Here is a 72,089-nt window from a genome sequence, read left to right on the forward strand (position 1 = left end):
AGTCTACTTATCTTTGTACATATTAGATTAAGGTTTCATTAATTTTGGGCCTTGTATTTAGGGCTCCATAATGTAGATAGGGTACCCTAGAAATGTAGGATTTTCCAGCCCTTGTATTTTAGGGCACCTAGACTAGTTTTTGTTTAAGGGGTAATTTTGTAATTTCACATGCATTAAGTGAATATTTGATGTGTGTGTTGAGATTATGCAACCTAAGTTGTGGTTCTTTCTTGTTGGGGGTTTGAAAACAAAAGGTAAAAGAAACTATGGTTGAAACTAGCCAAAATAAACACTAAAAGAGGTGTGAAAGATAAGGTAAAAACTAATTGGTAAAAGGTAAGCTATCTAGGCGGTTTGACAATGGAGGGTAAAGGAAATAAGCTATGAAAGTAAGCAAGAAATTAAAGTGCAAGAAATGCAAACTAGGCAGATCCTAAGAGTGTTTGGATGACCTCATTTAAGGTTCCCAACAAAACACTCACCATCCTAAGGGAAAATTGCCTAAAATTATTACACACAAATGGAAGTAGGGTGACCTATTGGAGGCTCCCAACTTACTTTCAATGAAAGACCTTTTTGTTACAAAATTTGAAGGCAAAGCAAATTGCCAATTACAAAATTACAAAAAAAAAAATCCTCAATTATGGTGGCTATTATCTCTTTGGTGTTTAACTCAATTTGGAGTGCTTCTTAGTCCAATAGTTCTTAAGGTGGTTGGCCCCTTGCTTCTTGACTCAAATTCTTCAAGGTAAGGCACCAATCCTCTTTTCCAATTCCCTATATGGCAACTCACAAGCAAGGAAACAAAGAGACAAGCAACAACCAAAGACAAAAAAAAATGAAATGAAAGCTAAACCAATAGAGTTTTAATAATACAAATTTTCAAGGATTATTCAACAATTAAAGCAATGAAAAGCACACAAAAGCAAGCTAGGACTCAAAGAGAAACCTAGAATGGCTCTAGAGTAGAGTAGAAAAACTAAAAAAGAAGACTCAAGAAACCTCTAGTTTTGGCACTTGTTTTCACAATAATTTTCAATTGAAATTTCAGAACTAGGATTGGTATAAAATAGGCACCAATTATAGAACAAATTTTGAACTAGGATTGCAGATCCCTTTCACCTTTTTTTTCCTGGACACTGATTTTTCTGTCAACTTGTGTGTTTTTTCTTATTTTTTCATTTGGCTCTTTTTTTTTATAATTTTTCTTCAGATGTATAGAAAATTCAGTAAAAAAATTCAGCTCAAAACACGTAGTGACCAATTACCAGTAATTTATACAAGTTCGTATGTTCAAGCTGCCAGCATCAGCGATTTCGACCTAGAAATCAAGAGTAGTGTTTATGTTGCTTAAGGCTTGGATAGTTACAATTTGTGTTTGCTTATGCTCAGTTATCTTGAATAACATAATTCAAGAGAGCTTAAGACTTATTTGATTCACAAATCCAGCCACAACTCAACTTCATCATAGGCATCATGTAGGAAACTTAGAAAACAAAAAAAGAGTTCAACAACAAGACTACTTCTAGGAATTGATTTAGAACATGTTATGAACTAAATAACATGCATGAATTAGACTCAAAATTCAAAAGATAGGCTAAGAATGACAAGAATATATGAACAAATGTATCTAGAATTCAATCAAAAAAATAAAAATTCAACACAAACTTAGAACATAATGTGACAATACTAAACATGACTCTAAGACAACATGGATTAAGTGATTTACACTTAGATTTTTGTTTTTTTTTCTAATCAATATTTTGGAATAAAATTTAGATCTAAAGTTCAGCACAAGAATATTATGAATGAAAAATGATAGAACCTAAAATCAACACAAAAACATGATTCAAGAGTAGATCTACAAAATTGGAACCATAGAAATACAAGAATAAGTGTAGATCTAAGATTTAATCGGTTTATTTTTTTGAATCTACTCTAAACAACACCAAACCAAAAGACAATGAAGGATATACATGGAGAATAAAATGAAGAACAAGGAATTAAAGAGAATTCACCGAACAATAAGATAGAGGAAGCAAAAGAACATCACCTAGATGAAGATGCTCTTGATACCACATGATGTAAGCTCCATTAGAGCTTGTAGGCCTAGGATCTTATTCATCAATGGATTCCTTTGCTTCTTGGATGATGAATGGCAATGGAATGGAGAAGGAAGAGAGAGAGGAGATGCCACTTCAAGGAGAAGATGAGTCTAGAAGAAGCTCACCACCATAGGAGGCCATGGATAAGAACTTGGAGGAAGAAGGAGATGAATGAAGGGAGAGGACGAGAAGAGCACGAAATTTTGTGCTCTAAAAGAGCTTCGAAATCTGAAGTTTAATTTTCAAATGATCAAAGTTGGAAAAATGCATACACATAGCCTCTATTTATAGCCTAAGTGTCACACAAAATTGGAGGAAAATTTGAATTTCTATTCAAATTTCACTTGAATTTGAAATTGAATTTGTGGAGACAAATTTTGGAGCCAAAATTTCACTAATTATGATTCGTGAATTTCAGATATGGTTCAGCCAACTAATCCAAGGTCAAGTCCAAGATTCTCCACTAAGTGTGCTTAGGTGTCATGAGGCATGTAAAACATGAAGCACATGCACAAAGTATGACTATATGATGTGACAATGGGGTGTAGCAAGCAAATGCTCACCTCCCCCTCTAAAATTTAATTGGATTGGGCTTCTCCCAATTCAATTAAATTTATTTGTCAACACACACATCAAATATTCACTTAATGCATGTGAAATTACAAAACTACCCCTAAAACAAAAACTAGTCTAGGTGCTCTAAAATACAAGGGCAGGAAAATCTTAGATTTCTAGGGTATCCTACCTACATTATGGAGCCCTAAATACAAGGCCCAAAATTAATGAAACCTTAATCTAATATGTACAAAGATAAGTGGGCTCATACTTAGCCCATGGGTCCAAAATCTACCCTAAGGCTCATGAGAATCCTAGAGCCTTCTCTTGCATCTTTGGCCCAATCTTCTTGGAGTCTTCTATCCAATGCCCTTGGGGGGTAGGATTGCATCAATAGGGGTTAGGCTTTGGAACATAGACCTTTCTCATGTCATGTGTCATGAGCAACCATTGTCCAGGTACCATGATTAGGGTTTCTTTCCTACTGTCAAGCATATTTACAACATAAATAATCTTTTGTTTAGGTACCCAAATCTTTTTGGGTCTTTTGTTGCTAGTTTTATGGGCTTTGAACATGATTTTCTTTGGTAAGATTTTGCACTGGGATGATAAATGTCCAATTTTCCCAATGAAGCAACATGTAGTTAGGGACTTATCATGAACAGACTCGTTGTCTTTGCAACGATGGCCAAATTTGTTCATCGGATTTTCGTTATACCTTAATAGTTTGTGAAGATACTCAATTCCTCCAACACATTTGGCAAAGGTTTTCCTTAAGGTGTCAATCTTCCCATGACGTTTTAAACATAGACTTCTCCTTTTATTAGACCATTGAGGAAATCACTTTTTACGTTCATTTTATATAGTCTCATATTACTATGAGCAACAAATGACAACAAAATGCGAAATGCCTCAAGGCGAGCTAGAGGTGCATAAGTTTCAGTGTAATCAATACATTCCTGTTGTAAGTACCTGTTAGTCGTCTTATACGACTAACTTTTGTATAGAAAACATTTTCCAAAACTTGTATAGTTCCCCAATTTATGGTTATTTTGTAGTGATTTTTGTAAATAAATCTTGTTTTATGTTTAAAGTTGTTTCTAGAATATGTCCATTGGATTTAATGATGAAATATGTGCAATTTCAAGTGAAAATAAGGCTAAGTCATGAAGTGCTAAAAATGACAGTTGAGCTTAGCTCATCAGTGGGCTAAGCGTGCATCCACCGCTAAGCGCAGCTTCAGCGCGCTTAGTGCGACATAAGAATTTGGCAGGGCATCATCATCAAGGCTGCGCGCTAAGTGCAGCAGGGTGGCGCTAAGCGCAACGTCGCGAATTCAGAGCCTATTTAAAGTCTATTTTGTGCAGAATTAGGGTAACAATGCCCAGGGCACAAAAATCCATAACACACCACAGTGCCTATTTCCGGAAAAGAGCTCTGGAGGTAGCAAGAGGAGCAGCTTTTGTAGAGATACCTAGGTTTTGTAAGCTTATTATTGTTAGGGTTTCCTCTGTAATGGCTGGCTAAACACCCTTGTTGGGGATTTCTAATGAACAACTGATGTAATTATTTTCATATCTTATTGATTGTGTTTCTTGTGTCCAATGCTTCTTTCAGTGCTTAAATTTTGTATGCTCTTGGTCTGATCAACCCTTTGTGTGCCTAGTTAGGTGATTTTAACATTGGAAAATGTATTGTTGCCTTAGAACTTGAATGAAGCAGAATTCGAACTTAGTCTTACAAGAGGGATCTGCGGATTAAGTTTTGGTTTTAAGTATGATGTTACAATAATGCTGTTTGGTATAAGTCTAGTCCAACAAGACGGATCTGAGGACAAAGCTTAGGCTAAACTTTCGTAAGCTATTTAAGCTAAGTCTAGTCCAACAAGAGGGATTTGAGTATCCTCATCAAACTTCACTAAGTGACAAATCACCTAAGCAGGTGAGGGTGAGAGGTCACTTAGTGAAGTTTGATGAGGATACTCTTAACACATTTCTGAAGACCCCATTAATGTTGGAGGAAGGGGAGAACTTGTGTACATATTCCAGATTTGCACTCCTAAGGCCTGATCCTCAGGAGTTGGCTGCTAAGCTTTGTATCCCGGGGAAGGGATTCGAGCTTAATGCTGATGGGCAACCTTTGAAGATTCTGAGGAAGAACATGACCACTCTAGCTCAGACATGGAGTGTTCTTTCTTTTTCTAACCTCATTCCTACCTCCCACACATCTGATGTGACTTTGGACAGTGCCAAATTGGTTTATGGGATTATTATGAAGATGGACATGAACCTGGGGTACCTCATCTCCCACCAGATCTCTCTAATTGCACAATATGACACATCCAGACTTGGATTCCTTGTCTTGATCATAGCTCTATGCAAGGCCAGAGGAGTCCAGTCAGACTCTAGATCCCTGGAGAGCTTGAGCCCTACCATTAACTTGGCATATATTAAGAAGAACTGTTGGAATCTTGATGATCCAACAGTGACATTTAGAGGGCCAAGGAAGGCCAGGGGTAAGAGATCAGAGGCTCCCACTACTTCAGCACCACCAGAGACATCAACTCCTTCTTCTTCCACAGCTCTAGTACCTTCCTCAAATCTAGTTATTCCTCCTACATCTACTCAGATACCACTTCCAACTCCTATAGCTACAGGACCATCAAATTTTATATTCACACCTTAGATGTTGCACTCCATGCTCCAGAGCATCCAGAGGGGGCAGTCCATTATCATGCAGAGCCTTCAGAGCTTGGGCTTGCCATCCATCAAGAGCATGAAGGAGTTTGATGCGCAAGTGGCCTAGCCAGGAGCCCAGCCTTCTCCTTCTGGAGGGGGTGGGGCCTCCATAGCCCAAGAGCCTGTTTCTGAGGAGCCAGCAGCAACAACAGTAGAGGGGGAGGATGAGCCCACCCCTCCTGAGCCCTTTTATTTTGATGCAGGTATACACATGGCTTAGGAAGAGGATGCTTCTACAGACCAGATCCCAGAGCCATCCCCAGCACCCATACTTGATGATGCCACACCATATGCACCAGCACCTGAGTTAGAGCAGCCTATCTCTTAGGATTCACCAGCTACTCAGGTGTTGGACCTTAATGAGCATGCACAGGAGCAGGACATTTAAATTTGTGCATCTTGAACATTTTAGTTTATTTTTAGTTATTTTATGATTTTTGTTCAATCATTTTAATTTCAGTTTTTATATTTCAGTTCTTTTTCAGTTATTTAAATTTCAGCACTTTGAGTTGTTTGCTTGTACCAAAAAGCTTGTTTGAACAGTGAATTGATTGAAAATGATATGCAGTGGATTGTTTTGCATGAAATGAGTGTTTGAGAATGATTTGAATGGATTGGAATGATTAGATAATTGTTTTGATCAAGCTATAGCCATTAGAAGAGAATGAGCATGTGATTGGAAGCATGACTGAAAATGTTAGTCAGTTTGTCAGATTGATTATGAAGGAATGCATTAACCGTATCCTGGTGAGAGTGTGATCCTTAAATTTTGAGAGAAACAACTATCATTTAGTACTGATTTTAGCGTGAATCTCTGAATTTGACAAATAATTTTGTTAAGCAAAAAATCAAACTTTGCAGGTTCTATTTTGAGTATCCAACAATTTCAAAAGAGTTTCACACTTGTGAATAATAATGAAGTCCCGTACTTATGTTGATTCTTAAGGTAGCTTTTATAGGCTTCACAAAAACTATCTGTTGTGGGATCTGTGCCTTCCTCAAATAATTTTGCTATCAATAACTTGTCATTTTAGCTACGTGGCAACTTGTTGAGGAGAGAGAGGGGGGGAACAAGGGTACAATGCTTTTGTGGCTCTCTACTCGACTACTCTTACTATTGATTCTGTTGTTGACGACTTTCCTTTTGTATTTTTCTTCATACACTTGAAATTCAAATGTTAGTGAAATATCACAACATACATCAATAAAGAAAATTCAAATATTAGAATGTTCTACTAAGCGAATCATCCTCAAGATGCTTTCATGTGAAAGGAAAAAGGTTTGGACATTAAGTAAAAAAATATAAATCATTGTGCAAGTTAGTTATGTCCTTTGGGACACGTGAAGGTACTCAGTAAATAAGTACATGTTTTTCATAAACCATTGGATGCTTGCTTAATGATAGTGTGTTGGATGCTGAGTAAGATAGTTAATAGGGTTATTTTTAATTTCATTCTTGGTGAACTGTGAACTACAACAACATCTCCTATGAATAAATTACCTTTAATTTATGATCTTGTTTTATCTTTGTCTATAAAGATTAATTATATTGGATTATTGTTATTGAACGCAACTAGTAAGTCAACCAGGAATCTGTTTAACAATTGTTGTTTGAACTGCAAGTGACGTGATCCATGTGGCTACTAGTGATGTAGCTCCATGTGGAGCTTGTTGGCCTTGTATCTTCTTCATCAATGGAGTCCTTTGCATCTTGAAGATCAATGGCAACGGAATGTAAATGGAAGAAAGATGATTGGAGACGCCACATCAAGGAGAAGATGAGTCAAGAAGAAGCTCAGCATCATTAGAAGCCATGGATAAGAGCTTGAAGCTAGGAGAAGATGAGTGGAGGGAGAGGGAGAAAAGGAGCACGAAATTTTGTGCCTCAAATGAGGTCTGAACTTTGAAGTGTAATTCTCAAATAATCAAAGTTGAAAAAATGCACACACATGGCCTCTATTTATAGCCTAAGTGTATCACAAAATTGGAGGGAAATTTGAATATCTATTCAAATTTCACTTGAATTTGAAATTGAATTTGTGGAGCCAAAATTTCACTAATTATGATTAGTGAATTTTATTTATGGTTCAGCCCACTAATCCAAGATCAAGTCCAAGATTCTCCACTAAGTGTGCTTAGGTGTCATGAGGCATGTAAAGCATGAAGGACATGCACAAAGTGTGACTATATGACGTCGCAATGGGGTGTAGCAAGCAAATGCTCACCACCCCCTTAGGATGGTCTAAAATTTAATTGGATTGGGCTTCTCCCAATTCAATTAAATTTATTTCTCAACGCACATCAAATATTCACTTAATGCATGTGAAATTACAAAACTACCCCTAATACAAAAACTAGTATAGGTTCCCTAAAATACAAGGGCTAAAAAAATCCTACATTTCTAGGGTACCCTACCTACATTATGGAGTCCTAAATACAAGGCCCAAAAATAATGAAGCGTTAATCTAATATATATAAAGATAAGTGGGCTCATACTTAGCCCTTGGGCACGAAATCTACCCTAAGGCTTATGAGAACCCTAGAACCTTCTCTTGCATCTTTGGCCCAATCTTATTGGAGTCTTCTATCAAATGCCCTTGGAGGATAGGGTTGCATCAACTAGTATTTGATTATTAAGATACAAATGATTTATGCTACCCCATTGCAATTAACATATTTATCTAAATTCACACATGTGCTCTATCAAAAAAATGTTAAGAGAATAGAATTTGAGCTAAATTATATTCCAAGTACATTACTATTATGTAGCTCATTATTTGAGGTTTCCATGCCAAACATGCATGTTATTAACATAATGTTGCTTTTTTTTCACTTTGATGTTCTATAATATAAAAAATCTTGTTTCTTGTAGCACATTAGAAACTTATTTTGTCCAACCTATGTTGTAGAAAGTTATTTATTAGCACTTTGTGAAAGTGAACGGATGAAGGAGATTTTGAAGCTATTGGAAATTATAGACACAAAAAACCTTTCATCTGTTGAATCTGTAGCTAAGGTATTTCAAGCATTAGGAAGATTACCATTGGAACTTGTCGCAGAGAAATTCCTTTTAGACTTCAAAACAAGTGGTAATTATGATATTTTTCTTTTTTTCAACGTGGAAGATGTATTTGAGTTGTGAGATGTGGCATTGAGTTGCATTTGGAAAAGAAGAAAAAGAATTTGATATGCTATATGTGCCTTTTTTATCTATCAAATTCTACCAGTCTTGCATTTCATATGTATTAACTTACCTAAATTAGGACTTCACATATCTGTTTTGTTTTTGGGGTAACTATATTCAATTAAAGATTTTTTTCCTAACATTCTACCTTAGTGTGTTTGAAATAATATTATAATTGTATAGAGGAATTAGGAATTTAATTTTTAGGAATACCGTCTTGGAATCCTCATTTTTTTTTATTTTTTTAGAAAAGACATTCTAAGACGATTCTCTGAAAAAACATCTTAGAAAGTCTACTTTCTAAGATAGTTATTGGGAAAACCATCTTAGAATCCTCAACTTTTTTTATTTTTTTTAAAATAGGCATTCTAAGACGATTTCTATGCAAATCGATGTAGAAACCAAGTTTCTAAGATGGTTTGAAAACCTTCGTACAAAGTGAATACTTTGCATGGTGATAGTTTCAAAGACAGGTTAAAACCGTCGTAAAAAGTGTAAAATAACCGATGTAGAAAACTTTTTTTTGTAATAGTGGCTGAAACATATGGAATATTTTTCATGTGTTCCCACTCAAGATCATTTTTTGGGCATTGACCCAATTCAAGTCTATCACCCTTCACAATGGAAGCTATACTCGGTGAACAATCTTTCATGTTAACCCTCTCTAAAAATTTATTGATATTGGTTTCTTGAGACAAACCCAAAATGCATCAAGATATTTCAGTATGGATCTTAATGCCTATGAAATAAGATGCCTTACCTATATCCTTCATATCAAAGTTCTTTGAGAGAAACTGATTCACCTTATATAACATACCTTTATCATTAGTCGCAAGCAAAATACCATCCACATATAAAACAAGAAAAAAAATCTTACCCCCACTAATCTTCTGGTATATACATTGATCCATGACGTTCTCTTCAAAACTGAATGAAGATATAACCTCATGAAATTTTAAATACCTCTTATAGGAAGCTTATTCCAATCAATATATAGATTTATTAAGCTCACAAACTAAGTGCTCACCATTACTAGAGAAGAATCCTTCAGGTTGTTTTATGTAAACCTCTTCATCTAGATCCATAACTACTCAAAAAGAATATTTCTTAGACACAGGAGAAAATGTTTCTCTATAATCAATTCCTTCTCTTTGAGTGAAACCTTTAACAACAAGTCTTGTCTTATGTCTCTCAATGTTTCCGTGTGAGTCTTTCTTTGTTTTAAAGACCCATCTACACCCAATGGATTGTACACCATCTACATCTTTCATAGCATTATACCATAAATTTGATTCCTTGGAACTCATGGTTTGTGAAAACGTATTAGGATCATTTTTGGCTACAATATTATAGTTTGATTCTTGTAGATACACTACATAATCACTAGGAATTTCCGACTTTTGTACTCTAGTAGATCTTCTTAATGTTGCCTTATCATCTTGTGGAGGAGCAAGTTCCTCATTAGCAACTTGATCTACATGATCATCTTTAACACATTATAGAACTTCAATAATTGGTTTTCTAACACCCACTTAAACTTGAGGGTCGAGAATGACTATCAATCTATCACTTGATTCAGAAGATTGAGAAAAGGGTCCAAAGCTTCATCCTTAAAATGAAGTAAATGAAGATATATATTATAAGTAATCATATATGAAAGTGATAAAGTATCTCAGGCCACTTGTGTCCATGTCTGGAAAACAAATATTTGTATGAATAATCTCAAATAGGTTTGAACTCCTTTTTGCACCCATTTTAGATTTGTTAGTTTGCTTACCCTTAATCCAATCCACACAAGTCTAAAAATCGGAAAAATTTAAAGTACCAAGTACCCCATTGTCGCAACCTACCTCACGATGGGACACATGAATGTCTATACTTTTTGATTTGGAAACACAATCAATCAAATGTTTATTCAACTTTACTCGTCGCTTATGACACCCCAAGGGTCTATTCATGTAAGCTTATCAGCCTCTACAGATATCATCCTCTTAGGTAATACACTATGGCGATAGGGACTGTCAGCGACAATGCATCACCAAAAGAGGAAAACTCTAGATGAGGCTTCACTGTTATCAAGCGAGTCAGGGACCCATCACGACCACAGATCAACCTCCACTCCCTATGGCTAACACAGACCCTGGTATAGGGCCCAATATCTCAAAGTGTGTGCAAAAAGTGTAGGTGTCATATGTGAACCGAGGAATCTAAGAATTACCCAACCCCACCTGCAAAACAACCAGAAAATTCCCAGGCAGATACAAGAAGTATAACACAGGTTGTCTATCCTACGATTCAATGGCACAATTTATTTACAACTACAAAGGTAATAGATACAAAGATACACACCAAGAAGTAACAACATAGCAAAGGTTATTTACAAACATGAGCGAAACAACAAATAAAAGAAACGAGTTTGAAGCTAAACCGCAAGATGAACGATAATGGAATTAAACTTTAATGAACATGAGCACCAAGCAGGGATTAAAGAGAAAGGAAAAAGAAACAAATAAAAGGTCACGATAAAATTGCACACTCGATCAAATGACTTAATTGTCTAACGAGGTCCCCAGTGGAGTCACCATTTGTCGCAACCTACCTCACGACGGGACGATGAAAGAAAATAAAGAACAAGCACGTTTGTCTCCTAGGGAGAAAAATGAGTGGGAGTCACCACCAAAGTTTATTCGAGGAAAACGTTAGAAAAACCAAAAGAGGTCTGTAAATTTTGAAAAGAAGGGTTCGAGAGTTGTTTACGCTTAGGGAAGGTATTAAAACCCCACGCGCCCGACACAAGGGATGACAACCTTTAATCGAGTGTGCAAAATGTTAACTTCATAGAGTTAACATCGGTTTTGAGAAAGCCGATGTTAAGGAGTTGATTTTAACATCGGTTTGTTAAAAAACCGATGTAATGTATTTGATGTTAACATCGGTTTTTACAAAACCGATGTTAACTATATTCAGTTAACATCGGTTATCCATAAAAAACCGATGTTGTTATGTTTATAAGTTAATAAAAATTGAGATTTCACAAGCCGCGCGCGCTCGAAAACCTTTCCCTCCCTCTTCTCTTTGTCATCCTCCTGCCTGAAATCGCTCTTCTGTTTCTCCTCCCGCCTGAAATCTTTCGGAAACCGCTCCCTCGACATCCACATTGTCCTCGCTCGAACCCACAGAACCCCCTACACTGCCGAAAAATCCACATTGTCCTTGCTGGAACCCACAGAACCCCCTACACTGCCGAAAAACCCACATTGTCGTCGCTCGAACCCCACAGAACCCACACTGTCCTCGCTCGAAGAAAACCCTACATACACTGTTGCTACTAGGGTGTTGAAACACTCGTGGGTGCTCAAAGCTTAAAGCTTTCTCCGCGAGGTACGTAGGTCAACTTCGGGTATGCTAAGTTTCCTTGGGTGTTCATGTTTTATTGATGATAATAATAATAATAATAATAACACGTCTTCAGTTGCAGTATTGCTGATTGAGGTACGAGGAAAGCTTAAAGTTTCGTGTCATTTTGTTAGATCTCACTGCCATTGTCATTGTTTGGGTTCGAGGTAAACTTAGTCTCTTTTTCATTTGTAGTTTACTTAGGAAACATGTTGAAGTTTGTCTCTGTTAAATCTATAGACTGCTTGGAGCACCAGTAGAGATAACTAGTGATAAGGATCCTGTTATTGTGAGTAATTTAGCTCACTATCTCATTATTTTGCATTAAGCAGGTTCATAACAAGTTAATGACACTTCTTGCAATTATTTTGGAGTTTGGGGCACTTGTTTGCTATGTCACAAATTTTCCAAATGCCTTCCATATAAATTTGTTTGATATATAACTTGTTTGGCATGTGTTTTATCTTCTATTAAAAATATGAAATACGAATGGTGATTATGCCTACTGCATGGTGAGCCTCTAGCTAGTGATGTTCATAGCAATATTATTTGCATACTTCTTTGGAATGTTTAATGACTAAGGTCTATGTTTAGTTGCGCTGGTAAGAGTTGCTAGATTTTTTGGTGGTTTTGCTTATTTTTATCATTAGCAAACTTTCCTTCCCCGAGTTGAATGGTTATGTACGTTAGATCAATTACAAGCTGTTTCTGTCTCCCTCTTTAATCCATTTGGTTCTAGACTTCTGTCTCATGATAGATTCATGGAGATTAGCCTTTTCCCAAAGTTCAGCTTGAATTTTCTTCAACTGCTGGACTTGCTGGTCCGAAGGCTGAGATGTCATATTGACCTTGTAGCTGCTATCCACCATATTTTCCTTCTTCTATTGGAAACCTTCGAGGCTGCTATGGAGGAGTGCTGGAAGAAATTATCCATGGGCCTACAATGAAGAACTCTGTCCTCCCTAACCCAGGAGTTGAATTCCCACCACAGAGGCATAACTTTTGGAAACCTTAACTCTGTCCTCCCTAACCCTTCACAAAGACACACCCACACACACACACACACGTACACACAGACACACACCCACACACACATACACACACCCGCACACACACACACCCCTACACACACACACACCCTCCATAAATAAAGAAATAAGGCCCTTACAGTAAAGTCACAAAGACACAAACACACAGACACACCCTGATGATTGGTTTACACACACCCTCATCACACACAAAGACACAAACACACAGACACACCCTCATCACACACAAAGACACAAACACACAGACACACCCTCATCACACACAGACACACACACACACATCGTCATCACACACAAAGACACAAACACACAGACACACCCTCATCACACACAAAGACAAACACACAGGCACACCCTCATCACACACAAAGACAAACACACAGGCACACCTTCATCACACACAAAGACACAAACACACAGACACACCCTCATCACACACAAAGACGCACACACACACACACACACACACACACACACACACACACACACACCGTCATCACACACAAAGACACAAGCACACATACACACCCTCATCACACACAAAGACACACACACACACACACACACATACACCCTCATGATAGACACACACACACATACCCATCTACAATAATAAACCATAAGCACCCTCCAAACCCATAATTTGAAATTTACCTTTTGTATGTTGTTTTATGTCATGAATGTAATTTGCTATATACACAACTGTTGTTCATGCTAAGTGAACCTTAGATTTTCGTTTGAGACTGAATGCAATGATTCTTGCGGATAGTTTGCATTAGTCATTGTATTTAGTCTTGAATTGTCCGTTTGGATAGTTTGGGGAGACTGGTATTTTTATGTTAGATTCATTCGTGAAGGTTATTATTATTTTCATTAATTTGATTAAATTTCGATTCAATGCATTTCAAGTTGTTCTCTGAGTGCATACTTAATTATCGGGAAATTCATTTCACCGATGTCATGTTGTGTACTTGGAGACCAATGCGAAATGCTGCCAAAATTTAGTCAATTTTTTGTAAATAATGGTAACCCAAACGTTTGAAGCTAACATAAAAGACAGTTTTCCTAAATGGGATAGGGCCACACCTATAAATAAAAAAGTGAGATTTTCATGCATGGAATTGCTTAGATGGATCGAAGTTGGATGAATGAAAGTCGCATGAACCTAGAATATGAGGATGGTGTCGAACAGTTCTTGCAATTTGCTTCAGAAAGAGGTCGAGCGAATGAAGAAGGAAAATATTATTGTCCTTGCATCAACTGTTTGAATGGAAGACGACAACTACTCGATGACATACGAGACCATCTATTGTGTGATGGGATTAAGAAGAATTACACTACGTGGATATGGCATGGTGAAGTCACAGACATGCAGAGTGGGTCCCAATCTGAATCGTTTAATGTAGAAATGGGAGATCGATTGGAGGACATGATTCGTGACCTTGGACAAGAGTCTTTCCAGCAAGCACACGCCCCTGTATATGAAGGATTGCATAGTGATTCAAAAAAGTCTTTGTATGCAGGGTGCAAGAATTCCTTAACCCTGTTGTCTGCTATGTTAAGTCTGGTTAATGTGAAGGCCAGGTATGGGTGGAGTGACAAAAGTTTCACCTCACTGCTTGAGGTAGTGCACAATCTGCTTCCAGAGGACAACACGTTGCCTAAAAGTTACTATAAGGCAAAAAAGATATTGTGTCTGATGGGTATGGAGTATCAGAAGATTCATGCTTGCCCCAATGATTGCATATTGTACAGGCATGAATTCCAAGAAATGTCGAAATGCCCTATCTGTGGGACTTCACGGTACAAAGTGAAGGATGAAGAGGAAAGCAGTTCTGATGAAAACTCCAACAAGGGCCCCCCAGCGAAGGTTTTATGGTATCTTCCAATCATTCCAAGGTTTAAGCGTATTTTTTCTAATGAGGATGACGCAAAAGACCTTACATGGCATGCAAATGGAAGGATTTCTGATGGAATGGTCCGTCATCCGGCTGATTACTCGCAGTGGAAGAAGATTGATGGTTTGTATCCGGATTTCGGGAAAGAGCCAAGAAATCTTAGACTTGGACTAGCCAGTGATGGAATGAATCCATATGGCACCTTAAGCACTCAACACAGTTCATGGCCATTTCTGCTAGTAATTTACAATTTGCCTCCTTGGTTGTTCATGAAGTGAAAATACATGATGTTGTCTATGATGATATCGCACCCAAGACAGCTAGGAAATGACATCGATGTTTATCTAAGTCTGTTGATTGAAGATCTGAGAAAGTTGTGGGACGAGGGGGTTGTAGTGTTTGATGCATTTCGCAAGGAGACGTTCGAAATGCGTGCAATGCTTTTTTGTACCATTATTGACTTTCCAGCATATGGGAATCTCAGCGGTTACAGTGTTAAGGGTCATCATGCATGCCCCATCTGTGAAGAAAACACAAGTTACATACAACTTAAACATGGGAGAAAAACAGTCTATAGTAGGCATCGCTGCTTTCTAACACCCAATCATCCTTACAGACGACTAAAAAAAGCTTTTAATGGAAGTCAAGAGCATGATATTGCGGCGATACCGTTGATTGGTGAGCAGGTATATCAGCGGGTTCAACACCTGAATACTGTATTTGGGAAGACTCAAAAGAAGGATAAAAGTCAGAGTTGCATATGGAAGAAGAGGTCCATTTTCTTTGATCTTCCGTACTGGTTTGATCTTGACGTTAGACATTGTATTGATGTTATGCATGTGGAGAAAAATGTTTGTGACAGTGTGATTGGGACGCTCCTTAACATTCAAGGCAAGACGAAGGATGGCTTGAATAGCCGTCAAGATCTAGCTGATATGGGCATACGATCACAGTTGCATCCAAGGTCTGATGGGAAGAAAATTTACTTGCCCCCAGCCGGCCATACTTTGTCCAAGAAGGAGAAGATAAGTTTTTGTCAATGTCTTCGTCGGGTGAAGGTTCCACAAGGATACTCTTCAAATATTAAGAACCTTGTGCAGTTGAAGGAGCTTAAGCTTGTAGGGTTAAAGTCTCACGATTGTCATGTACTCATGCAACAATTGTCAACCGTGGCTATACGAGACATCTTTCCAAACAAAGTCAGGTTAGCGATAACTCGCCTGTGCTTTTTCTTCCATGCTATATGTAGCAAAGTCGTTGATCCTGTCAAGTTTGATGAGTTGGAAAATGAGGCCGCAATTATACTGTGCCAGTTGGAGATGTATTTTCCCCCTGCTTTCTTTGACATCATGATTCACTTGATTGTGCATCTGGTCAGAGAAATCAAATGTTGTGGTCCTGTTTATCTACGGTGGATGTACCCGGTTGAGCGATACATGAAGATCTTAAAAGGGTATACAAAGAATCTATATCGTCCAGAAGCATCTATTGTTGAGAGGTACATTGCAGAAGAAGCCATTGAATTTTGTTCAGAATACTTAGAGAAGGCTAAACATGTTGGCCTTCCTGAGTCTCGGCATGATGACAGAGTGGGTTGTAAGGGTTCAAGAGGACTGCATGTGATCACTCCAAGTGTAGAACATTTGTTACAAGCTCACTTGTATGTATTGAACAACAGTAATGAAGTTTTGCCATACATACTTAAGCATGAAGCTTTAGTTGAACAGAATAATCCAAAAATGTCAAATAATTGGGTGTTGAAAAAGCATAACAAGACTTTTTGTGATTGGTTTAAAGATACAATCTTTGCATATGAGAATGCTTCAGAAACATTAAGAAAACTAGCAGATGGGCCTAAAATAAATGTTATAACTTGGCAAGGATACGACATAAACAAGTATTCATTTTACACAAAAGCACAAGATGACAAAAGTACAATGCAGAACAGCGGGGTCACCCTAAGGGCTGAATATCAACACTTTGCAAGTGTCAATGACGCCAATCCCTGTGTAGCTTCCATCCCTTACTTTGGGTTCATTGATGAAATTTCGTAGCTTAACAATGTGAAATTTACGGTATGTGTTTTCAAATGTAAATGGGTTGACAACAACACCAGTGTGCGCACCGATGATATAGGATTTACGCTGGTAGACCTAAAGAAACTTGGTTACCATAATGACCCTTTCATCATGGCAGAACAAGCTAGACAAGTATTTTACGTTCAAGACCCTTGTGATGAAAGGTGGTGTGTGGTTTTGCAGGGCAAAACAATTGGTGTTAATGTAGAAGATGATGATTCATACATGGACACCTATGTTAGTCCTTTGACCGCTCAAATCACTTCGAACGTTGTCGGAGAAGAAGAAGCTGACGACGTTCATGCTAATCGTAATGATCATGATGAAGGAGAATTGATTAACATCGTTTAATGTAATTTTCTGCAGAGACAGAGGTCACCAAAGCAAGTAAGTGACAACTACATTTTTTTCTGATTGAGGCATCGGTATTTTGTTTTAGATGGCATCCTTAGGACTTCATACAGCTCATGTTTGTCGCCAGTTTCATCATCCACCACCCTTACCTTCTCTGGCTTCTCATGTTTATTGTTGTTAAACCCATATTTATGCTTTCTTCCCTTCCTGTCTTGTTTTATCACAACTTTAGCCGAATCTCTTATCTTCAGCACAGTCGAATCTCCTGTCTTATTCTCCAATGACACACTTTGATGGCCTGTATTTCTTTTCTTCATATGTTCTAGTGCTTCAGCTTCAGAATGCATAAAGCAATCTGAATTTTCCAGTGATCACCAAAGGCTTCTGCATCAGCATTGACACTCTCCACCCTCTTTGGTTTATGCTTCTGTGCTGCATTCCGTGCTTCCTCCTTATAAATCTCACATTTATTAGAGGTTGCACTAGAACCATCAGATACAATCCGTGCTTATTCCTCGTCAACCAGCTCAAAGTCTTTCCCTTCAACGTAAGTATCCCCCTCCTCCAGTTTAGTTAAAAAAGCCCCCGGTGAAACGAAAGATATTGAGCTGGTAGAGGTGGAAAAGGCGCGGCTTGGTGCTGATTCTTCTAGTGCAACCTCTAATAAATCTGAGAATGATAAGGAGGAAGCACGGAATGCAGCACAAAAGCATAAACCAAAGAGGGTGGAGAGTGTCAATGCTGATGCAGAAGCCTTTGGTGATCACTGGAAAGTTCAAATTGCTCTAGGCATTCTGAAGCCGAAGCACTAGAACATATGAAGAAAAGATATACAAGCCATCAAAGTGTGTCATTGGAGAATAAGACAGGAGATTCAACTGTGTTGAAGATAGGAAATCTGGCTAAAGTTGTGATAAAACAAGACATGAAGGGAAGAAGGCATAAATATGGGTTTAACAACAATAAACGTGAGAAGCCAGAGAAGGTAAGGGTGGTAGATGATGAAACTGGCGACAAACATCAGCTGGATGAAGTCCTAAGGATGCCATCTACATGTGTGTTTCTCAAGATATAGATATAGTATTTATATTCCATCACGCATCCATTGACTGCTGATTTCATGTAATAGACTTTTTTAACATGCTTGCCCCAAATCACAATTAAAAAGCACAACTAAATCACTTATGACTTATCCTCTTTTGATTAATCCTATTTTGTATGTTATTGTATAAAAGATCATGGGTTCTCCACCTGCCTCCCCTCCTCCTCCTCCTCCTCCTCCTCCTCCTCTCCTGCTCCTTCGAACGCATCGGCTTCGTCGTCTGCCGTGAAGCGGACACGCAAAGCCTCACGTCTACGATCGTTGTCCACTAGACCACCTAGTGCTGAGAGACCAGTGGTCCATGTTGATCCTGCTACCGGCAAGGCCGACGTCCCCACAGGAAGAAATTAAGAACATATTTGGGGATTGTGGCGCGTGATAAGGTGGACGTCACCTACGAGAACTGGAAGGAGGTCCCTATTGCTCAGAAGGACCTGATTTGGGAGGATATTCAGTATTTTTCTTTTCTTATTTGATTTTGTTTAATTAATAGCCAAAAAATACATTATTGTAACAAATAAACTTTATTTGATGTTGTCAGGCGGAATTTGATATCCCAGAGGCTTCTGACAGTAGGACGAAAAGGAAGTTACTTCAGACCGTGGGGGAGAGATGGAGGCAGTTTAAATCAGACCTCACGAGGAAATGGGCCCTTGCAGCCGATCAGGACGGTGTCGAGGACACTGTCTGTGAGAAATACGCATCAGCAAGGAAAAGTGGGCCCAGTTTTGCCAGACTCGCAGAGACCCTTCTTGGGAGGTATGTTCCTTGCCATTTAAGTTGTTTTTCAAAAAACATGATGTTGTTATACTTCATTCTACCAATTTGAAACATTATTGTTTAATTTTTTCAGGATGTGCGCAAGAAGGCACAGCCATCCAGAAGCAGAATATTGCCCCCACGTTTTGTCTCGTGGGGGTTATGACTATTTGGAGCAGAAGCTCCTGGCTGAGAAGACGAAGAAGAAGCTGGAGGAAGCTGCACAGTCAGGAAGCGTTGATGGCGTCATCGACCCTCCATCCCCGGTCAGACGCCACGTGAAGTGGAAGATGGCCCGCAGAAGAAAACAGGGAGATGACGACTGAGGCCGCAAAGGAAATCGCTGAGAAGATCGTAAGTCATTTTCAACTAACCATTACAATTATATTTCAATATTTTGTGAATGCCATGTACCACTGTGTGTTTTCTGTGCAGATTCCTTTGAGGAGCAGGCCACACAGGGATCCTTCGTCCCCCATGGACGTCAGGATGTTCTCACCGCTGCTATTGGACGTCCAGAGCACCCTGGACGTGTCCGTGCTGCTGGAGCGGTGTCACCATCAAGCAATACTTTGGATCAGCTCCACGGACGTCCCGCACTCTTCCTCCCTGCCTCCCAAAGAATTGCAGCAGTTGACCCAACAAATCAGGGACCAGCTAGAGGAGTCCATCACAGAAAAAGTGAGCGGCACCTCATGGCATCATTCAGCCAGATGCAGTCCCAGATTCAGTCCAGATGCAATCTCAGGGACTTGCACTGCCTCCCGACCCTCTGGTTGGTCCCTCGGTCCTCGAGTAAGCACAAAGGGGAGTTGTGTTGATCCCTCAGGAAACGATCCTGAGACGGGTGACTCTGATAGGTGCGGCTTGTACATAGAAGCAGATCTGCCCGCCTGGTTGCCATGGGAGAGTTTATGAGGGATCCACTGTTGTTCATAACACTCCTTTGTTGCCTGGCCAAGTAAAGGTGAGTGTGGAGGAGGTTACAGATGCAGATGCTCCAGTTCCTGTACCCATGATGAGGTTTCCTTAGTGGGGCAGGCACTTCACACCTTCCTTGCTTGGCCGACACATCTGGTCAAGTCTTTATCACACAGGTACTTATTGTCCTTACTATATGTTTCTTCTTTTTAAATTAATTCATTAAGGTGCCTCAAATTAGGCCATTTAACTTTGTTTCATGAACAGGTAGCTGTGTCTCCGGCAAAACCACCTCCAAAGCCCGATCGGAGGTCGATGATCCGCTTTATCTGATGACATTGACCATCCCAGAGCTTTTCTTGAGGCCTTATCAGGTTAGATGGGATGCCACCGTGTTCGGGTCTTTAATCCAGATTTCCCCCTCTACATAAAGCACGAAGACCTCTCCGAAATCGCACACGGTGGTAATGTCTCAGCATATCAGTGTTACAGTTGTGGATTCTGTAAGTCATTTTATATTACTTTTAATTACCTAAGTTATTGCTTTCAATTCATAAATATTTAACTTTGACTTAACATAAACAGGCATCTCACTGAAACATGTATGCGAGCAGGGAATTCTGATATCTATGGATTCTCGAGCCACAGTCCATTCAGAGGTCTGGGCAATCGCAGTTTGAGTCTGAAAGTTACATAAAGACTTGGATGCAGAGTTCAAAACGCGATGTCTATCTTGGAGCCTACCTAAATGGGTAAGTCACACAAAATAACTGAATTTAATTAATGTTTACTAATGTACTAACCCATATTAATCTCCACTGCAGCGGACACTGGCAGATGGTGGTCATCCTGCCCAAGGAACACCTAGTTGTCTGGTTTTGTTCATTGCATAACAGGCCAGACAACTACCTTAAGGGGATTATTAATAGGTTAGTGTTTTTTTCAATACATTTGCATTGAAATACCTCAACGTACAACACCAGTTTTTTAATTGTTACTCATCTGGAACAGTGCTTTAAAAGGTCTTGATGATGCTCCACAGCCTAAATCAAAGGCTCCTGCTAGGTGGATTGTCGTCAAGGTACGTCATTTACATAAAACTTCCACTTATATATATTTCTTTATGTGTCTGTACACTAGTTGTTTAATTAATATCCAAATTTCATTATGTATTTAGTGTAATAGACAAAAAGAAGTACTGAGTGCGGCTACTATGTGATGCACTGGATGTCCACCATCATTTTAGGAACTTTTAGGAATAATTGGGAAGCGGTAAGTTTATTTCAAACAAAATCGATTTATTTATAATTTGTATTACATTATTAACTTATTATGATTTATTTCATCATGCAGTATTTTAACGATCCTAGACCATTGGAGCCAGAGAGATTAAAGGCATTGCGGATCCAGTGGGCACAGTTTTATCTCCGAGTTAGAGATCAGACCTAGGATTTAGGGACATTATCTTTAGCTTAGTTTACTTTGGTTTAACATTTTTGACATTTTCTATGTAATATGAACATTGAATTCATTTGATGATTGTTCTTTATGATAAATCAATTATTTGATGTTTATTATCATTAAAACTGCTTGAAAGCAGAATAAAATGTTTATTTGCTGTGAATTGGGCTTGAAATTGCATTTTATAGGTACAATTTTGGGTTTATTGTAAAAACAGAAAGTATATATAAAAAAATAAAAAACATTATACTTGAAATAACAACATCGGTTATTTACAAAAACCGATGTCAACATGAACCTTAACATCGGTCATACAAAAACCGATGTTAACTTTTGTACATTAACATCGGTTATTCATACATAACCGATGTTACGTTTTATATTAACATCGGTTATGTATAAATAACCGATGTTAATTATATTAACATCGGTTATCTACACATAACTGATGTTAATGTACAAAAGTTAACATCGGTTATCTATAAATAATCGATGTTAACTTTGTGCATTAACATCGGTTTTCTATGAATAGCCGATGTTATATACAAAGACGTACAACAAATAAGTATATGCATCATCAACGTTGACACCGGTTTTCTACTGAAACTGATGTTAATGTAATATATTAATATCGGTTGTTAGAAAACCGATGTTAATATATTACATTAACATCGGTTCTTCGAGAGAACCGATGTCAATATATAACATTAACATCGGTTTAACTACAAAACCAATGTCAACTTTCGTCATGCATACACTTTTTTTGCTGTAGTTCTTTGTGTTTAACATCGGTTATTTAGAAAACTAATGTTATTATATTTATGTTAATATCGGTTTTTCAAAACCGATATTAACGATGATACATTCAACATCGTCACTTTCAACATCGGTTTTAGAGCAGATGTAGAATGCCCTAAATAACCGATTTTAAAAGTGTAATTTCTAATAGTGAAGTCATGAAAATGTTAGAATCTTAATTGAATTAAAACTAAAAAATTACAAACTTACAAGAATTATAAATGAAAAAAAAAATCAAAGAAGCTAAAATTGGAAAAATACCAACTTATAGACATTAAAATTAAAAAAAAGAAACTTATAACATCTCTTAAAGACTTTGTCCTTTGACAATTAATTATTTAGTAACAACTAACAGGAAATCTATGGCATTTTTCAACGTTTTCTTTTCTCGTTTTTAATTGTGTTCTTGAAAAAAAAAATAACACACTTGTTTTTTTTAATCATTTTCATTTTGTTATCAATTTTAAATTCCTTTAAAATATTAGATTTCGTGAATAAGAAATAAAAACAGAAACATGTTATAGAATAAAATTAGGGACATATTACACTTTATTTCAAATATAAATGGCTGCAATGATAAGCATATGAAGCTCATTAAAGTTATGTGAAATTTCTCTTACATGCCCTTTTCAAGGGAATGGGCGGATCTGTGAAAGCCCCAGAAGAGATTAAATCAAAGACAACCTTGTTAGCTGCTTCAGTGTAGTGGGTTCCATCCCATACCACTCTAACAGATGGTCTTTCGCATGAACCCACAACAATATTTGTGCCATTGACCTGTATGGTTCCTCCACATCCAACACTCTGGCTGAAGTTGTACGTCCCTCCATAGCCACAACAAGCAACATGCGGGAGTTCAAAGCCTACACATTAATGAAACTTTCAGCTAGTTAACAACACATTGTATATAGAGAGTATAATGTTGGTTGGATGGTTAAAAGGAGAACAGAGGAGGAAGAGCTAGCTCATGGATTTATATATATGTGTGTGTGAATTTTGAGGACAAATGAGATAATATAATATGGTTATAGGATCATTATTTGGCTCACCATATTTCTTTGGGTTTTTGAATAGCAAGTACTTAGCAGAGTAGATATCTACATATGTAATTGCAGCCAAAGGAAGCTCCGTACGAAGTTGAGCTAAGGCTTCCTTCAAATTGTGGTTAAAAGACTGAGCCACCTCATTATATGCCTTTGCGCAATCATAGCTATCCCTTTCAGCAGATGGAAAATTGGCCAAAATTAAAGGGAGGCAACCAATGGGTCCTGTGTTGTGTATCCAAAATGATCTGGCCCCCATGTTGTATATGTTCTTCATCACACAAGTTTCACCAAATTAGCACAGTAAATTATGAAATCTATTAACAATAGAGATAGCTACAAAGGGTATTTATTATGCAACTACCTTTATATTTGATGTGAAACTTTTGATTATATCAGGTATAGTAGCATTAAATTGCTGTAGGGTCATGTTACCAAAAAAGCCAGCTGTAAGATCATTTTGGCCTATATCAAATGTGTATAAAGCTTCATGAAAATACTCTTCTTTTGGCATCAGTGTTGCAAATACCCCACCTGCCAATAAAATTTTTAAGAAAACTCAAAGCATATCAATCATTATTTAATAGGATGAATATCATAACGTATGTATCTTAGCTGGACAAATCTTAATTGAAACTCAGATTCACCAAAAGATATCAACCAAAATAAATTCTTAATTTAATTACCTTGCTCTCTAATGAACTGTGTAGTGGGTTTAAAACGTTGGAATTGCGAGTACTGAACTCCAAGGGAGAAAGGACTGGATCTAAAACTTTGTTGGGGTATGATTGTGGATCCTGCTGTTGCAAAGCTTGCGCCACGGGAGAAGTTGGTCCCCAGCGAATCAAGATATGGACTCAGATAAGGGAGTCCAAAACTCTGTGCTGAAATTTCAAGGTTATGAAACAAAATAAGAATTCAAATCCTTCATCAGGCAATAATATGCATAATAAAATTGCTTCACGTGACAAGTCATTCGATCATGTATAGACTTAATTATTAATTTTGGTCTAACATGAAAAAGTGAATGAATATATTATCATGTATCATAGCTGTACAATGATTAAAATGTTCATGGACGTACGAAATTTATTTTACTTATCGTTAATTAATATCTACCCTTCATATTTTAGTCCTAGATTTTTATATATGGTAGCTCCTTTACTAAAGTCGTTTTTAACTAAAAAGTTATATATATCGATGTCATCGTTTGACCAAAAAAAATTTGTTGGTGAAAAAGGTGGAGGACAAAGAAAGAATGAAAAGAAAAATGGATATGATACCATGATAGCAACACATCTACGTTACTCACAGTCACAGTATATATATGATCACCACGTGCTAGTGAAAAAGAAGCCCCCTAAGAGACATTAATTAGACATGTAAACTATATATGAAAGAAAAAAATAAATAATGTTACCTAAGAAATCAATAATGAGTCGACCATCAGAGAACCTTCCAGCAGGTCTATGAAAATAGGTTTCTCCATTTGGTGATTTTGGTGCAGCAACAAAAAATGAAGCAGCCAAGCCACCAGTGTCAGCGTTTGAGGCACCAAAGTTAAAGATGGCAGGGAAATCACAATAATATTGCTTTGTGGCCATTGCAGGGTTATTCAGTATAGTGGTAGCAATACATAAAATCACAAGAGAAGAAGACACAAGTGGGATATTGTGAAACTTGGCAATGCTATGAAACTCCATTGGAGACATTATTCTGGAGAGGGACAAAGGTACTTTGGTTTGTGTGTCTTCATATATATATGTGTGTGTGTATGCTAACAAAAGCGTTGACCTCATTGAATAATTTGATTGCTAAAGGAGCATTGCCGGTCTGATCTTCGTCTATGTCAATCTCGTGAATGGTCCATATTCGCTAACACGGACGTGAGGATCTCTATTTGTTGTTTAGGTGAGAATTTAATTTTAGACAATCAATTCCGTGTAGGCTTTCTGACCACTTGGAATATTCTATTTTGGTGCAACCCCTTCGGCTTGAAGTATTCTTTTTATGCTTAACCCCTTGGAATATTTTAAACAAAGAAAGTATGTATCACCGTCAAACATATTTTTTAAAACAAATTCGTTATAAAAGCATTATATTGTTGAATTTGTTGATTAAAATTTGTACATTATAAATAAGATTCACAAAAATTGTGATTTTTAATAAATTTAAGTGAGACTAAACAAAATACTTATAACTTTATATTTTTATTATTGAAAGATATTTTAAATCATTAAATATTTTCCAATAATTTTTTTGTAAAATAAATACAGTTTCGTAAAAACAATTTGTTGCATGTGTAAAATATTTTCAATAATATATTAACTTTATAGATTTTATATGAAAATATTTTAGTCTTAAATATTTATATAGGTTTTATATCTTTATATTTATAAAGTAATAAATATTTTAAATAAAATATCATTTAATATAAAATTAATAAATATTTTCCAATACAATATTTCTTACTTTATAAAATTAATATCATTTATCTATAATATTACCTATTAATAAAAGTATTAAATGTTTGGTATAGATAATTTTTTTTTTTGGTATAGAAAAATATATTCTAATTGATGGCCAATGAAATTTTATTACTCTATAAGTATTGATATTTTTATAAAGTAACGTAAATTTTAAGACATGGCAAAATTTAAAGCTAGAGAATGATTTAATGGCTTGAAAGTGAGGAAAGTCACTATGACTTTACTTATTAAAGTTGTTGACTAATGCAAGTTAAAGAGTGTATTAGAAAGTAAATTATTTGGATTTCTCTTTGAACAAAATTTCTATACTAAGGCAAGTTGAATATAACTTATTTGCTTTGTGGAATTTTTTGTTTGTTCTTTTGAATAAATGAAAGATCCTCAAAAAGGTTTCTCTAAAATTTTGGAAAAATAATGAAGATTGTTGTCTTATTTGGTAAAGAAAGATAGAATACGACATAAAAAAATAATAAATTAATTTGATATTCAAGAGTCATCGTTAAATTGAAGAATGATTCTCAATTATTAAATTTATTAAATCTTGAATTTTGATGAACTTTTTTTAAGCAATTCACAAAAGACAAAATGGCATAGAATCTGATAAGTGAGATTCTGGATTATTATTTCATTTTTATGGTAAAAAATTCATTTATACTTGTTATTTCACAAGAAAAAAAAAACAAGGCACTAAATATCATGATCTATAAAATATTTATTATTTTATATTTTTATTTTTGAAAATAATAAATATTTTTGATATTATTTTATAAATTATAGCTTTATAAAAAAATTGTACGGTATATAAAAAGAATTTATCAATTATATACTAACTTCATTAATTTTCATCTTGAATATTTAAAAAAATATCTTTATATTTATAAAGTAAGAAATATGTTCATGTGTGGGGCTTAAGCATGACAAGGGAACTGACAGGGAGGAAAAATGGTCACGCTTAAGCATGGGTGTCTGTCAAATTTCTTTTGTGCATTCTATTTGAATTTCAATCTTAAATGCTTATTGATGTGTGTGGACCTTAAAATGGAATGAATGCAGTAGATATATATCTTGTTATTTTCATGGGATTCACATTCATATGTTGAGATTGGTGTTTGATTATGAGAACTTTTATGTTGTGCAAAGTCTCGTGATGTTTAATGAACTATATCAGAGTTCATGATGGTTGAGAAAGATATGAATGGTGAATTGATGATGAATTGGTGATAAATTTAATTGATATGAATGGATTGAGTTGATAATGAGGTATGAATTGGTGATAACATACATGCATTGATGAATGACATTGAATGTGCATAGGCATGTAAGTTAGGGGTACTAAGAAGGCCCCAACCTAGTATTGGAGGTTGTCGTGATGACTAATGGTAAAAAGGCTTATAGAATGGATGGATGGGTGAATTCCTAGATAGGTTAAGTTTTTTGCAAGTCTTATATAGGTATGCTACTACCCACGCTTTTCCATTTTCAATAAAATCACACACTTCTTCCATAGGGTTATTTCGAGTTTCCTCGAATGGTCAAAGTGTAACTATGTTAAGGAATGCACTTGGGTTAATCGCTCAAAAGGTGAAATTTCCTTGGAGTAAAGAGTTAACATGGCATACCATTATGCATAGACATATGCACTTGTATTTATGACTAAAAAAAATGATGTGATACTTGATTAGTTGTGGGAATGCAATGATATTGAAAGTGTGAATGATTTATATAACTCTTTTAATATGATGAACTTATGTTGCTTCTATTATATGATGTTTCTTTTTTAAAAGGAATTTGCCCTTGTGTTTTTTGTTGAACTGTGATGATTCTGTTATTTGACACAGAAGTAGATTATGATGCAGCTTCTAAGGAACATGTCACTCATGATTGATGTGGACTTGGTAGTGGACTTAAGGATGGAATCCGACCATCAATATCATTTATTTATGTTTTGCCTTAATGGGAACCAGCTAAGGATTTAGATATGGTTATGGATCTGTGTTGTATTTATCCCCTTGATGAGACTATTGAGATTTGTTTTGGATATTTCTTTATGATGTTTTGATGATGTAATGCCTTAGGGCACAACAACCTTTATGGTTAATGATGTCGAGACTTTTATGTGTAATTTTTATATGACGTGCTTGGTATCTTGAAAAAAAATTACATGTACTTTCATTAACTAAACTAATTCAAGAGCTTTGAAAAGGACTAAACATGACACTACTAGAAAATAGGCTTTTAACATCAGTTTTTTTTCGACTTTCAACATTAATTTTTAACCGATGTTGAAACTATCGATGTTAACGAACTCAATGTTAACGTCGGTTTTTATAAAATCGATATTAACATACACTACACAACATCTGTTTGTTAGAAAATCGATGTCGTATAACAAGCAATAAACCAAAAAAAATGTAAAATATGCCAAAAAAACATGTTTTTCTAAAAACCCATGTTGTGGTACATAAACCAACATCAGTTTTTCCTAAAATCGATGTTGTCATGAGTGCACAACAACATCGATTTTTCTACAAATTGATGTTGTGAGTGCACAACAACATCAGTTTTTAGGAAAACTAATGTTGTCAGGCATAAAATAACATCGATTTTTCTAAAAACTGATGTTGATTTATGCACCACAACATTGAAATCGATGTTGTTTTTTGCAATTTTTTTAATATCTTGTCTATTTTTTTAATATTACCCAAACTTGCAAATTAAAAAATAGATCAATCCAAGCAGTTTCACAGTACAAATTTTTATATTATTATTGAATAATTACTATCAATTATAAGAAATAGTTAAACAAAACAATAATTTTAATTCATAAAATCATCTACTATAATCTAATCTAATTAAACTATATATACAATTGTAAAATTCCTTAAACACCTAGTATTTCAGTTTTAAGTTTGAGATAACATATTTCCCACTCAATGTGAATTGCCTTTAATCTCTTTGGTTCCAATGGTCTTCGATCAGTAAAATACTGCATGATATAATAAAACATAACTTAATCAGTATAAATAATAACAACTATAACAAGTGAAATTAGTTTTGAAGTAAACAATTATCATTTCCTAATTATCCTTGAAACCTCCTAGGACTATCGTTGACATCCAATGCATCACATAATTGTTGCACTCAATGTTTCCTTTTTGCTTATTACACTAAATTGAATAAGATATTAAAAGTTAACCGAAAATCTGTTAACATAGTAATAAAATGTAATTTTTAAGACATCAACCATTGTTTAAATGACTTACTTTAATTGGAATCCATTTAGCAATAGCCTTGGATTTACTTTCTTAAATATCGTTGAATCCCTTCAAAGCACTAGTTAAGAGAAACATGCATGCATATTGTATAATTAAAATATTGGTGTCTTACAAATGATAAAGTAAATGTCTTACAAATTACAACTGACCTTTAATAATTTCTTTCAAGTAGTTGTAGGGCTTATTGTGCAAGAAACAGAACCAGACAACAACATTGCCCTTAGGACATATAACAACCAGTTGTCAATGTGCACTGCATTGGACAACATTAAGTTATTATAGTGCATACATTATTTTAATTTATATGTTCAATTTTACTTAACCATTCAAGTAAGCTCCTAGGTAAACATCTCTCTATGAATTCTGCATCCATTTCTTAATATAACCCTCACATTCAAATTATGATTGCCCAGATCTCTGTATAGACTATGGCTCAAGGAATCCATTTAGACTTAACTCATTCATATGCTTATTGTTGTTAAAATAAAGTAATTTATGCATGAATTTAAAACAGTCAGTTATGTAATGGACTGTAATGTAAAGTGAGTTACAAAATCCATATTTGTATAATAGAGATGTTGAGACATTAACCACCATGTGCTATTTTAGAAAGATCTTCATGTTTTATGAACAAGGGGACGTCATCATTATACACCCAAACACAATTTAACCCACGACATCTACATAGGTTTGAGGAAAAGCTCTGGGATCGTCAATGCCATCTGGTATAAGGGATCATCATTAGGTTCTAGCCTTTCTACAGGTTTCATTGGTCCTTCAGCTTTATGTTTATCCTACATAGTTAATAAACATAAGTAAATGAAAATCATCACTTTATTTGTTACAAATCCTTTTTTAATAATAACAAACACAACAAAAGCAAATACCTATTTTGAAATAGGTATTAAGGGTCTGCTCCACTAAACTGAACCACTTGAGTGGGTATAGGGACGCGAGCATTAGCATATGGAACTACATCAACATCGACCTTCACTTGATCATTGCCCAAAGGAATGTTGTGGATAGTTGTTGACCCCACATAAACTCTTCCAAGGGCAACCAAGCGGGGAGAATTGTTATCAACATACAACCCACATTTGTCTGATTCACCTGTGTCTGGGTTCTGCCCTGAAAGTTTGACACTACTTCCCTTTATGCTGAAATGGGCACTAGAAGGACTAACCTCAGGCTTAGGAGGCAATAGGAGTCCCTGAGATTACATCTGCGGTTGCATCTGGCTGAAGGACAACATTAGTTGTCGAGTCACTTTTTCAGTGATCGGCTGCTCCAGTCAGTCCTTGATTTTTTTGTGTTAGCTACTCTAGCTCTTCGAGAGTGATATACGTAGATGTGCAGGAGCTTTTTGGAGTTGGTCCAAACTATTGTCTAATTGTGACACCGGCTCCAGCAGCACGGGCATGGCCAAAGTGCTCTAGTCGTCCAATGGCAACAATCAACACATCCTAACGTCCATGGGCGACAAAGCTTTCCTATGTTGACTGCTCTTCAAAGGAATCCTGTAGTCAAACAAAATACTGCATGAGTTTATGGACTATTATTGTTATTATAAAAATTGACCATTGAAATAGAAAATAACTTAACAATCCTATTTGCAATTTCGTGTGCTGTCTTAGATGTCATCTCTCCAGATTTTTTGGTGTGAGAAATCATTCGCTTCACGTGTTGTCTAATGGGAGATGAAGGATCAACGATTGTTTCTGTGCTCCCGGATTGGGCTGCTTGCTCTAATTGTTTCTTTTTTTTCTTCCATTTACTTTTCTTCTAGTAAATCATAACCCTCATAAGACAACACGTGAGAGACAATGTTTAGTTGTTGGATGGCCTGAGCCTTCTTTCTAACATCCTCTCACAATTAGATAGAAACTTATCAACAAAATGCGCATGAAAATAATGCATACCTATCATGAAAGATCTCTACAAATTTGACAAAATTGTTGCCACTTTTCTTTGCTAATATCGTACTTTTCACAGACAGTGTCATCGTGCTCCTCCTTGCCTTGTGCCAGAGCCCATTTGGAAGTCAAATCTGACTTAAACTGTCTTCATCGTTCTCTTATTGTCTTAAGGATTTTCTTCTTTGTCCTTTGGTAGGATGCTTCTGGAATATCAAATTCTGATTATGTTTAATTTTGTTTCTATGTCTTTGATCACTTGTTTTGTGATGTTTGATTAAGTAGTTATGCTTTCTTATAATAGTTGTAATGTTTTTCTATGAATGAAATGCTATGATCTTTCCCTATTCACATCATATATTTGTCTGTTTACTCTATGAGTAGTTGTGACTTTTTGGCCTTGTTATGCAAAAAGAGGGAGAAACATTGCATTAACATTACATTACGAAAATGTAGTGCATTGCATAGATACATTCGTTTACAACTATACTTAATGATGATGATGATCATATGATTTGGCACTTCTCTTAGTGTTCAGAAACTTTCAGGTATTTTAAGAAAAGTCTCAACTCTCAAGACTCTCCAAATGCACTCAAATGGTAATTTAAGTTTGGCATCATTAAAGCCAAAAAGGGGGAGATCATTAGAGATAGGGGGAGCAATATGAACACTAAGCTTTAGAGCTTGAAGAAGTTTTGTCTTTTTACATGCCCAACTCTTTGAGTGACATTTGTATTGATTGTTGCATCTTAATCTTTATCTTTTCATATGTACGTCATGCATCTTAATCTCTATATTTTCATATGTAATTGTAAATATGGAAACAAGTAAATATAAAAAAAGATTACATCATATGATGTTAATTAGTTCTCCTTCATCATGATCATTACAATTTGCATGGACATCGTCAACTTCTTCTTCTCCGTTGATGTTAGGCATTTGTGTGGAGAAAGGAGTGAGGCAAGTATCAAGGGTTGAATCATCATCTTCAAGATTAAGACCAATGTTTTTTCTGTGTAGAGCCATTGACCACCTTTCATCACATGGATCTTGAACGTAAAACATCTGTTTAGCTTGTTTTGCCATGATGAAAGGCTCATTTTGATAAGCTAGCTTCTTCAGATCTACCAACGTAAATTCAAAATCATTGGTTCGCACACCCATATTGCTATCAACCCACTTACACTTGAAAGCACACACAATGAATTTAACATAATAAAGTTCCCAGATTTCTTCAATGACTCCAAAGTAAGGCATGGATGCCTGACGGGGATTGTCATCATGTATAGTAGCAAAGTGTTGGGATTCAGCCCTAAGATCAACCCCACTATTTTGCATCGCACTTTTATCGTCTAGTGATTTGGTGTAGAACAAATACTTGTTGATATGATATCCCTTCCAACTTCTAACATTTCTTTTAGGCCCATCTGCTAACTTCCTTAATGTTTCAGAAGCATTATCATCACCAAAGATTGTATCTTTAAACTAATTTAGGAAATTCTTGTTATGGTCTTTCAACACCCTATTCTTGGTCATTTTTGGGTTACTTTCCCTGACTAAGGCTTCATGACTAACTATGTATAGCAGAACTTCATTACTATCATTCAGTATATAGAAATGAGCTTGTTGTAATTCCTCTAGACCCGAAGTTATAACATGCAACCCTTGTGAACCCTTACCTCCTACTCTTTCGTCATGCCGAGACTCAGGAAGCCCAACTGGTTTTTCCTTTTCAATGTACTCTGAACAAAATTCAATAGCTTGTTAAAGATAGGGGGAACAATATGAAGACTAAACTTTGGAGCTTGAAGAAGTTTAATTTTGTCTTTTTACATGCCCAATTCTTTGAGTGACATTTGTATTGATTGTTGCATCTTAGTCTCTATCCTTTCATATGTACATCATGCATCATCATGTAGAGGTTGGAAGATTGTTTCTAAAGTTAAAAACTTCTTCAATGCATAAAAATCTCTATTTTAATCGATTGCAAGGTTGTTCGTAATCAATTACACAAATGTCTATAGCTTGTAGAGAGACTTTAGTTTCGATTTAATCGATTACTAGTTAACCATAATCGATTACATAGTTCAGTTAAGACCATGTCTGGTTTTTCATGAGTCTATTCTCTAATTGATTGCTAGGTGATTGTAATCAATTACTTCATTCTTAAAGGTGTTCCCAGAAGTGATCAAGAACACTTTAATCGATTACATCAAGAATTTAATTGATTACATTGTTCTTGAAAGTTTTCCAGATGTTGGGAAGAACACTTTAATTGATTAAAAAGATAATATAATCAATTACATTGGATATTTAATCGATTACAGGCGGTTATAACTGTTTTCACTATAAATAACAACAATGTGTTCTCACTTTGAAGAAGGAAAAAGAGAGAAGAAAAAGTGCTTAGAGTAAGTGTGCGACTCACAACTTCTAGACTAGGTTTTTTCTAAAGCTCTCATGGTAAAAAGTTAGTTGTGAATTACTTGTGACATCAAGAAGAGACTCATTCACTCAAGCAAAGGTTCTTGCGTGTGATTGATCAGGTTGTGTCTCTCTTTGACTCAATTTTTTGTGTGTTTTACATGCATGAATTTCTGAAGGCGTGTTGGAATAGGTTTTTCTAGTTTTGGCTAAGGTAGGTTTCTCTTAGGCTCTTATTTACAAAGGACCCTAGAGTTGGGTACCTTAGTCTCTTTTTCTGGGGTAGGAACTGAGATTGATTTTCTTGTAAGAATTCTATATGCATAGTGAAAAGCTAACTCAGTTTGCATTAGATAATTGAAGTAGTTTCTCTAGAGATAGAGAGTGAATCAGTATAAAAATTGGTGTACATTTTCTCTTGATCTTATATTTCTTTCTCGTTGTATTCTTAATCAATTTGTTGAAGTTTAAAGAAAATATCTTTTTGAATAAGAACTTTAATAAAAAAGATTTTGTGTTAAGGGTGATTGATTAAATATTGGTTTTAACAAAAGTTTATGATACAATCCTTGGAAAAGAAAGTTTTTCAAAACTCTATTTCTTTGTTTGATTTGATTTAGAACCAATTCACCCCCTCTCTTGGTTTGTGAGTTCCATAATCTTTTTCCATAGTTTCTTCTGCAATGTAGCTTTCAAAAATGGATGTTTAAGGATGGTGTAGATTCTTTGTATACCTTCTTAAGATTTTCGTGCATCACTCAACCGCGTACATCCATCGTAAATGAACAGGAGCACACAATTTAATTTACCTCACCAGATGAACAATTAAGTGAACCATGATGTCAAAAAATGAAGGAGGAAAATACATCTCCAACTGACACAAAATAATAGCAGCCTCATTTTCCAAGTCATCTAACTTTACAGGGTCAATGACTTTGCTACAAATGACATTGAAGAAAAACCACAGGTGAGTTATGGCATGCCTCACTTTGTTAGGCAAAATGTCTCGAATCACCATGGCTAACAGTTGTTGCATCATGACTTGACAATCATGAGTCTTTAAGCAAACTAATTTCACATCTTTCAACTACATAAGACTCTTAATATTTGAAGAGTATCCCTATGGCACTTTGACATGGTGCAGACACTGATAGAAACTTGTCTTCTCCTTTCTTGACAAAGTATGACATACTGGAGGTAAGTATATTTTCTTACTATCAGACATTGGATGTAACTATTCAGTACACCCATCTCAGCTAGATCTGGACGAGTATTCAAACCTTCATTTGTCTTGCCCTAAATTTTAAGAAGCGTGTCGATGACACCATCACACACATTTTTCTCCACATGCATAAGATCGATACAATGCCTAACATCTAGATCGGACCAGTATGAAAGATCAAATAATATCAACCTCTTCTTCCATATGCATGTTTTACCTGTCAGCTTCTTTTGGGTCTTTCCAAATATAGTATTGATGTCCTCAACCTGGTCAAGAATCTGCTGACTAGTTAATGGTATCGGTGCACTTTCATGCTCTTGACTTCCATTAAAAGCTTTTTCCAATCATTGGTAAGGGTGATAAGGTTTCAAAAAACGTCTATGTCGAGTGTATATTATTTTTCTTCCATGTTTCAGTTGTATGTAGCTTGTGTCTTCTTCACAAATATAGGGCATGTAAGATGGCCCTTAACATTGTATCCACTCAAATTCCCGTATGTCGAATAGCCATTAATGGTACAAAATAGAATTGCACGCAACTTGAATGTTTCATTTCGATATCCATCAAACACGATAAACGGCCCTCTCGTCCCACAACTTTATCAAGTCTGCAATCATGGGGTTGAGATAAACATTGATGTCATTTCCTAGTTGTCTTGTGCCCGATATCATCATAGACAACATCACGTATTTTTGCTTCATGCACAACCAAGGAGGCAAGTTGTAAATTACTAGCAAAATAGGCCACGAACTATGTTGAATGCTTAAACTACCATAGGGATTCATTCCATCAGTGACAAGTCCAAGCCTAAGATTTCTTGCCTTTTTGTCGAAATTTGGATACAAACGATTAATTTTCTTCCACTGGGAGGAATCAACTTGATGGCGGAGCATTCCATTGCAATTTCTTCCATCTGCATGTCATGTAAGATCTTTTGTATCATCTCCATTAGTAAACAAACGCTTAAACCTTGGAATGATTGGAAGATATCATACCACCTTCGCCGGGGGGCCTTTCTTTATGCTTTCGCCAATGCTATATTCATCATCGTCCTTCACTTTGTACCATGATACCCCACACCTGGGGCATTTATCCAATTCTTCAAACTTATGTTTGTACAGTATGCAATCATTAGGTTATAAATGAATTTTCTGATACTCCATACCCATTAGACACAATATCTTCTTCGCCTGATAATAACTTTTTGGCAACGCGTTTTCCTCTGGAAGCATATCCTGCACTACCTGAAGCAGTGAAGTGAAACTTTTGTCACTCTGCCCATATCTGGCCCTGGCAACAATGTCAAAGACTTCTTGCACCTCGGATACAAAAGTTTCTTTGAATCACTTTCTGATGTATCATACATAGGAGCATGTGCTTGCAGAAAACACTTTCCAATAGTTATAATATTTAATGTATAAATTATTATTTATATAACTTTATAATTTATATTATTTATTTAGTAATAATAAAATATACTTATTTTTATTCTCTACACATTTAAAAAAGGTAAATATACTAGTAGATTGAAAAAAAGTAGATTACATACTAATCTAAAAGAAAGTAGGTTTCGTTGAACCCAATATTTTTTAAACAAACCCGTGCGCGTATTCGTCCAGCAAAAACAATGTTCCTATTTGAAGAGGAACAAACATATTAATAATTTGAATTCTAGCTAATCCCAATCATTGATAGGAATAGTTAAGAACAACACAAAATTCTTATGCGTAATATTGAGCCCCTATGCGTAATCTAACGTTCCCAAGTTTCACGTTTGATGCTAATCCTAACAGCAATTATCTATTACTACTACTCATATTAGCTGGTTATTCGCGAGATCAAAATACAGCCATACAAGCACATTTTCATGACAAATTTCACCAAACATATTTCATGCACATTTTCATCAAACAGAATTCATGAAACAAAGTTTTCAGAAGCCACAATTGGTTCAACACAAACACACACAGGCACCTTTCACACTTTAGATGAAACCAAATGAGAAAGAGAAGTACCTGCCGGAGACACGACACTCCTGCGAGATATGGCGGCACCAACGAAGTGGAGACCGAGAGGAAGCGAGAATGGAGAGGAATAGGCGTGAGAGCATAGCTAAGACGGCGACGAAGACGGAGACGAATAGAGTGGAGGAGCTGAGACGAAGAGGAAGAGGCGCAAGAGAATAAGTGAATTAGGGTACGGAGGCAATATATATTTTTAAAAACCGAGTTCGTTAACATTGGTTTTTTTGAAAAAAAATCAATATTAACTTATCATTTCATCACATCGGTTTTTTCAATAAATCAATGTTAACTAACTCATTTTATTTACGAATATGTCATCGCATTTTTGTTAACATCGATTTTATCAAAAATCGATATCAACATAGTGACGTTAAATCTATATTTTGTAGTAGTGAAAGTAAAAAAATATAAATAAAATAAATAAAGAAATAAGTACAAGAGTGTAAGTTAATTAACAACCAAAATTATAAATATCCAAAAAAAATATTTTTTTATCAATAAAGTAACATTAAATTATATAAAAAATACTATATAAGCATGTATATCTCTACCGTTTTACATTTATGAGCTACGTCAATAGATATTTTCACTAAGCACTTTTAATTAAAAAAGCTAGTTTAACAGCTTTCATCTACTTACTATCAACATTCATCTATTAACTAATTTTTAAACTTCCAGTAACTTTTAGCATTTAACAAGTTTTTTAGATAATTTTGTCAAACATATAGCCATCATGACCATAATTTTAATTGAATTTGACATGCCTTGGAGAAAAACTATTTTTTAATGTAACTCTTCAATTATTTATTTTTATTTAACAAGTCTCTTAGACCCCACTTAACTATCAAATAAATTTTTGTTTAAACATGTTTTAAGTCTCTAATAAATTATTGATTTTGATTTTGAGTCTTTAATAAAAAAAATTTGTTGTATTGAATATCCGATATATTAAAATTTTTATTTTAAGTCCTTAGAGTATTTGTGACACCATCTTAATGATTGATATATATTGGGAATCAATTGTTGAGATGGTGGCACATCATCATTGAGAAACTTAAAACAAAAATTTTAATATAATGAAATTTTTTATTGAGAAAAAAACAAAGTCATTTATTAAAAATTTCAAACATATTTAAGCCTAAAACTTTTAATGTTATCTCTCATGTTTTTCTAAAGAGGTATTATGATAACCAATAATTGTCTAATTTATATTTATCTAATAAAACTCTATAATTTAGAGTATTAAATTAAATATGTAAAATTTATTATATAATTAGGCGATGAAATGTTTAAAATTAATAAGTTTAAAATAAGCTTTTGAAATATCTTTAGGAAAATAGTAATTCTTTTCTTTTAATGAACGACATCAAGTGTATGTAAAATATTTTCAGAAGAAAATTTCAGCATCGTAAATTGTAGATAAAAATTGATCATGCATTATAAGAAAGAAAAACAGTGATAGTTTAAAGAAAATTTTAGTTCAGGGATCGACTAACATGTAAATATAAAAAATTTAGGTTTAAGGGTAAAAAAATTGCAGAAAGTCAATAGGAAGATAATAGCTAAGATAGAGTTTCAATTAACCTTAATTAATCACAAAATTGATGATAAACTGAATTTAATTAGGTCAAATTGAGTTAATTAACAATTTTGAGAAATTACAAAGACAGGCCTAGCAAAATTATAAAAGTTACTAATGTGTTATTTGTGTGTTGCCAAAAGAACCTTGCAATAACTATCAGGCTTAAATGTAATTTTAATTCCCATATTTTTTTAAATTTTTAATTTTTTTGGTCCTCCTATTTTAAATTAGACACATTTAGTTATTCTATTTTTTAAAATATTATTTTAGTCTCTTTATTTTAAAATAGATACATTTAATTTTTCATTTTTATAAAATTTATAATTTTAGTCTATTAGTCAAAATGAAAGGATTGACTATTAATTTATTAATTGAAAGTTTAGATTAAATAAATAATTCCGCGTGAAGTCATTAAACTTAATTATATCATATTAAATTCTTACCGATCAATGTTTTTCAAATTTAATGGAAGAATCAAAATTATACATTTCACAAAATTAAAAGGTTAAATATTTTTATTTTAAAATAGGTCAACTAAAATTATAGATTTTAAAAAATATAAAAATAAAATATTTTTATTTTAAAATAAAAGAATCAAAATTACATATTTTAAAAAATATGAAAACTAAAATTACATTTAAGCCTAATAACTATTAATTTTAAAGTATGTAGCTAGCAATATAAAAAAAAATTGAATTAAAAAATAGAAACTTTAAGAGACTTGACGCTGCATTATCTCCATAAAATCTGTCCTATTTGACTTTTAAAAACTTTATCCAAAATAAGTTAACTCATCTAATCTCACAAAATTTCTGCTTCTCCCACCTACTTTAAGACTTTTGGCCGTAATATGCTAAGTACTACTTTAAGATAGACTTTTGGTTAAAGTGACAATAACAAGCTTAGTAACCACATCCCATCCACATGTGAATGATAGATATGGTAGTCATAGCTACATCCACGACCGTCACGCAACACACTACATATATACATTAATTTATTTATTTATTTTTTCTTTTCCTAGTGACCAAATTTAACTCTATAAATATAAAAGGATAATTTATTTAATTTGCTGCTTGCTATTTACACAAGAATGGGCCCTTCACTCCTTTCATTTTTCTCTACATAATATTATCAAATCATACCTCACCCGTCATCTTTTTTATCTTTTAATCTTTAATCTAAAAAAAAAACTAATTTTCTTCCTCCTTGAAAAATTATGCATGAAAAAAGGCTTAGATATTAGGTAAAAATTCAGTTGTTGGTCCCTTAACTTTTTCAGATTTTAATTTTTAGTCTATCTAATTTTTTTCTATCATTTATTCATATTACTCAAAATTAGCTCCAAATATAAAATGATGAGAGACTAAAAATGAACAAAATAAAAACTAATTTTGAGTGATAAAAATAAACGAGAAATTAAAAATGAAAAACAAATTCTAAAGGACTAACAATATTGATGAAAAATTAATAGAAGACTTTAGTCTAAAAAAGTTAATAGAAGACTTTAGTTGTAAAAAAAATAAAAGGACTAAAAATCTGAATCTAAAAAAAGTTAATAGATTAAAAACTTAATTAACCGTATTTTTCATAGCTAGTCACAAACACCTTGTTGTAAGCTCTCTTGTGGCTTGAAGGAATCAAGAGAAATTAAATCAACTTGGGAGAGACAATGTGGTTAGGATAAATAAGGTGGGGGAAGGAATCACTTAGTCTTCACGAATCTCCACATTTTTTTATACTGATGAAGACCTTGTTGTAAGCGCTTTTGTAACTCAAAAGAAACAAAATGAATCAACTTATTTGGAGAGACAAGGTAATTAGAATAATTTAGTTAGGGAGATCGAGAACTCACTTAATATTCATGGTAGTATAAGAAGTAAAAATAATATTCTTTAATTAGGAATTCCCTATAATTCTAAGATGATTTTTGCTTATCTCCCATGTATTTTTAAGCATTAAATCTAAATTAGTGAGAGATCAAGAGATGCATATTGATATATTAAGGTTTTAATATTTTTTAATCTCCATAATTTGATTTTTTTAGACCCTAGCTAAAAAATTATTCAGTCATTTTAGTTCCTGAAACATTTTTGTTTTCTTTAGAAAAAAAAACCTATCAAGAGATGACAAGGTAAACAAAGTGCCTATCATCCCACCAATGTCATCCAATAAGGTATATGGACTAAAATGACAAAAACAATTTATAAGAAATAAAGAAAACAAAATAGTCAAGTTGTGTTCTCTTATGTAATACGTTAGTGACACACCATCATTGAAGCATAACCATGCACCATTATTGCCTCATGATCAAGTAGACAAGGAGAAGAAATAAGAGGATGTGGTGTCTCTTCCTCTAGCCTCAAGAAGGTTTCAAAAGATAACGATCAATTTTTGGTGATACTATAGTGGAAAAGGATTATAATAATAATAATAATAATAATAATGAGAACAACAAAGAAAATGCAAAGAACTTTGAGATACTTGGCTACATGGAGTGGTACTTGTAATAATTTGGTCCTAGCATTTTGAAAATCTGTAACGCTCATCAGTTTTAGAAGCCAAATTGAATGGCTGTTAATGGGTGGTAATGACCACTAATGAATTGTAATAGCCAATAATGAGTGGTAATGGCTAGTAAATGCATTCTTGATGGTAGAATGCCTATATAAGCACATAAATTTGGTCCCTGAGCTCATCCCTTTCGAATTCAGTCTGATACACCATGTAGAGAAAGAAAGAGAGAGAGCTTGGAAGAACCAAAACAAGAAATTCTTCATGGCAATGACTGGAGGTATGATTTTGATTTTATTTTCCATATTTTGTTAATAACTTGTGTTTCTTTTGTAGTTTGTAATATCACAGGTTAAAGGTTTAATCTAACATTTGGTATCAGAGCCACAATTGCCCCTACCTTGTCCATTTTCGGTTTTCGATATTTTTTCGATTTGATTTTGTTTATGGTATGAAGGGCCTTGTTTCTTAAAAATAAGATTAGAAATCTGTATTTCGTTTGATTTCCTTAATTTTGGCTTTTGAATCGTGAAAAATGGTGTCCAAATGACTTAAAAACAACCAGGTCTGTGTATGGGTCGGGTTTGTCCCGCTAGAGGTTGAAGATGATGAATAGTGTTTAAAAAAATGAAAACTCCTACATTTTGTGTTAGCTGGGTGTCGAACAATTGACTCGAAGAAGGCTATAGTACATGCAAACCACTAAACTAGTGAAGCTTTTCTAATATGCAATCGTTTTTAATACGATATATACTCATTCTGCTTTACATTTTTTGGAATTTTGATTTAATTTATGCATGAATATATTCTGGAAAATTTTATTCTATGCATAAATATTTGAAATCAAATGCATAATATTATGTTTCAATTATAAAATTATATGAGAATCTTATTCATAATTATATTGTATCTTGATTTCGAAATGCAAAATACCATTTATTCTCATATAATAAAGTTTTATGTCTTAGTGATTTTTATAATTTTGATTAATTATGGATTAGCCACAGCATCTATATTTGATTAAAATTATATATTAAGTTGGTTAAAGATCATATAAGGAATTAGACATAATATTGTAATTAATTATACTTATATAATGAATTTTATCTCACAGAAATTTTTATTATATCTGTATAATTAATTGGGATAAAATAACGTATTATTTTTCATGATTTACCCACAGACATCATGATGTATGTATAATTTGTCGATTTTATCATAAAGTAAATATTTACGATAGAAATTAAATTATTTTCATGTTGTACCCGTAAAGCATGAATATTGAGCAAGTAATTTGAGTATTCTATCATAAGGTTTAATTGTTTCTGATTGAATTAAAAATTTAGCCCACAGGCAATTTTTATGTCACAAGATTCAATTTTATGGTATGTTTACATTGGTAAAAGATACAATTAAGATTAGTATGCCTCAAATTTTGACATAAGGCTTTGGATTTTACAGCTTCTCAAACTATTAGTTTTTCTGATATTCAATGTGATGTTCCCGAACTCAAAGGAGATAACTATAAGATATGGAAGGAGAGAATTCTTCTACAATTGGGGTGGATGGACATAGACAATGCTATAAGGAAAGACGAACCACCTGCAATCACTGATGAAAGTAGCCCAGCTGACGCTGCGCTATATGAGCGGTGGGAGCGATCCAACCGGCTTAGCGTGATGTTCATTAAGACCAAAATCTCGGCTAGGATAAGTGGTTCTGTTGACCAGCATGAAAAGGTCCAAGACTTGCTTAAGGCCATTGATGACCAGTTCATCACTTCAGATAAGACTTTAGCAAGCACCTTGATCATGAAATTCTCTTCTCTTCGACTCACCAGTGTGAAAGGTGTGCGTGAGTACATCATGAAAATGCGAGATATTTCAGCTCAACTTAAGAAACTAGAGGTTGATATGTCTGAGTCCTTCCTAGTGCATTTCATTTTGAACTCCCTTCCTCATGTATATGGGCCATTTAAGATTTCCTACAACACACATAAAGATAAATGGTCTATCAATGAATTAATGACCATGTGTGTTCTGGAAGAAGAAAGGCTTGTAATGGAGATGGGTGAGAGTGCATTGCTGACTACTGCTTATGGGAAGAACAAAGCAATTAAGTCTCAAGCTAATAAGAAGAGGAATGGTAAAATACCACCTCAAGCTGATATTAAGAAGGTGGCAAAGTGTTTCTTTTGCAAGAAGAAGGGACACATGAAGAAGAATTGCCCCGGGTTCTAGAAATGGCTTGAGAAGAAAGGTAAATCAATCTCATTAGTATGTTATGAATCTAATATGGTTAGTGTTAATATTAACACCTGGTGGATTGATTCTGGATCTACTATTCATATTGCAAATTCTTTACAGGGTATGCAAAACCTAAGGAAACCAGTGGGAAGTAAGCAAAGCATTTTATCAGGCAATAAGCTAGGCTCACATGTGGAGGCCATTGGAACTTGCATTTTGACTTTAAGTAGTGGCTTTATTTTAAAATTAGAAAGGACCTTTTATGTACCAAGTTTTTCCCGAAACTTGATTTCTATTTCAAGACTTGTACCGTTTGGATATTCCTTTAATTTCAAAGACACATCATTTGAGTTATTTTATAATTCTGAATGTGTTGGGAATGGTATCTTGTCTGATGGTCTTTATCTTCTTGGTTTACAAAATAGTGCCACTTATAATTCTATGCATGTTCAAACTGGTATTAAAAGGTGTAATATTAATGAGAATTCCTCTATGTTATGGCACTGGAGATTAGGACATATCTCCATTGAGAGGATTAAAAGGTTAGTGAAAGATGGGGTACTTAATACTCTAGATTTTGCTGACTTTAAGACTTGTGTGGACTGCATTAAGGGTAAGCAGACCAACATGTCTAAGAAAGGTGCTAACAGGAGTTCAAGCATATTAGAAATAATTCATACTGATATTTGTTGTCCAGATATGGATGCACGTGGTCAGAAATATTTTATCACCTTTATAGATGATTATTCACGATATATGAATGTTATTTGCTTCATAACAAATACGAAGCATTGGATGCCTTCAAAGTCTTTAAGGCTGAAGTTGAGAACCAATGTGGCAAGCAAATAAAAATAGTGAGATCAGATAGAGGTGGAGAATACTATGGTAGATATACTGAGAATGGACAAGCACCTGGTCCCTTTGCAAATTTTCTTCAAGAACATGGGATTTTTGCCCAATACAGTATGTCTGGTTCTCCAAATCAGAAGGGTGTGGCAGAAAGAAGGAACTAGACATTATTGGACATGGTGCGGAGTATGCTTAGCAACTCCAATCTTCCTAAATCCTTGTGGGCTGAAGCACTAAAGACGATAGTGTATATATTAAATCGTGTTCCAACCAAGGTTGTCCCAAAGACACCTTTTGAGTTGTTTAAAGGTTGGAAACCGAGTTTGAAACATATGTGCATTTGGGGTTGTCCGTCTGAGGTGAGAATATATAACCCACAAGAGAAGAAACTTGACCCAAGGACCATTAGTGGGTATTTCATTGGATATGCCGAAAGGTCTAAAGGTTATAGGTTTTATTGTCCACATCATATTACTAGGATTGTGGAATCAAGAAATGCAAAATTTATTGAAAATGATTTGATCAGTGGGAGTGATCAATTGAGGGACTTAGGTTCTGAAATTGATTATATAGAATCTCAACCTTCCACATCAAATGAAAGATTGGTTGTAATTCATACCCCTCAAGTTCAAAGAGATGATGAACAACACATGATTGGCATTCCACAAACTGTTGTTGATAATCCAGTAGATCAAGTTGATCATCAAATTTATGAAAATGATGAACAACCAGTTGAACAACATGATCCCCAAGAAAATGTTGATGCAACATTAAGGAGGTCTACTAGAGTAAGAAAATCAGCTATTCCTAGTGATTATATTGTATATTTGCAAGAATCTGATTATAATATTGGAGCTGAAAATGATCCTAAAACTTTTGATCAAGCCATGAGTTGTAAAGAGTCAAATTTATGGTATGACGTCATGAAGGATGAGATGAATTCCATGCAGAGTAACAAAGTTTGGAACCTTGTAGAGTTGCCTAATGGGGCAAAGGCAATTGGATGTAAATGGGTCTTTAAGACCAAAAGGGATTCATTAGGCAACATTGAGAGATACAAGGCAAGACTTGTTGCTAAGGGATTTACTCAAAAGGAAGGAATAGATTACAAAGAGACTTTTTCTCCAGTATCTAAGAAAGATTTTCTTCGTATAATCTTGGCATTAGTTGCTCATTTTGACCTTGAGTTGCAACAAATGGATGTGAAAACAACTTTTCTTAATGGTGATTTAGAGGAGGAGGTTTATATGAAACAACCTGAAGGTTTCTCCTCTAATAGTGGTGAGTATTTGGTTTGCAAGCTTAATAAATCTATATATGGTTTAAAACAAGCTTCCCGTCAGTGGTACCTTAAGTTTCATGGGATAATTTCTTCATTTGGTTTTGATGAAAACCCCATGGATCAATGCATATACCACAAGGTCAGTGGGAGTAAAAATATGTTTTCTTGTTTTATATGTAGATGATATTTTACTTGCAACTAACGATCGGGGTTTGCTACATGAGGTGAAACAATTTCTCTCTAAGAATTTTGACATGAAGGATATGGGTGATGCATCTTATGTCATCGACATTAAGATTCATAGAGATAGATCTCGAGGTATTTTGGGTCTATCACAGGAAACCTATATTAACAAAATTCTAGAGAGATTTCGGATGAAAGATTGTTCACCAAGTGTTGCTCCCATTGTGAAGGGTGATAGGTTTAATTTGAACCAATGTCCAAAGAATGACTTTGAGAGGGAACAAATGAAAAACATTCCTTATGCTTCAGTTGTTGGAAGCCTCATGTATGCTCAAGTATGCACAAGGCCTGACATTGCTTTTGCAGTTGGAATGTTAGAAAGATATCAGAGTAATCCAGGTATTGACCATTGGAGAGCAGCTAAGAAAGTGCTAAGGTACCTTCAAGGGACCAAAGATTACATGCTTATGTATAGACAGACAGACAATCAATATGTGATTAGTTATTCAGACTCAGACTTTGCTGGTTGTGTTGACTCTCATAGATCAACATCTGGGTACATTTTCATGATGGCTGGTGGAGCTATTTCATGGAGGAGTGTTAAGCAGTCTTTGACTGCTACTTCTACCATGGAAGCTGAGTTTGTCTCTTGTTTTGAGGCTACATCACATGGTGTATGGCTTAAAAGTTTCATTTCTGGGCTAAAGATAGTTGATACTATTTCAAGGCCTTTAAGAATTTTTTGCGATAACTCAGCTGCTGTCTTCATGGCTAAGAATAACAAAAGTGGAAGTCGAAGTAAGCACATCGACATTAAGTACTTAGCCATTAGAGAAAGAGTAAAAGATAAGAAAGTGGTCATTGAGCATATAAGCACTGAGTTGATGATCGTTGATCCTTTAACTAAAGGCATGCCACCGTTTAAATTTAAGGATCATGTAGAAAGAATGGGACTTGGTTATGATTGTATACTTATATGTTAAAATTGAAACTTTTATATTATGATATTTTCTCATATTTGGGTGCACATTGATTTATTTGAGAAAAATTATGTTTTGGACCAAGAATAAACATTGGGTTTATTCATTAAGTTTTATTACCACTTTGAGTATATTGTTTGGGAAATTGAGTATATTGTAATACATGGATGATATTACTCGTTATAAGAGGAACTATCGCTATGATTCGTATATTCATTTCTTAAGAAGATTGAGTATTAAGTCAAAATGTTTGGACCAAGTGGGAGAATGTAATAATTTGGTCCTAGCATTTTGAAAATCTATAACGCTCGTCAGTTTTGGAAGCCAAATTGAATGGCTGTTAATGGGTGGTAATGGCCACTAATGAATTGTAATAGCCAATAATGAGTGGTAATGGCTAGTAAATGAATTCTTGATGGTAGAATGCCTATATAAGCACATGAATTTGGTCCCTGAGTTCATCCCTTTCGAATTCAGTCTGATACACCATCTAGAGAAAGAAAGAGAGAGAGCTTGGAAGAACCAAAACAAGAAATTCTTCATGGCAATGGCTGGAGGTATGATTTTGATTTTATTTTCCGCATTTTGTTAATAATCTGTGTTTCTTTTGTAGTTTGTAATATCACAGGTTAAAGGTTTAGTCTAACAGTACTTGGATCTGGTAGATGAGAAAATAGTCAAGTGTAACAAAAGAGAATCCAGATCCAAATAAAAGATGGTGGAGGAAGATTAGTGGTGGGTGGAAACTATGGATCACATTAGGTTTTGGGTTGCTTCCTTAGTGTGGTGGCTTTTGTGGGTGAGATGGTGGAGAAAAAGAAGACAGAAGGTTAGCAACAGTGGTCATGAACGAGGGTTTAATTCTTTTTATATATTAATGGATAAATAGATATTTTTGTTCTTGAATGTGTAGAGCGTTGAAAAATTCGTCTCTGAAAGATGAAAATTAAAATTTTAGTCCTCAAAAGTGTAACAAATTTATCCATCAGTTAACTTCTGCCCGTTACCGTTAATGAAAGAACCTATGTGACACAGAGGGACAAAAATGTCACAAAAATGATCGTCAACCTGACCATATTTGATTGTCTCTCCAAAAGTGAGTCATAGGAACAAATTTGTGATACATGAAGCTAGGGTAACAATACTTGATGTCACACATATTGCCTTCTCCCTCTCATGTCCATAATTCTCCTCCAAGCCTCCTAGATGAAAGGCCACGACATCCAACACCTCTGGGCCCACCTCCAGTACAATGCCATTGCTTTTTCCACCATCCCGGTCCTCGACTCCACCCTTTAGATCATGACCCGACCCACCTCGTCTATCTCCTGGACCACTCTTGCTACCTTCCCCCTCAGCACCTTCGCGTCCTCTTTGGCCAGTTCATGGACCACTCCACCCTCATCGGCAACTTCCTCCCCTCCTCCTTTGACTTCCAACGCAAGATTCTCCTCTGCTTCGGCCTTTGTGAACACACCTACGTCCCCCAAGCCATGCACTCCATCCCTACTCGCCCCTTCAAGGCCACCGCTAGGGAAGAGGCCGAGCAGGTCATGTTTGGCGCCCTTGACAACCTCTTCTCCAACACCAACGACAAGCTTAAAGACATCAGAGTCCTCGTCATCAACTCTAGCCTCTTCAACCCTACCCCTTCCCTCTCTGCCATGATGGTCAACAAGTACAAGCTCTGTGACAACATCAAAAGCTTCAATCTTGGTGACATGGGCTACAGCACTGGTGTCATCATCGTTGATCTCGTCAAGGACATGCTTCAATTTCACTGCAACACCAATGCCGCCATCGTCAGCATCGATAACATCACCCAAAATTGGTACCCTAGCTTCATGTATGACAAATTCGTCCCTATGACTCACTTTTGGAGAGTCAATCAAAGATGGTCAGGTTGACAATCATTTTTGTGATATTTTTGTCCCTATATGCCACGTAGGCTCTTTCATTAACGGTAATCGATGAAAGTTAACGAATGAATGAATTTGTTACACTTTTTACACTTTCACAGACTAAAATTTGAATTCTCATCTTTCAGGGATAAATTTGTCAGCACTCTACACATTCAGAGATAAAAATAACTATTTACCCTATATTATTCCGATTAAATATCAATTTACTTCCTATAAATTAAGTATTTTAGTTTTAGTCCTCTTAAAATTAAAATTATTTTAACATTTAGTCCTTGTAATTTGGATATTTTTTGATCCCCATAAAATCATTTTAGTCATTTTAGTTCTCTTGTACATGTGAATAATACATGACAGGATGACACGTATGTCTACATGAATGACATGTGATGCAATAATGTGATGACAATCTATTTGTCATATCATATTTTTTTAATAGATATTTTCTAATAACAAGACTAAAAAATAAAAAAAGAACTAAAATGAGAAACATAATTTTATAGGAACTAAATATACAAAAATGACCAAGTTACATAAACTTAAAAAAATATTAAAGTCATATATTAATTATGAAATTAAAAAAATAATTTTCATCTTGAATGTTCAGCCAACAAAAAGAAACTAGAAGTCCTAGGTAAATTGTAACTGCTTTTTGTTTGATAAAAATAAGAAGAAAAACAAACTAGAAGTCCCATGTCATCGTTACTTTGTATCTCCCGTTCGTTACTCCTCCCAACCCGTTAACCGTAGACATTAAAAAATGTTTTTTTTTAAATATATAAGATCGGATCGTTTGGATTCTTCTGCAAGAACTGTCCTTACACTGAAGATTCAGATCCTATCTCTTGTATTGCATCTTGACAAGAACAGATCTTAAGAGCAAAATTTTTGCTGAAGACCAGCGGTAAAGATAATAAAGATGTTATCAGTAGTATGAAGTATTATTTTGTCTTAAATTTTATTATTACTAGGATTTACCTTACAAGATTAAATCTATCAGCCGCCTATGTTGACCTGTATTTCGTGGGATACATAGCATACAATCAATACACCCGACAAAGACATTTGCATCATTGCATGAATCTACGTACTCATGTCAATTTATTTATTGCGTGCTTTCATGATCAACTGTAGCATTTAAGATCATCTTTTATTTCTTTGTACCTGTTACCAGACGTTTCTGCCGCCCCCATAGCTGTAGTTTTCAAGTTGTTGTTGTTTGATTTGATATGTAGCCTCGTATTATCATAAAAAACAAAAAATGGAAGATTTCTGAACATATTAAAACAACTAAAATAAATAAAACAGACAAATATATTTTTTCCTAAAATATAGTCGCGTTTGAAGTTTGGTTCCTAAAATTTTTTGGCTTTATTTTTAGGTTCTGTTCCTGTAACATTCCTTTCTTTAGTTTTGGTTCTTATTATTTTCCTTTAGTTCTTAAAGAAAATAACCTACATATTATAGAAATTAAAATGAAATATATATATATAGAGAGAGAAAGGATCAACCTTAAAATTTAAAATCTATTTAATAAATATACTAGTATCATATATATATATATATATATATATATATATATATATATATATATATATATATATATATATATATATATATTTTCAAAGAACACTAATAGAAAATAAGTTTTTAATATCTATTTTTTTGGACTTTCAATATCGATTATGAACAGATATTGAAATCCACTCTACAATATTAGTTCTTCCCACACTACTTTACGATGCTAGAACAACGAGGTTGTTTCAACGGACGATGACAATTTTATAAATATTGGACACATTAACGACGGATTTATGTAAAATCACCATAAACACTTTCAAAACCATAACGGTTTTGGTCAAAACCATCGTAGATAGGTCACCTTTAAAGATAGGTTTGGATAACCATTGTTGTATTCAATGTAAATTAATTTAAAAGCCTAAGCATTGCGTCCACTCGAGCGCCATGTCCTTTTTTCTCCTAGGGTTTTTTCAATTCCAAATATTCCTTCCTTCTACAACCAAGCCATGTCGCTTAGGCCAAATGTCAAAATCGAGGTTCGTTGCAACTGTTACAAGGTCACCAACAACGTCGACGAGGGCCGTCGGAGAAAAGAGATCACCAGCCTTTGTTGACCATGACCCTGCTCCTTCTCTCTATAAGCTAAAGACGTCGTCTCTAACTCCAACAAGGATGTATCAACAACAATGATTACGCCATCAAGTGCAATGTCGATGATGACTTTGATGCCTTGACAACTTCTAAGGTCTCTGAAGCCAAGCGGCCGGGTCTGTGTTCCACATCATTACCAACAAACCTCTCTCACAATCTACACTTAGGTAATTTGTTTGTTTATTTGTTTATTATTGATTTCAAATTCCACTCTTGAATGATTCCAATTGGAATGAATAAGAATGACTTTGATTGTGGATTGTGGATGAGTTTAGTTACCGGTCCTATAACTATCTTTTTTCTTTTTCGTGTTTTATACTTTTATTTTATTCAATCTATGATACGAGCACATAAGCCAGTGTCTAGGCAGAAAAAAGTAAGGTGATGCCAATTTGTAAGTGTGAAATTGAAAATGAGAGCAAGACATTTTTTTATACTTGAATCATTTTTAATATATTATTATTATTATTATTATTATTATTATTATTATTGTGATAGTGATGTTTGTTATTCTGTGTTCATTCTTTAAAATTTAGTGGGAAATTAATGAGGAGGATGAGAGACTAATGGAAGCATTCATATCGAAGGAGCAAGAAACACTTGTAGACCTCATTGTCCAAAGAATAAAAGAAACGAATGCTTTTGTTGCTTCAGGCAATATAAAAGAAACCGATGTCATAATATCAATACATAAAATCATCTATAACCTAAGCTAAACATAACTCTACAATTGTAAAATTTCTTAAACACCTACTTCTTCATTTTTAACTCTTAGAAAACATCTTGCCCACTAAATGCAAACTGCCTTTATTCTCTCTGCTTTCAATGCTCTTGGATTAGTAAAATACTGGATGATATAATAAAGCATAACTTAATCAGTGTGAATAATAAAAACTATAACAAATGACATTAGATTTTAAGTAAACAATTACCATTTCCCAATTATCCTTGATAAAATATATCAAAGAGAAAAATAATTCCTAAAGAAATACCCTAATGTCCTGATAGTTGTAGGTGAGGTAGCTTTATTATTATAAAATTTGTAGTTGGTGGGTTCGTAAAGTATATATATGATGATTATCTATTTTTATAATGAAGGGCCAGATAGTAGCACGAGTACTCATGTGAACTAGATGGAGTTTCTTTGTAATTAACTGGAACTTCTGGTCCCTTTCAATATATTCTCTTTGTCTTTTCAAAAAGAAAAAAGAAAAAAAAAACTCATGCCTTGGTAAAAGACTATAGCCTTATGGCAACATGCATGCTTAAGTGGAGCTTGTCGTGACATGCAATGCAATCAATCAATTAAATCATTAGCATGGTAAGATACTTTTGCATTATGAAACAGTGGAATTTCACATGTCCTTACAATCAATCATGCAATTCGGTTGCAACCCGCAAGCACAATTAAACTCAAAAGACCTAGCTACACACTTTACACACATACACACTAAACATTTAAGCATAGAGAAAAAAAAGGTTATTTTAAAGATGAAAACCAATTAAGAGTGTCATAGGAAAAAAGGAGAAAAGTTCTTATATAAAAGGCATGTGTATTGAATTTGCAATTAATCTCCAACTAATATAAACCATCGTTTCCAAAACTGCCTGATGACAAGATACAAAGCATTTTCTTGATCTTGCATTAGGGACTTGAAGTCATGGTCCTATATTATTTCAGCAGTATTAGAGTTCGATGTTACAATTATTGTGTTAACATCAATTGCTACTTGTATTTTACTGTTTTGACACATTATGCGTTTTTTTATTTGGTAGACAATGCTTTGTTCAATGACTAGACAAATAATTCCTTTTAGTGTTTTAGCAAGCGGCACTTGTGCTCAATGCTTCTCATCAATTTCATTACACCTTGGACTTAAAGAAAGAAGAAGAGACAAAGTAAGTATTAAGAATTGTTATAGTGCATACACGAGCCATTCAAGTTCTATTCTTGAGTTGACTTTCTTTATCATTGCTCATGTTGCATGTCTTAAGTGAACTAATTAATTAATTTACTCTATTAGGCTGCATATCAATTCAAGGAAGTTGGGCATATAAATGGTGAGTCATTAGATTGTTGTCACTATTATGTCTACAAATTGTAGTTTACTAATAATTCAAATTAGTTTTCCTATTAATCTAGAACTTACTCTTGTCTCCTAATTTGTTAGAAGTAACTAGATTTTTATTATTGTTCTGCAATTTTTAAAATTTACTCTCTTGATGTTATTTTACTTATCTTATGTTGTATATCTTTTTCTTCGATTTTTATTCGGCTAATCTGCATATGAGTTCAGTACTTTGGTTTGTTTGGCTATGTAGGTTGTCAGTTCAAGAGTAAGAACACAAATTCATTTTCTTAGTTTTCTAAGAATAAAAAACAAAGTTGTAGAGGGAAATGTTAGTGATCTTCTGTGACAGAGAACCCAAGATCTGTGACAAACGGAAGCGTTCATGTAGCACAGGAAAGAGAAGAATATGTCGTGCGACATAGCTTATAGTTGTGAATGTAAGGGTTCAACCAATTGTAGGGATTCAATTAATCAACCTAATTTGATTCTAACAGACAATCATCAATCCTAATCACATGCTTTCTATCAATGTAGAGAGAAATTACTGCATAAAGATGAATAAAACCCCATATTGTGTTCCCATACTCAAAATCATGATGAAAACTAAATGCGAAAGCGTACCTGGATTAGCCATAATGGAATGATGAAAGATTGATGAAGATCAAGGTTGTTTTTATGATCTTCCAAATGTAGAGAGCCCTTTTTCTTCTCTAATTTTTTCTCTTCTTCTGACGGGGATAAAAAGAATAAAAAAGTGAAACTGTACGTCTGTCACTCCTCTCTACAAATGGGGACCATAACCTCCAGTATTGGTAACTGCCATCAGTTACCCCAAATTTGATAATTATAATTTGGCCCCTCATCAAATTATAATATCACTAATGATATTTACACAATTATCCTTTCATGACATATATGCCCCTTAGCCATAATTTTATATTGATTAGACCACTTTAATATTTTAGCTAGTAAAATAATGGCCCTAACTCATTCAATTATGCAATTATGTGATATATAATTGCTAACAATCTCCCACTGGTCACAAATATATATATATCCTTACAATCCTTATGAATGTGTTAGACTTTATGAGCTCAAAATTTGCCATTACATGCCTTAAGCATATTCCAAAAATCTTGTCCATTGATTACATTCGCACGTAGAACCAAAGCAGTTTTCATTGTATCAATCACAACAAAACCCATCAATGATCACTAATGCTAACAGAGTCATATGACATAGACTCATCATGAAATGTGTAGCATGAAAATTACGTGAAGATGGCTTGTACACGTCTATTTTCAACTGGTTCTACTTTACCTCAATGAGATCATTTAATAACCTTAATGTACAAAGTGTAATTACTGAATAATAAAACACACACACACACACACACACACACACACATATATATATATATATATATATATATATATATATATATATATATATATATATATATAACCAAATATATCCAAAAGTAAATGTATGCATACATAAAATCTAACATAGAACATAAAATACATAAAAATGACTAACTCCCACTAAACCAAAGTCAATGTATGTCATCGGGCCCGCCGCCTTTGGATGACAAAAGGCGCAGAAGACGACGTTAGTCTCTGTGTGCTATCATGCTCTGAGTCTTAGAGATAGCAAAAGAAAAGTTTAAAAGTGCGGGACCAAATGGTTCCCGCATGTCATCTGGCCCGCCACCTCTGGATGACAAAAGGCTCAGAAGATGACGTTAGTCTCTGCGTGCTATCATGCTTTGAGTCTTAGAGATATCAAAAGAAAGTTTAAAAGTGTGGGACCAAATGGTTCCCGCGTGTCATCGGGCTCGCCGCCTCTGGATGACAAAAGGCGCAGAAGACGACGTTAGTCTCTGCGTGCTATCATGCTTTGAGTCTTAGAGATAGCAAAAGAAAGTTTAAAAGTGCGTGACCAAATAGTTCCCGCGTGTCATCGGGCCCGCCGCCTCTGGATGACAAAAGGCGCAGAAGACGACGTTAGTCTCTGTGTGCTATCATGCTTTGAGTCTTACAGATAGCAAAAGAATAGTTTATACGGATGACCGCTTGGGTATTTTTGCCTGTCACATGACTCCAGGGTCAATATGATAGAGATTGTGGGGTGGCCGACAGAAGCGAGGCTCTTGCTCCTACGTATCCTCAATGAGGAACTCAGACCTACGTAGTTCTGGATAACTTTGAGACTAAAAATAGTCTCAGTGTTTTCTTCACTAAAATGCGAACATGCTTTAGTAAAGAGACAAAACTTCCAACCAATCAGAGCAACATATGCTTTTCGGATGAAAAACAATGTGTCTACCGGGGAAGGGGAGTATGCTGATGAAATTTTCTCATAACCATAAATGAGACTTTGGATGTTAGCATTTCGTTTCTAAATGACCATTTAGAGGAAACACTGGGTTCAACAAAAATAGAAGAAAATCACTCAAAGTGTATCGATCTCACACAAGTAACTATTTCATCCTAATTCCGAACCATAGATATGCCATGACTTGACTTTGCAAATCATTTCCTATCAAATCAAAGATTACATGCGTGATCATGGATTAATAGGACTTTTTCTTGGAAATGAGTTCTTTTGGTGGGAACTTTGGCTTTGAGTGTCGCTGGCCTTTTCCTTTTTTTTTTGTTTAGTGCGAGGTGAACAAGTCACCAGCGCACAGGATTTTGGTTGGTAATCAAAGGGAGAGGACCACTTTAGGTCGTGGTTTCCTTTCTTTTTGTGCTTACTTGGTGGTAACTCTGTATTTGTTCAGATGTTGTCTGGTCCAAAGACCTTTTTGCATATTTCTTCTGTTTTCTTTCGATCCTTGATCGGGAATCTTCTTTCCTTTCTTTTTTTTGCTTTTTCTCAATCTTTGATTGGGAATTTTCTCTTTTTGTTTTCTCCCACTCTTTTGATTGGAAACTTTTCTTTTTTTGTTTTCTTTCGAGGGCAAGGATTGACATTCTCACCCTGGGTCAAGGTTTATGGTAAGTTGGGATTTTGGCTCAAGGCTTGTAGAACGGCTGGACATGATATATGTTAGGGTTTGGTTTGGTTCAGGGATAAAAGGGATGTCCCACATTATTTCCATGACACAAATGCAATAATGATGATTTGGAAATTTTATGCAAAACTAATCACGCATGCACCTATGTGGACACTCAAGTATCAAAGAATTTTTGGTCATGTGATGCTAGGGCTCATAATTCATTGTCTCTATTTTAGTCAACCCAGTGTTTCCAAAATATGTTCTTTTATCAATTTGTGCATTCATCCGAGTCTATTTTGGGTGTTTGAAAAAACTTTCACAACATTTACCCTTCAGGCGTATACACATTTTTTCAAAAACTGATTATGATCAGTGAATTTTTTCAAAGAAAAGTTGGAAATTATTTCTTTTCATAAGCATATTGTTTTTTAGCTAGACAACTTTTTATTTTTATTTACTTTCTTTTTTTCTTCCTTCTTTTTCTTTTCTTACTTGCTCTCTTTTCCTTTTCCTCTCTTTTTTCTCTTTTTTAAGTTACTTATCATTTGTTCATTTTTCTTTTTCTTTTCCTCTCTAAAAGATCGTGAGACGAGGGCGCATACTACCTACTTACGTCTAAACATAAGGAAAGTGAAAAACGCACGAAATGGTAAGTCGCAAAAACGGTGACGAAATAACTGAGAGCCATAACGCCGAAAAATAATAACAGCAATGTTAGTAACCATGTGGACAATAACAGAAAAACAGTAATGTCAAGCAATATAGACAATAATAGAAAACATCAATAGCAAACTAACTATAAAAAAAAAAGAAAAAACAGTAATGTCAATAACAAAAGTGCGGTGACCTCGGTCACGTGGCTCCGCTTCCTCCCAAGAAACCAAGCAAGTCTGTCATCTCCTCATCCATGCGGGCCTCCTCTGCATCGTCGGGAGCTCCTGCAGGCGCCTCCTCCGCCTGGGCCTCGGGCCAATCTCCGGGCCATGTGACCTCAGCCCCAAACTGCTCTGGAGTAGGGCATGCAAAAGGAGCGAAACCCTGCCCCTGCTGACTGAGGCTGAACCGGTAGAGACACTCATGTATCTGCACCTGCCCCCGGTGGTTGGCCGCCTACTGGCGATCCAAGTGCTGTAGATAACGCTCCATGCCTAGTGATCCAGCGGGATCAGCCTGATGAGGTGGTGGCTGTGCGTCTGCGGCCTGAGGTGCATCACCCTGCGCCTGCCTAGGCGTGCAATACTTCTCAATGAAGGCCTGGGTGATCGGCGGTCGGATCACCTTACTAGGCGTGACGGGAACCCCGAATGATTGGTAGAGGCCCGTGATCAATGCTGGAAACCCCAGGGCCCTGTTAGACTTATCCGGGTCTAGAGGGTGCCTGGTGGGTGGCATACCTGCAAATAAATAGATGGCATCAGCAATCAACTAAGCCACATGGACGCTCATCCGTGTCAGGATGACATACACCAGCTGACACTTCGGTAGAGGAAGGTCAGAGTTATGATCACTAGGCAGGACATTGCTGAGCAGCAACGTCATCCACATCTGGGTCAAGGTGGTCATGCTGGTGCACATGATCCGTACCCGCCTCCCTGTAGCAGTCCGAGCGAAATCCTGACCCGGTATGCATAACAGCTGGGCAATCGCCTCCTCGTCAAACCCATCGGTCCTGTTCCTCCTCTGACTAAACTCGCACTCCTGGCTTTCCTCCAAAACTAACGGGTCACCCAGGAACTGGCTGAGGGCATCCGCGCCAAAGGGAATCCATTGAACCCTTACCCATGACCGCATGTCCCGCACTCCCTCTTCTGTGGGCCAAGCATTAGCATAAAACTCTAGGACTATATCTGGGTCAAACTTAGCCATCGGAGTGACCAGTGATGTCCAATGTCGACGGGCTATCTCTTCCTGAAAATCTGTGTACTCATCGTCCCTGAGCTGGACGCGTCTGGAACGACCATCCTTTGATGGCCTCGAAATGCTGCTGGTGCTCGGCGCTCCTGAAATGGTGGCTATCAAATTCGGGAGCGGCACTGGTCCCTTCAGTCGTGGCGTCCCTCCTAGATCTCTTCGCGGAAAGATTTTTCGGAGCCATTTCCTGCGAGGACAAACATTTGGAAAGTTAATTTACAAGGAAATGCTATTTTAAAGCAAAAACGGCATGCTAATCTTTTCGATTTAGAACAAACTTGTGCACATATTTCCTTAAAGAAGAACATTTACGAACGTGCACATGCGCAAAGTATCCTGCTATTTATCAATATACAAGGATATTCAAAACATTCTAGTTACCACACACATATTTTTTTTGAAAAGAATTCATATATGCATGCTCAAGGTATTGTGTCAGAATTACACATGTCAATATTCAAAGTATTTTGCTACCAAAAATTACCTACGCACATTTGGAGTATTTCATTAACATACAAATTTTTGTTGTTTCATTCACATTTATTTATATATGCACATTGGAGAGCCAATCTCATGTTATACACACACTTGCATTTATTTGAAAAGGAATTTTCATGTCATTTATCTACACTTGAAAGGAAATTCCACATCATATATTCATTTTGGGAAGCATTCGCGTGCCACATTCAACATGTGTACATTTTTTTTTGAAAGGCTCCTTATGCTACCTACCCACAAATATACATATTTTGAAAGGCATTTTTATGCTACCTATCCAACATATACAGATTTTTGAAAGGCATTATTTGCTATATACCCACACACTTTGCAAGGCATTTTTATGCCGTACATTCACACACTTTGCAAGGCATTTCCATGCTATATATATTCACATATATACATACCATTGAAAGGTATTTTCCATGCTACCTAGGTGCAAGGTATTCCTCATGAGGCAGCCAATTTAAATTCTAGTCAAAAAAACATCTCAAGCACGTCCTAATATTCATGCATCTTTTACATTCAAAACGAAAAGCTTAGATTCCTAGGTGTAAGTCATGCTTTCGGCACTTTAGTCTAGCTTCTACAAAACTGCCCACACACTCACAATGACAGCCATACGTACACAATTTGTTTCATAAGCTAAGTTCCACAAAATCATGCGCAAATGCCATTGAGGCATTTCACCGAACACTTGCTGGGCGCATGTTTAGGCATGAATAGCAAGGGAATGGGGGCAATGTGGCATGCCCCATTACTCCAGAATACACCATAGGCCTAGGGCCATCCCCTACAACCCCTTAATTCAATGAAAACAAGCATGGATTCACATATGAGTTGCTTCACGAATTTTGCAAAAAATGAACAACTAAAGCACTAAAACACATCAATGGGGAGCCAAATAATCAAGGGAAAGTGCACTTACTTGTAGGGAATGGGCAAGAGTGCAAAAATGGAAGCAAAAACACAAAAATGGTGACTTAGGGCTGCAAAAATTCGTGAATCCTGTAGCTTTCTTCTTTTTGAATGAGGGGGGAGAGTTTTTGGGTGCAGAAAACTCCCCCTCCCTCGTTTTTTATATTTGCAGGTGCAGGGGTGCTAGCCCAGGCGAGCTAACCTGCATTTTTTTTTGAAGTCTCAAACTCATATTCTCTTCTTTTTAAAAGATTGCTATGAGAAAATTATAGCAGACAGGAATCCCTGGGGAAACCAAGAAGAACACATAAAAAGAAAAGAATATGCAGCGATATCCTTAATTGCCTCAGATTCCAAGCATAGTATCGCTTGACAACATCAAAGTTCATGGGTAAAGGTAGCTCCTCGCCATCCATGTTGGTAAGCACCAGGGCCCCTCCGCAAAAAGCCTTTTTCACGACGAAATGTCCTTCATAGTTCGGGGCCCACTTCCCTCGATTATCATTAACAGCGCGGGACATCTTTTTCAGCACAAGGTCCCCCTCATGGAACTTGCGCAAGCGCACCTTCTTGTCGAACGCATTCTTCATTCTTTGTTGATACAGGCGCCCATGGCTAATGGCTGTCAAGCGCTTACCTTCAATAAGGTTGAGTTGGTCATAGCGTGTTTGAGCCTACCCTGATTCTTCTAAACCTAATTCTGCTAGTATTCTCTAGGAAGGGATCTCTACTTCAAATGGGAGTACCACTTCCATTCCATAAACCAAGGAATACGGCGTTTCCCCAGTAGAAGTTCGTACCGAAGTTCGGTATCCATGCAAGGAAAAAGGCAACATCTCATGCCAATCTTTGTATGACACTGTCATCTTCTGAATAATTTTCTTAATATTCTTGTTAGCTGCTTCCACGGCTCCGTTCATCTTTGGTCGGTAGGGCGTGGAATTGTGATGCTGGATTTTGAAATCCGTGCACATTTCCTGCATCATCTTGTTATTCAGATTGGTGTCATTGTCAGTAATGATCTTCCTAGGGAGTCTGTACCGACAAATCAGCTCCCTCTTTATGAATCTGACCACTACACTCCTCGTGACATTAGTGTAGGAAGCCGCTTCGACCCATTTGGTGAAATAATCTATTGCCACGAGAATGAAGCGATGACCGTTTAAAGCCTTGGGTTCGATGGCCCCTATGATGTCTATTCCCCACATGGAAAAAGGCCAAGGGGTGGACATGACATTCAGGGGATGAGGCGGAGCATTGACATTGTCCGCGAATGCTTGACATTTATGGCATTTCCTTACATGGATGCAGCAATCACTTTCCATGGTGAGCCAGTAATAACCTGCTCTTAGGATCTTCCTGGCCATAGCATGCCCATTGGTGTGCATTCCAAACGAACCCTCATGGACTTCCTCGATCATGTGGTTCGCCTCTTTGGCATCCACGCATCGCAGGAGAGTCATGTCGTGGTTTCTTTTATATAGTATGCTCTCGCTCATGAAGAAGCCGGCCGCCAATCTCCTCAATGTCCTTTTATCATTGTCGGAAGCCCCCTGTGGGTATTCTTTGCTTTCAACAAATCACTTGATATCGAAATACCAAGGCTTACCGTCCCGTTCTTCTTCCACCTGACAACAATGCGCGGGTCTGCCACGACACCAGAACTCAATGTATGGTAGGTCCCCGTGTGGTGTTAGCTGGAACATGGATGCCAGAGTAGCAAGCGCATCCGCCATTTGATTTTCCTCCTGGGGAACGTGAGGGAAAGAGATCTCATCAAAGGAATCAGCCAACTCCTTGATATAGGCTTTGTAGGGTATCAGCTTGGGGTCTCTAGTTTCCCATTCCCCTCTCAGCTGCTGAATCACCAGTGCCAAGTCCCCGTACACTTTGAGCAGTTTGACATTAGAGTCAATTGCCGCCTAGACGGCCAGGGCACATGCTTTATACTCGGCCATATTGTTGGTGCAGTCAAATCCCAACCTGGTCGTGAAAGGTACACATTGATTGTCTGGAGAGACCAATACTGCTCCAATGCCATGGCCTAGAATGTTTGACGCTCCGTCAAACCATACAGTCCATTTGTCCCGGTCCTCGTCTAGTTTCTCCTCAAACAAGGCCATGATGTCCTCATCCGGGAATTCGGGATGCATGGGCTAATAGTCGTTGAGAGGCTGCTGAGCCAAATAATCTGCTAAGGCGCTTCCCTTTATCGCCTTTTGGGTGACGTAAACTATATCAAACTCGGATAGCAAGACCTGCCACCGGGCGATCCATCCTGTGAGAGCAGGCTTTTCAAAGATGTACTTAACCAGGTCCATCTTGGATATCAACCAGGTGGTATGGCTCCGCATATATTGTCTTAGACGGTGGGATGCCCAGACTAAAGCACAACACGTTCTATCGAGCAGGGAGTAATTCATTTCACAGGCCGTGAACTTCTTACTCAAGTAGTAGACAGCACGCTCTCTCTTCCTGGACTCGTTATGTTGCCCCAGCATACACCCCATCGACTCGTCCAAAATCGTCATATACAAGATGAGAGGCCTTCCGGGTACTGGTGGCATAAGCACAGGAGGGTTCATGAGACACTGTTTGATCCTTCCAAACGCCTCTTGACAATCCTCGTTCCAGCGAACGGATTAGTTTTTTACGTAAGAGTTTGAACAACGGATCACAAATAGTAGTGAGCTGTGATATGAATCTGGCAATATAATTCAAACGCCCCAGGAAACCTCGGACTTGCCTCTCAGTACGGGGTTCCGGCATCTCAAGGATGGCCTTCACCTTTTCGGGGTCCACTTCTTTCCATTTCTGGCTTACGATGAAACCTAGCAATTTCCCTGATTTGAGCTCGAAAGTGCACTTAGCGGGGTTTAACCTCAATTGATACTTCCTAAGCCTTTCGATCAACTTCCGCAGGTTGACAAGGTGTTCCTCCTCAGTCTTAGATTTGACAATTATGTCATCCACATAGACCTCGATCTCTTGGTGCATCATATCGTGGAACAAAGCTACCATGGCCCGCTGATAAGTTGCCCCAGCATTCTTGAGTCCAAAGGACTTCACCTTGTAACAGAACGTTCCCCATGGGATGACGAAGGTAGTCTTTTCCATATCCTCCGGCACCATTTTTATTTGATTGTAACCAGAGAACCCGTCCATAAAGGAAAACAAAGCGAAATTGGTTGTATTATCCACGAGGATATTGATGTGCGGCAAAGGAAAATTGTCTTTGGGACTGGCTCGATTTAAGTCCCGATAATCCACACACATTCACACCTTCGCATCTTTCTTAGGGACTGGTACAATGTTGGCAACCCATTCTGGGTACCGAGCGACAGCCAAAAAACCAGCATCAAATTGTTTCTTTACCTCTTCTTTTATTTTCAAAGATGTCTCGGGCTTCATCCTCCTCAGTTTTTGTTTTACTGGGGAACACTTGGGATTTAGAGGTAATCGGTGTTGTACAATGTCAGAACTCAAACCGGGCATATCTTGGTACGACCAAGCAAAGATGTCTTGGTAGTCTTTCAGCAGGGCTGTCAATTCTTCATGGATGGGTGTGGTCAAACCCGTGCCTATCTTTACTTCTTTTTTCCCACTGCCGGTTCCTAAGTCCACTAGTTCCGTCTCTTCTTGATGAGGCCCTATCTCTTGGTCCTCATGGGCGACTATCTTCTCCAACTCTGGGGGAAGTCCCACATCCTCGTCCTCTTCATCCTCCATTTGATTCGTTTCTTGCTCAAAATCGATGGTCGGGTCCCAGGTATTAGTACCTTCGAGGGACTCCTCGTCGGATCTGGCGTTTTAAATGTAAAGAAATAAACATGCAAATGGATGAGAATGGGTAGAGACGTAGGAACAGATGAAGAAAGATCTTTTATATTATAAATTTAGGAACAAAAGACATAAAGCCTTAACAAAAGAAAACTCTAAAGCCTAGGGCCAACTGTAGAGTTGAAAAGCCACAAAGGGTTACATTATGCTTATTGCGTAAATGTCTGGGCGTTCCTCCACTCGCCAATTTCCTAGTCGGAAACTAGGAGGGCATGGTCACACCAAATCCGATCCACTCGGAGAATCATCTTCGCATATCGCAACGACTTGGCCTCCGTGTCCTAGACTCGCGCTTATAAAGCTCCTATTGATGTGGCAGGGCGGGCCTCCTTTGACTTCTTGTCCCAATCGCGAGCCTTGACCTCCGCTCTTCCTTCCTGCAATGTCTTTCCTTATGTCCGCTTGTGTGGGTTTATAGCCTAACCTAAACTTCCCACGGTTTCCTCTAGCGCTTATCAGGCAGGTTATGTTGTCGTTGTCCTTGCCCAAACCCATTCCGGGCTCGTAACCATTCCCCAACATCACTCGGGCCATCATTACTACCGCATCGGACAGGCATGGTTGCCCAGAGAAGAAATCTACAGAGGCAATGCTAACCACCTCAAAAGACTGGAAGGCTGTTTCTAATGACTCCTCTGCGGCTTCTACATATGGCATAGAGGACGGGCAACTCACCAAGATGTCTTCTTCGCCCGATACGATAACCAAATGCCCCTCCACTACGAATTTCAATTTTTGGTGGAGTGTAGAGGGAACAACTCCCACCAAATGGATCCACGAGCGCCCCAAAAGGCAGCTGTAAGCGGGGTTAATGTCCATTATTTGAAAGGTAATCTGACAGATATGGGGGCCTATCTGTACAGGGAGGTCGATTTCTCCCCTAACCTCTCGGCGAGTGCCGTCGAAGGCACGAGCTACCATGAAACTTGGCTTTAGATGGGAAGCATTAAACGGTAATTTCTCCAAAGTGCTTTTGGGCATTACGTTTAAACTGGAACCGTTATCGATAAGCACCTTGGCTACGACGTGGTCCATGCACTTGACTGATACATGCAAAGCCCTGTTATGCCCTCTCCCCTCGGCAGGGATTTCTTCTTCGGCGAAGGCGAGATAATTGTTGGCGGTGATATTATTGACGAGTCCTTCAAAGCCCTCTACAGAGATATCTTGAGCCACATGAGCTTCGTTCAAGACCTTTACTAGCAAAGCCCGATGAGGCTCAGAGCTCATGAGTAATTCCAAAAGAGAGACCCTGGCCGGGGTTTTGTTGAGCTGTTTAATGACCTTGAACTCGCTATACTAAATAATGCGGAGAAACTCGCTTGCTTCCTCTAGCGACACTTCCTTCTTGCCACAACCATCCCTTTTCTCTGGAAGACCCTTCACTGGAATATCCTCGTTCGGAGTGAGGGTCGTTTTGTCATTTTGTTCTTCCACCATCTTGGCCTTTCCCTTAACGTTTGCGGGTTGTGTCGGCAGGTCGGGGGGTGCAAACACGTGACCGCTGTGGGTCACACCGCTCAGCCCCGTGATATTGGTTACCTTGGCCGACAACGAGCTGATGTCGATGGCTTCTTTTTTCCTTTCACTCGGAGGTGTATACCTCCACGGGACTGCGTGGCTATTTTGGTATGGGAAAGGAACAAGTTTAGCTACCGAGGGGTATCGGGGCTTTTATGAGGCTGCGTCCTTGGTAAAGTATATCACCAACGGTTTAGGCCTTCCAAAACTTCTCTCATCCGTGGACTGCATACATATATGTTGCTCTTCCCTCCCCTCATCGCCGACTTCCAGTCGGCCTTGATCTATCATTCGTTGCAACAATTCCCTCACTGATAAACATGATTCCATGTTTTGTAGCTCGCCGGGATGCAACAAACAAGAATCCTCTTCATGCCCACCGTGGGGAATCACACATCCCTTTTGTAGGGCCTCAAAGATAAACCTCCTAGGGGTCGCCACGTCCTTTAAAGGCTTAGACCTGCGCGGCCTATTTGACTCAATGGAATTAACCGCTCCCCCTCCATGATTGGCGAGCGGGTTGGTTTTCACGTTGGGCCGATCCTCTTGAAATGTTAGCCATCTGGTGTCTATCAAATGTTGGACCTTGTATTTAAGGGCCAGGCATTTTTTGATGGAATGCCCCAGGGTATTCCCATGGTACGTGCAAGTTGCGTTAGGATCATACCACTTTGGGAAAAGGGGTTGGTAGACATTCTCGAGAGTTATCACGGCCATTTGGTTGGCGATGAGGGACGACAAGAGGTCTTCGTACGTCATTGGGAGTGGGGTGAATTATGGAATTGGCCTCAGGGGAAAGTTCCTCATCGCGTTGGAAACGACGCCAAAGTGGGCATTGCCGGTCGGGCAAGTCATGGTTGGAGCTGGAGCTTGGGGGGCCTCCCTCTGGATGGGGGCGGGCGCCTTAGGCCGTACGGGTGCTGAATTGGAGGAGTTCCTGGCGTGAGCTGAAAAGCTCAGATGATGTTGCGCATACTGATGCGTACCATGAGAGGTCTACGGGGGCTTGACCCGTGCGGGCGCCAAAGTGACAACATGGGTATCTCCTTCCTTCCTTTTTGCCCCAGTTGCTCCGACTCTTTTAACATTGGTACTTGTGGAGGAAACGTAATCGAACTTCCCTCTTTTCAACCCTACTTCGATTCTTTCCCCAGCGAATACCAAGTCCGCGAAGCTGGAAGGCATGTAGCCTACCAACTTCTCATAGTAAAACACTGGCAAGGTGTTTACCATCATGGTAATCATCTCCCTTTTGACCATGGGAGGGGCCACTTGTGCCACTAGGTCTCTCCACCATTGTGTGTATTCTTTAAAGGTCTCACCTTTCTTCTTAAACATATTCTGTAGCTGAGTGCGATCAGGAGCCATATCGAAATTATAGTGATATTGCCATAGGAAAGCAGTAATCAGGTCCTTCCAAGTACGGATGCGGGAAGCTTCCAAATTAGTGAACCAAACAACCGCGGCTCCAGCCAAGCTATCTTGGAAAAAGTGTATTAACAACTTTTCATCCCTAGAGTGTGCCCCCATCTTGCGACAATACATCTTGAGATGGTTCTTAGGACAAGTCGTCCCTTTATACTTGACAAAATCAGGCACTTTGAATTTTGGGGGGATGACGGCATCCGGTACCAAGCAAAGATTCGTCATGTCCACGAATGGATAGTCACCAAAGCCTTCAACAGCCCTCAATCTCTCCTCGAGGAGATCGAGTTTCCTTCTTTCTTCGGCCGCCGGGGGTGGTCCTTCTGTGGACAAGAATATTGGTTGTGCTGTGAGGTTGGGCTGAGGCAAAGTGTTAGGTGTCGGCCCCTCAACGGGGATCGGGGGGTAGAACTCAACATCCCCTTGGGCATACTCTTGATGATCTTCGTGGACCTCATCGGGCTATCGAGGAGGCTCCCCTTCAAGGATGGGGGAAAAGACATGACCCGCGTCATCCTGCATGACTAGCGGCATGAAATTAGGCGGCAATCCATAAGGGTAAGCCACCCGGTTGTATCCCAAATGGGGGTTGCTGTTGTGCCCCAGTCTGCTCCTTCCTCGTCCTACCACATTTGGGGGAGGATGGTGCGCGGTGGCTAGGAGAGTTAGGTCTGCTTCAGTAGCCGAACTAACAGCGGCAGCGGTGGCCACGTTTTTCTCCATGAGTTGCCTCATTCCTAACATGGCCTCCATCATGGAAGCCATTTGTTCTTTTAGAGCCGACATGTCGGCTTTCATCTGTTCCTGTGTCTCCTCTTGATCGCCCATCGTTCTAGATTTGGATCTGGTGCGATATGGATGCCTTGGGGCACGTTTAGTTATGGTGTTTTTCCTAAAAAACCAAATGTGAGGAGTAGGTAAAAAAATAATGAATGCATGCTAGAGATAAAATGCAGGAGTGATTTGATTCGCACTGACTTTGGAGCAAAAACATGGAATAAACTCATTTTATTCAAAAAGTTATAACTAATACAAGCTTCCTTGCGGTTTCTAATTATATGGGCCATTAGATCTATCGTATGCTGACAATAGCCGAGAAGTCCGTGGATCTCCTCGGGGGCGGAGTAGGTGTCCGCCATTGCTTTGGCCTTGGCTAGTAATCGGGGAAGTTCTTGACTCCCGTTCAAGGTAAGAGCAAACCGGTCAATCCACATTGTTGCCTCTTGATGTAACGAGTCGATCACCCTTCCTCTAGCCTCCTTTTCTGCGTACACTTGGGCATACTTGTCTGCCACTCTATGCTCGTGGGCCGTGGCTAGATTTAGTTCTTCTTGGTACCTACTGACGATGGCTAGCATGTTGGTCTCTGTTTCGCATAACCGCTGAGACAAGTTTCTTTTGGACCTCGAGCAAACCTTTAACTCATCTTTTAAGATCAAACTGTCTACTCGAGATTGGTCCATTTCCTCTCTCCGGAGCTTAAGCTCGCTGTTGCTGCCCCACAGAGCCCCTCAGAACTTGTTCCGGCCATGATGGAAGCTTTCTTGTGGAGCTTCTATGGAGGCTGGATCTTTGAGCTTCAATGAGGTCCTTTAATGGTGATTTTCCACCATGGAGATGCAGCGGAAGACAAAGGAGAAGAGGTAAGAGGCGACGCCATCCACTAGGAAATAAGCCATGGAAGAAGGAGCTTCACCACCAAGATGAGCCTTGGATAAGAAGCTTGGAGAGGATGCTTCAATGGAGGAAAAGAAAGAGGGAGAGAAAGAGAGAGGGGGGAGCACGAAATTGAAGGAAGAAAACGGGAGAGAAGTTGAACTTTGAGTTGTCTCACAAGACTCTCATTCATCAAAGTTACAACAAGTGTTACACATGCTTCTATTTATAGACTAGGTAGCTTCCTTGAGAAGCTTTCTTAAGAAAACTTCCTTGAGAAACTTCTTTGAGAAAACTTCCATTTCTCTTAAGAAAACTCCCATGGAAGTATGAGATTTTAATGTTAGCCTCTTGAGGCTTTCTTTCCTTTTCTCTTCTATGGGAGTGAGGTCTAAGATGTGACCTATGCCTTCCTTCGTAATAGTCACGAAGTTCTTCACTTAGGCTTTTGCAAGAGTTATGACTACTATAGGAGGCATGTTTTTCTCTTTTCATTTCTTTCATTATTTTTCTTCTTTCTTCCTCTCTTATTTTCTTTCTTTCATCTTGACTTATTTCTTCCACTCTTTTTTTTCCTTTTTCTTTTCTCTCTTGTTTTTCTTTCCATAACTTGAGGGAACTCAACTCATCTAAGATTCTAGATAAAGGGTCTTTATGACTAGTACCCTCGCCATTAACACTAGATGAATGATGACTCATGTTGGTTTCTATGTTGTGGTTCTTTCTTGTTGGAGGTTTGAAAACAAAAGGTAAAAGAAACTATGGTTGAAACTAGCCAAAATAAACACTAAAAGAGGTGTGAAAGATAAGGTAAAAAACTAATTGGTAAAAGGAAAGCTATCTAGGCGGTTTGACAATGGAAGGTAAAGGAAATAAGCTATGAAAGTAAGCAAGAAATGTAAACTAGGCAAATCCTAAGAGTGTTTGGATGACCACATTCAAGGCTCCCAACAAAACACTCACTATCCTAAGGAAAAATTGCCAAAAATTATTACACAAATGGAAGTTTGGTAACCTATTGGAGGCTCCCAACACACTTCCAATGAAAGGCCTTTTTGTTACAAAACTTGAAAGCAATGAAGGTAAGTAAATTGCCAATTACAAAATTACAAAACGGTCCTCAATTTTGGTGGTTGTTCTCTCTTTGGTGATTCACTCAATTTGGAGTGCTTCTTAGTCCAATAGCTCTTAAGGTGGTTGGCCCCTTTCTTCTTGACTCAAATTCTTCAAGGGATGACACCAATCCTCCTTCCAATTCCCTATATGGCAACCCATAAACAAGGAAACAAAGTGATATGAACCCTCATGGCACAAGGACTGACTTAGGATCGTCTAGGATTAAACCTTGATGGAAAATGTGGAAATTGATTAAGGAAAGGATGGAAAATAAGGTAGTTAATTTCGTGGGTCTTAATAAGGTGGTTCTTGACATAAAATGGATGAATGGGATGGTAAAACGTAGGTTAAGTGGTGGCTGGACAGAAATATAGAAATGACAATAATTGAAGCTATAGGGCTCCAAATGAGGTGATTCCAAAACAAGGTGAAAGGTCTCGTTTAGAAATTCAAGTTAGGCTCAAGAATCACTTAATTTGAGTGCGTAAAATGGGAGTTATGACCATGAGATAATTCTGGGCAGAGGTGGGTTTTCTGGAATTGTGGTTTGAAAGAACAAGGGTGAAGATTAAAGGAAGGAAATAATCACTCTTTCCAGCGAGGGCAACACACAAAGGTTGTGAAAGTCCTTTGATATAGCCAGAATGTTCTTGAATCACTCAAGAATTTAGGAGAATCACTCTCACTAAGATAAAAGAGATAAACTCTAATTTTCTGAATAAAACTCAACTTGTGTTTATTGATAAAATGGTTAAGCTTATATAGAAGCTTTACAGCAAATTTTAGTAATGGCCCACTAACCTAGAATTAAAATAACTTAATGCCATTAACCTAGGGAATTAAAAAAAAAAAACTTAATGGCTGAGTGTAACTGAAATTGTGGCAACCAAAAGTCACCCCCAACAGCCAACAAGTCAGCCACCATTTGGTCTCCCAAAAGGCTTATGCCTAGGTTGCCAATTGGGCCCTTATTACAACTTGAACTAAACCTACTAAAGCCCTTTTAGTTGATTAACCCCAAACATATTTTTGGTCAGCCAACTTTACAAGGATTGGGCCATTATTTAGACAAACTAAACACTCTAAAATTGAGACAAAGTGGTGCCATTTAGTCCTCCTCCATTTGGGCCATGATACAACTCACAACCTTGGACTTTTCTCCTTGAAACTTGGGCTTGTATTCAAATAGTATGGACAACACTTGTTGAAGAGCTTCCTAGGCTTGCCTTGCTCTAGCCGTTGTCATAGGCCCTCCAAGTCCTTCAAGTGGATCCTTGTCCTTGCTCTTGGTCATGTCTTCATCACAAAGAGACAAGCAATAATCAAAGACCAAAAAAAATGAAATGAAAACTAAACCAATAGAGTTTTAACAAGACAATTTTTCAAGGATTACTCAACAATTAAAGCAATGAAAATGACATAGAAGCAAGCTAGGACTCAAAGAGAAACTTAGAATGGCTCTAGAGTAGAGTAAAAAAAAAACTATAAAAAAAATACTCAACAAACCTATAGCTTTGGCACTTGTTTTCACAGTAATTTTCAATTGAAATTTCGGAACTAAGATTGGTATAACATAGGCACCAATTATATAATACATTTTGAGCCCAAACAACAAGCACACTTCCCTTTCACTTTTTTTTTTGGATACTGATTTTTTTCTGCCAACTTGTATGATTTATATATTTTTTTCCTTTTCTCCAAATAACTTGGTTCTTTTTTTATAACTTTCTTCTAGACGTCTGTAAAATTAAGTAAAAATTTCAGCTCAAAATTCGAAGTAACCAATTCTCAGTAATTTTTACAAGTTTGTATGTCCAAGCTGCCAGCACCAGCGATTCTTTTTTTTTAAGCATGGTATATTGATTGCATTGGGCTTACTTTCAACCTTCCTATGTATGTTGAACTCACTAGTATTGTTTACCACAGTTTTAGGAGTTCAATATTCACTTAGGATCAACATTTCAGCCAGCAATTCAATCACCAAAACTCAAATTCACAATAGACACAATCATAAGGAAACCTAAAAGTTCAAGAAAAGGTTCACAATCAAAGACTCTCTAAGAATTTTGCATGAACATGTTAAAGACTAATTAACATTAAATATTTGACTCAAATCAAATAATAGGCTAAGATAATTTCATACACTCATGAACAAATGAGTTAGACAAAGAAACAAGAAAAATAAAATTCAGCACAACATAAGAAATCTTATGTGACAAGTTTCATGATTAGACATGACTTCTATGACAAAACTACAATAAGTGAACAAGTCACTCTAGATTTTTGAGGTTTTCTTCTACTTTAATATTTTTTAAGAATTTTATGGTTTAGGTTTCAGCCACAAAAAATAACAAGACAAAACTCAAAGGAACCTAAACTCAACACAATTCATGGTTCAAGAACAAGAACAAGAAATTTGAACCATAGAAAATCAAATCTAGCTTCTATAGCAAGTTTAATTGGTGGAAAATCTAAAGAATCATGTTAACAACATTTAGCACAAGACATGTGAGGAGATACATGGAGAAAAAATGAAGAAACAACAGTGGAAGAGAAGGTAAAGCAAAAAATTAATGGAGGTTTAAGGAGCACCTACTTAAAGCTCTTGTGCTCTGATTACCACTTGATGGAAGCTTGCTTGTGGAGCTTCTATGGAGGCTGGATCTTTGAGCTTCAATGAGGTCCTTTAATGGTGATTTTCCACCATGGAGATGCAGCGGAAGACAAAGGAGAAGAGGTAAGAGGTGGCGCCATCCACTAGGGAATAAGCCATGGAAGAAGGAGCTTCACCACCAAGATGAGCCATGGATAAGAAGCTTGGAGAGGATGCTTCAATGGAGGAAAAGAAAGAGGGAGAGAAAGAGAGAGGGGGGAGCATGAAATTGAAGGAAGAAAAAGGGAGAGAAGTTGAACTTTGAGTTGTGTCTCACAAGACTCTCATTTATCAAAGTTACAACAAGTGTTACACATGCTTCTATTTATAGACTAGGTAGCTTCCTTGAGAAGCTTTCTTAAGAAAACTTCCTTGAGAAGCTTCTTTGAGAAAACTTCCTTGTGAAGCTAGAGCTTAGCTACACACACCCATCTAAAAACTAAGCTCACCTCCTTGAGAAGCTTCCTTGAGAAGCTAGAGCTTAGCTACACACACCCATCTAAAAACTAAGCTCACCTCCTTGACAAAATACATGAAAATACAAAAAAAAAGTCCCTACTACAAAGACTACCCAAAATGCCCTCAAATACAAGGCTAAAACCCTATACTACAAGAATGGCCAAAATACAAGGCCCAAAAGAAGGAAAAACCTATTCTAATATTTACATAGATAAGCGGACTCATACTTAACCCATGGGCCCGAAATCTACCCTAAGGCTCATGAGAACCCTAGGGCCTTCCCTTGGATCTCTGGCCCAATTTACTTGGAGTCTTCTATCCAATGCCCTTACGAGGTAGGATTGCATCAGGCCATGCTCTTCCCTACGAGCCCTCTTGGTTTCTTGTTCCAAGGCTTTGGTGGTAGCCACATTTATATCTCTCAGTTTGGCATTCTCCTTTCGGATCTTCAGAGCTGCTGATTTGAACCTTTCTTTGACTATTTGGGCTTGCTCGAGTTCT

The 72,089-nt window shown here is 36.9% G+C and overlaps 1 protein-coding gene across 1 annotated transcript; it reads right to left on the reverse strand.

Annotated features, from left to right (window-relative positions):
* Nucleotides 1-22,893: 22,893 nt before the first annotated feature.
* On the reverse strand, nucleotides 22,894-25,306 carry LOC100818460 (esterase). The gene is made up of 5 exons (XM_003544639.5): nucleotides 24,862-25,306; nucleotides 24,128-24,325; nucleotides 23,806-23,975; nucleotides 23,448-23,712; nucleotides 22,894-23,261 (listed from the first exon to the last, which is right to left on the reverse strand). Exons 1-5 carry the CDS (start codon nucleotides 25,238-25,240, stop codon nucleotides 22,999-23,001), a joined length of 1,275 nt encoding a protein of 424 aa, XP_003544687.2. The 5' UTR covers nucleotides 25,241-25,306; the 3' UTR covers nucleotides 22,894-22,998.
* Between the last annotated feature and the right edge of the window lie 46,783 nt (nucleotides 25,307-72,089).

Source organism: Glycine max, chromosome 14 (genome assembly GCF_000004515.6).
Source record: "Glycine max cultivar Williams 82 chromosome 14, Glycine_max_v4.0, whole genome shotgun sequence".
NCBI lineage: Eukaryota > Viridiplantae > Streptophyta > Magnoliopsida > Fabales > Fabaceae > Glycine > Glycine max.

Bases quoted from the DNA above. Each gene is read 5' to 3' on its own strand.
- LOC100818460 (XM_003544639.5), bottom strand. From the start codon at position 25,240: ATGAGGTCAACGCTTTTGTTAGCATACACACACACATATATATATGAA. The intron at 24,326-24,861 runs GTAACATTATTT...TTGAAATTTCAG, and splicing joins ACTCATTATTGATTTCTTAG to CACAGAGTTTTGGACTCCCT. The intron at 23,976-24,127 runs GTAATTAAATTA...TTTTATTGGCAG, and splicing joins ACAGTTCATTAGAGAGCAAG to GTGGGGTATTTGCAACACTG.